This window comes from Amblyomma maculatum, chromosome 1 (genome assembly GCF_055883805.1).
Source record: "Amblyomma maculatum isolate TAMU_Amacu chromosome 1, ASM5588380v1, whole genome shotgun sequence".
Taxonomy (NCBI): domain Eukaryota; kingdom Metazoa; phylum Arthropoda; class Arachnida; order Ixodida; family Ixodidae; genus Amblyomma; species Amblyomma maculatum.
Genome location: NC_139344.1, coordinates 88071197 through 88143285, shown reverse-complemented (window position 1 = coordinate 88143285; position 72089 = coordinate 88071197). Strand labels below are relative to the sequence as shown.

The 72089-nt window shown below is 45.8% G+C and overlaps 1 protein-coding gene and 1 pseudogene across 1 annotated transcript; one reads left to right on the top strand and one right to left on the bottom strand.

Moving 5' to 3' along the window:
* Positions 1-4237: 4237 nt before the first annotated feature.
* Positions 4238-4872, bottom strand: LOC146203100 (uncharacterized; annotated as a pseudogene).
* Positions 4873-24841: 19969 nt separating this feature from the next.
* On the top strand, positions 24842-63810 carry LOC146203099 (kelch-like protein 10). The gene is made up of 12 exons (XM_084602664.1): positions 24842-25071; positions 29093-29300; positions 35971-36120; positions 37882-38078; positions 39231-39309; positions 40049-40257; positions 48342-48510; positions 51771-51925; positions 56153-56334; positions 57010-57129; positions 59173-59298; positions 63674-63810. Exons 1-12 carry the CDS (start codon positions 24842-24844, stop codon positions 63808-63810), a joined length of 1962 nt encoding a protein of 653 aa, XP_084458790.1.
* Positions 63811-72089: the final 8279 nt, after the last annotated feature.

The window sequence follows — 72089 nt, the reverse complement described above, 5'->3', positions numbered from 1 at the left end:
GAGTTAAAGCCCCCACTAAAGCTTAGAATATACCTAGTTCCGGCCTCTAAAAGAAAATAATATGCACTGCAATTCGCATTTCTTCGTCTTCTGTAATGCACTCAGTTGAGATGTAAAAGCGAACAGTCATGTAAGTAGTCAAAATAAAAGTAATTCAAAGAATAAAAAATAACAATGCATGCAACAAACCTGAGCACTATTTAATTCAGTATTTTTAAAAAGCAAGAAATGAAACATAGTTTCCGATGCTTCACAAAAAAAAGCACATGCTGCTGTAAGTATTAAAATTCACCATCACGCTTATACAGGCAACTTTATTAAGCTTAAAAGCAGCAGGTGCTATCAAGTTCTTAACTTTTGTAACGCTAAAAAAAACACGCAAAAAATAAAGGATCAAGAAGGCACTTCGATTCCAGTGGGTTACACAGTTACAGAACATTGACAGCAACATAATACGAACGTCAAACCATTTATGTCTTGGCAAACATATAGAATTTACTGCCTGAAAGATGTTTGTGAATAAAATAGCAAGTTGATGCTATACTGGCAATTAGTAAAGTAAATAAATTATTACAATTCAAGAAGTGCTACTCTGCTGATGTATAAACAAGGCATGGTTTCCTCTTCGGAATATATTATTCAACAATATTCTCATTGTTGACATCAAATCCATAAACTACAATTCTACATTATGGTTACACAAATTCTTTAACTACAAACAGTGCGACTAGTTGCGGTTAATGCCATGATCCTGATGTTGAACGCTGAGCTTTCATTGGTTGTTAAAAAAGTAATTTTGTACTAAACACATTCATCATCATCATCATCAATATCGGCCTGACTATACCCACTGCAGGGCGAAGGCCTCTCCCATATCCTTCCAATTAATCCGGCCCTGTGCTAGCAGCATCCACTTGACCTCTAAGAACATCTTAACCTCATCCGCCCACCTAACTTTCGGCCGCCCCCTGCTACGCTTACCTTCCCTTGGAATCAAATTGATTACTATTAGAGACCATTGGTTATCCTCTCTTCGCACTCCATGTCCTGCCCATGCCCATTTTTTCTTGATTTTCACTAGAATGTCATTAACTTGAGTTACTTCTATAACTCACTCTGCACGCTTCCTATCTCTTAACGTTACACATACCATTTTTCGTTCCATAGCCCTCTGCGGCATCCTCAACTTAAGAACCCTCTTCGTTAGCCTCCATGTTTCAGCCCCAAAGGTGAGTACAGGTAAAATGCAACTGTTGTATACATTCCTCTTGGGCGATATCGGCAAGCTGCTAGTCATAACCTGCGAGGGCTTGCCAAATGCGCTCAATCCCAATCTTATTCTCCTTATTTCCCTTTGATGGTCCGGATCTGCGGTTTCTACCTGTCCTAAGTAGACATATTCGCCTACTACTTCCAGTACTTCGCTACCTAACGTAAATTGCGGTTTCTTCCCGAGGCTGTTGAACATTACCTTAGTCTTCTGCAGGTTGATTTTCAAGCCTACCTTTCTACTTGTCCTGCTTAGGTCGTCAATCATTCTGCGCAGTTCATCGCCCGAGTTACTTAAGAAGGCAATGTCATCAGCAAATCGCAGAGTACTGAGGTGTTCTCCATCTACTCTTATCCCTAACTACTTCCATTCCAACTTTCCGAAGTACTGGGGAGATAGTGTGTCCTTGCCTAACACATTTCTTTATATGAATTTTGTATATATATATATATATATATATATATATATATATATATATATATATATATATATATATATATATATATATTAATTATCTTTCCCCTGAACAGATTACATTACTAATATATGTGATTAAAGAAGTAAAATAAAAAAGACAAATTACAATCTCCAATGCTTTCTGTGTGAAGGAAAGAAGCCAACAGTCGGCGAGGCCAAGGAAAGCATTGGAGATTGTACTTGTTTTGTTCTTTAAATTTTTACTTCGATGATCACATAAATTAGTAATGTAATCTGTTTAAGGGACGATAATTAAACTCCAAAGTAGATGAAAAAACAACGTGCCGATGGTGGGAATATATCGCGTCCAGTACTCTTCCAACTGAGCTACATCGGCCGCTGTCCCCCCTGCTACTTTCGAAGGGTATTAATGCTGTCTGTATACGAACCTTAAGAGTGTTCACCAGAGCCACCCTAAACCATAGCGGTGGACATGGAACATCCTGTGTTACCACCAGCGTCAGCAGTGATTATCGAAGTAAAAAAAAAAAAACAAGTACAATCCCCAGTGCTTTTCTTGGCCCCGCCGACTGTTGGCTTCTTGCATATATATATATATATATATATATATATATATATATATATATATATATATATATATATATATATATATATATATATATATACGAAGGAAAGAAGCCAACAGTCGGCGAGGCCAAGGAAAGCGTTGGGGATGGTACTGTGTCTTTTCTTTTTTTAATGTTTACTTTGGATAATCACAGAAATTAGTAATGTAATCTGTTTAGGGTAAAGATAATTGAACACAAAGTAGAAGAAAAAACAACGTGCCGATGGTGGGAACCGAACCCACGACCTATATATATATATATATATATATATATATATATATATATATATTACGAGTGGAAATCACGCACCGATGGGTAACAGCACTGAGAAATCAATGGGCACCGCTTAGCCGCACAACTCAACACTGCGCGTCGTCTTCGTCCACACGCCCAGACACTCTTCCTTCACTTGCTGAATGCCAACATGGGGAATGCAGCTTGCGGAATGCCAGCAGCCAGTGTCGATACGGTGGGCTACAACAGATGTTTGACCAAGAGGTCGGGCCTCAAAATCAAAAATGTCACTATGTGAAACCAACAGCTTGTAGAGCGTGTCGACAGAATCGGGTTGCAGGTCGGCCGCAATCATGCTGGAAACAGGATCACGGTGTAAAGGAGACGACATAGGAGCGGTAGAGGCTGTGCAAGGTGCAGAGGGAGGGTCAGTAGTTAGGGCTGAAACTTCACAGTCGGTCAGTGGGGACAGTTCAGCTAATGAAATTCCGTCGGGGAGGACTTGGGTCGACAAACTGAAGTTTAGGACTGGGAGAGTGGTGCGATTCTGAGATACGTATACGATGATGTGTGGGAGGCTGACGTGAAGCTGCAGGACGACAGCTGTAATTGGGCAGGCAACGTAGTCTCCATCGGGCACGGGCGGGAAAGGGCGCATATGAATATAAACAACAGCTTCCGGAGGGAGGCGGGAATATTTTGCTGAGCGGAGGCGAGGTCGCGTGGAGAGATCTTCAGAGCAGAGGGGAAGGTCCAGGCGTAAAATACCGGTTGAGCAGTCAATAAGGGCTGAGTGAGCGGTCAAGAAGTCAAGGCCGAGGATCAGGTCATGGGGGCATTCCTGGAGCACGGTGAATAAGACTGGTGTGTGACGACCAGCAATGGTTACACGGCCGGTGCACATACAAAGCACGGCAGCAGGGCTGCCATTGGCGACACGAACGGTGGACGAAACTGCTGGCGTCAGGACTTTCTTGAGGCGACGACGAAACGAGGAACTGAGGACAGAAAGTTGTGCACCAGTGTCAATAAGGGCAGAGGCAGGAACACCATCCACAAGGACTTCAATGAGGATAGATTGTAAAGTAAAGGTCAAAAGAGATTTTTCAGTCGGGGTCGCGAATGCAGCATCACATCCGGGAGCTGCATCTCTAGTTTTCCGAGAAGCGGCCGGCATAGGACGATGAATAATTACGACGAGGAAGAGGAGAGCGGGAACGCTGGGTTTGTGGGGAAGGCGACCGGCTGGAACACGAACAGGTGGAACAGGATCTGCACGGGACGGGTCAGGTTGGGGCGAGGAACGGCGCGGTGCAGAGACTCCACTGCGATTGACGTTGTAGAATGGGCGTGACGGCATGTACCAGCAGTTGCGGCAGTGACGGGAGATATGACCAACACGGGAACAGTTGAAGCAAATGGGGCGATCGTCAGCGGTACACCAGTCATTAGGATTGCGGTAGCGGTATCGAGGCAAAAAGCTGGGGTTAGAGGCAGTAGCGATCACAGAAGGGGCTGAGTTGGAGTCGATCGTGTTCGGGACGTGGCCAGTAGAGATGCCCCATATTAGCAACCTCCTGGCGAACAACAGCCTGGATGAAGGATACTGTAGGCAGGGTGTTGCCTGTCAGCTGAGATGAGGCAACAGCGAAAGCCATGGCCTCGAGTTCGCGGCGGATGATTCGTGTCAAGTTGGGTTGGAAGGCTGACGGAGAGCAGGCAGGTCAGTACAGGACGAGGTAGCAACTGTGTTCGGCAGGCGGTCAAAACGGTGACATACGCGTTTTTGTTTCGCCTGCTCAAAGCGCCGGCACACTTGAAGAGCACAGTCCACAGCTGAACAGTCCTTGCATAAAAGGAGGTAAAAAGCGTCGTCTGCTATACCCTTTAGTATGTGGCCCCCTTTATCTTCCTCCCTCATGGCCGAGTCGACTTTTCGGCAAAGGGATAGGATGTCTTGTATGTAGGAAATATGTGATTGGTTGATGTTTGGGCACGAGACGCTAGGTCTTTCTTGGCAGCAAGTCGGCGTCCAATGGGTTTGCCGAAGAGGTCGTGAAGCTTCTGTTTGTATACGTCCCAAGATGTCAGTTCGTCTTCGTGCGTTTCAAACCAAACGCGCGCGGTGCCGGTCAAATAAAATATGACATTTGGCAGCATGAGTGTTGCATCCCAGCGGTTGTGTTCGCTTACTCGTTCGTAGAGGGCCAACCACTTGTCCACATCAACGTCGTCGGTCCCGCAGAAGGTGCCCGGGTCCCGGGGTTGTGCCATCACGACAGTTGGGGCGGAGGCCGTAGAGGGGGTGGGGTCTGTGGACATGGTGATGGTACCGACATGGCGTAAACTGCGGAGATCCAGCCTGAGGTACGGGGATCGATGATTTCACCTCCACCAAAGATGTTATGAGTGGAAATCACGCACCGATGGGTATCAGCACTCTGAAATCACTGGGCACCGCTTAGCCGCACAACTCAACACTGAGCGTTGTCTTCGTCCACACGCCCAGACACTTCTTCCTTCACTTGCTGAATGCCAGCATGGGTCAACACCACATAAAATATGTATATATTGTAGCGTGTGCAACAGTAGCCGCTAGGCGGCTGCTCATCGAGAGTCTCGTGCGTGGACTCGAAGAAGTGGCCCCGTGGCGTTCGATGAGAAGCTGAAGTTGGCTGCTGTCACTCGGTGCTCTGGACCTGCTCTCCTGTACCTGCTATAACAACCCGCCATTGAAAACCAACCTTCTCGTTACGGGCCTAAACGGCTACGTGACAATATCTTCCTTTCACTCTGATTTCGGAATGCATGCATGACCACCGTGGTTTCTCTGAGTCAAATGCTTTTTCGTAATTAATGAATGCTATGTATAAGGGCTGGTTATAATCCGAACACTTTTTTATCACCTGGTTGATGATGTCGATATGATCGATAGTAGAGTACCCTTTCCGAAAACCTGCCTGATCTTTTGCTTGATTGCAGTCTAAGATTGTCCTGATTCTATTAGAGATTACCTTAGTAAATACCTTATCCGTAACAGACAGTCAGCTGATTGGTCTGTAAATTTTCAGATCCTTAGCGTCCCCTTTCTTATGCTATAAAGTAATGTTTTCGTTCTTCCATGGCTGCGGTACGTTGATGACGATGACACCAGGTACTGCATATACAGGGGGGCCAGTTTTGATAGAACAATATGCCCCCCCCCCCCCGTTCTTCATCAAATCTACACTTACCTGATCCTCTCCAGCTGCTTTCCCTGTTTTCATAGTTTCTAACGCTTTCTTAACCTCTTCCTTCGTCACTGGCGGAACGTCTGACTACTTTTCTCCACTGCCTATCTCATGTTTGTCCTCACTACTTTGGCTACGGTAGATATCAGTATAGAACTCCTCGGCTACTTTGACTATCTTGTCCATATTCGTGATGACGTTGCCCGCCTTCTCCTTTAGCGCATACATCTGATTTTAGCGTACGCCAAATTTTTTCACCGCTTTAAGGCTTCCCCCATTCTTTACAGCCTACTCAATTTTATCCATGTTATACTTCCTTATATCGGCCACTTGGCGCTTATTGGTTAGCTTTAATATATCTGCCAATTTTATCTGGTTTGTTGGATTGGAAGCTTTCATACTTTGGCGTTTCTTAATAAAATCTTTCGTCTCCTTAAACAGCTTAGCATTACCCTCTCTTACTATCCTACCACCTACTTCTACAGCGCACTCCGTATCTCTAAAATTATTGTTCATTGCTTCTAGGCTATTGTAGTCATTCTCGGTTAGAGCTGAATATCTATAGTTATAATAATAATTATTATTATTATTATTAATATTATTATCAAATATAGCGAGATCCTGAACTCATCTGCCCTCCTCCTCATCGCTTCAGATTTAGAGTAATTCGAGACTTTACCATCCTGTGGTCACTGCATCGCACTTTCCCGATTATATCTACATCCTGCTTAATCGCGGGGTTAGAACACAGTATGAAGTCAATTTCATTTTAGAGAGCAGCTCTTTGGCGCCCGTTCCTGCGTTTCGCGTCCTCGTCGCCGTCGGCGTTGCCGTCGTCGTTGTCCCTCGTAACCAGCTCCGCAGCCGGGGCAGCACGCGCTCCTGCCGCCACCGTGCATTGCTGCGTGTACCCACATCCTTCCCTCTCTCTCAGTGGCGGCGACCGCGTGTGTTATCTGATTGCTGCGCGTGCTCCTGTCGCCACCCTTCTCAGCTGCATGTACCCCCCCCCCCCTCTTCGAGCGTGGAGGCGATGGTGTTCTCCGGTTGCCGAAGTGCCGTCACGGCAACAACGGATCACGGTGCGTGTATCCTAAGCCGAAACGCAGAACCACGTTGACTTGACTCGCTATCGACGTCAGTGGCATCAGTCACTGCTATCTTTTCGCACCGCAACGCTCCTATGCGTCCACGCGCTGCCTCCTGCGACTTCCCGATAACTTAATTGCTCTCCTCGCTCCTCCTCCAATGCCACCCCTGTGCGGCGGCAATCAGAGCGCCGGATCTGTGACGCCGGATCTCGATACGTACAACGCCCGAGCTGGGACGCATAGCCGCCGCTGTTCGCCATTGAGATGCACTCAAATTTCGCATCAGGAAGTAACTTAATCGCCGGCAATTTTTTAATCTGCGCGTTAGGACTTTTTCATGTCCACTTCCGGTTCTTTCGTTTGCTGAAGTAGGTATTCACGTTTCTTAAGTAATTGCGCTCTGCAAGCTCAACTAGTAACTCCCCCCTGCTATTCCTAGAACCAATGGCATAGTCACCCACTGCCTGGTCTGCTGCCTGCTTTTTTTTTCACCTTGGAATTGAAGTCGCACAGTATACCGTATACTTCGTCTTTCCTTTCCGCATTGCCGATTCGACGTCTTCGTAGAAGCTTTAAACTGCGTGGTCATCACGACTACATGTAGGTGCGTAGGCCTGTACAACCTTCAGTTTATACCGCTTATTGAGCTTAATTGCGATGCCTGCCACCCTCTCATTATTGCTATAGAATTCATCTATATTACCAGCTATATACTTATCGACAAGGAAACCTACTACTAGTTCCCGCCTCTCTGGTATACCTCGATATCACAGTACATGCCCGTCATTCAGTCCAATATATGCCTCATTCGACCTCCTAGCCTCACTAAGCCCTATGAAATCACATTTCATACCCTCTAGTTCCTGTAAGAGCACAGCTAAACTAGTTCCAGCGTTAAACTTTGCCAGGGTTAATTTCCAATGGCGGCATGTCCAGCGAAGCCAGATATTTTAGCCCCCCCCCCCCCTTCCCCCGCTGCGTCACAGGTTTGACCGTCGCCGTGGTCAGTTCTCCATAGTCGCTGGTGACTGAGGGCTCGGTTTTTATAGGTCTATCATGGGAAGTTGCGGCCAATTACTGCACCAGAGTGTCCAACTCCTGTTCTGGCGAGGAAGTGCGTGGCCGGAGGTGTTCACCGGCAGCAGGTCTCACCCCAAACCTGTTTATGCAATTCCATCAACACGCAGATTTGTTTTCTTTTCTTGATCCGGTGGAGAATACGCGGCACTGGGATCCGAACCATGGTCCTCTTAAATGCGAGGCGGATGTTCTACCTCTACGCCACCGCTGCCTCGCGTAAACATATTCCACTCTTGTGTTATGTGAGGAATCCTAATTTTTATGCAGAGCTCCACTACATCTTTGCAAAGCTTGTGTAGACATGCTTGCCCAAGGATTGTAGTCAATGAGATGCTGAATCAACTGAGAAAACATATTTTTCTCTGGCAACATGATCAGCACTTCTAGCGACTATGTGCTTTGTTCTCAAACATTGTCTGAATGATTTCAAATTCCGCTTGCAACCCATGCAGCCTTTCTCTGTTCGCTTAATTGCAAATTATATTTTCCTTTAAAATAGAGGGCTACTACTTACGTGCCGTTAATGCAAAATCAATTGTTCATTATTTTAACTTGATCTAGCATAACCCAAATTAGTCACCTTTAATCTAACCCAATCCACATTAGTTCAACGTGTCACCCTTAATCCAACGTATTTCCTCTTAATCCCACATAATCACCCTTAATCTAACATAATCCTCTATAATCTAAATTCATCTAAAATAATCATCCTTAATCCCATTAAACTGCCACATTCGCATTCAAACCACCCTAATCCAACTTAATTTGCTCTAATATAAAATCATCATGCTTAGTAAAATGTAATATTCCCTAGTCGCCCCTTACTGACTCACCATAATAAATTAATGAAACCCTAATTCAGTTGTCTCCACCTTATCCTCCTTACTCTACCTTTATTCCATCTTTTCGACACTTTATTCGACTTAACACGTCCTTCCTGTGCACGACATACGATGCGACTGCCTCACAAGCACCACACCATAATGTTCCGACATGTTTTTCTCAGTTATGGGCACGGAGCAAGAAACCATTTAGGAGGTGAAACTCCCGTCAGCACGAGCGAGCGCGGGCGACCAGATAAGGTCACAATTCTAGCGCCGACGGCACGGAACGTGACGCAGCCGTATATGAAGTGGCGGCGGCATGTGGCGCCTCGCAGAAGCCGCAGCGACAAAAAATATACCTGGACTGATTGCCTTGGCAATCGAAACGGCGGTAATTTCTTTCCATGCCGACAGGCGCCGCCTGCATGATAGTGGCGCTGCGGGCTTGTGACCTTTTCTGGTCGCCGCAAACGGCGTAGTTTCCACTCCTAAAGGTTTCTTGCTCCGTGATTATGGGGTACGGCGCCGCATTTTCGACCGAACAATCTATATACGTTTCCCGTAATAACCACGCGCATATTTATAACCCATACTTTAAGACGGAGAAGACACTGTACTGAGCCTATATAATGATTACCGGCGCCTGTAGATGTTCTGGGAATAACGGAGCCTGCAGAGAGTCTATGCGCAACCGTGCCGTTTTTCCAGTGCCGTCAAAGAAGCCTCGAGTGAAGTGAACTGAACACAAGCGACCTGCGCCTTTTGCTTGCCATCCCTCGCGGTGAACAGCTCGTTCCCAAAGTGTTCGTGCCTAAGGATCCTTTGGAAACCTAGCAGAATAAAAGAAACAGCCAAGCTTAAGTTTCACCGCTCGAAGCCAGCGCCGCGCCTTCTCTGGTGGCGAGCCGTCGAGGCTACTGGGGTTTTGTCTGGGGAGGAGCGCGACTGGTGCTGCCGACCGCGTATGCATTTCCCTGAAAACTGCAGCAACGGAAGTGCCGGGTGGCGTACCCTACAGGATAAAACATAACAAAAAGGATGTCAATAAAGCTATATGTTTTTTTTGAGTATACATTGAAGTGCATAAACTAAAATGCATACGCAATAAAATGGTTTGCTGGATTAACATTGCTTGTAGTAATCCTCTGATCATGCCAGTTGCGTCCGTTGCGCCATCTTTAGTGCGTTGAATCAAAACGAATAAGAGCGCATTTAAAGTCTGCACTATACCCGTCGCTTTTGTGGCGTAATGGATCTGCACCACGTACCATATACACGTAAAATGTTTGTTCGATTCTTGTAGGTGCAATGTTTTGTATTTTTCACAACATTCAAATAATTTACGACCATATTTCCTCGTGTATGTTCCCCTTTAGGTTACCTAATACTATGTTTTTTCTTTGTTCTTAACAGCAGCAAAATTAGCCACGAACGCAGCCAGAATGTGACGGTATGACAACGTTTACACTGTTCAATTACCTTTACCGTAATCAATTCCTGTCTTCAGTAAGCGTATGTTACCTTTAGGTTGCGTTCAGAGGCAGCTCTCAGCAACAATCACCATAACATGCTGTAAAGCCTTTTTTACGGATTTACGCCGCGGCGATTTTTCAAGTTAACTTATTCAACGTCACAAAGATGGCGCGACGGACGCCATCGATGTATTACGCTCTTTACAGTAAGTAATTTTAATCCATAAAACTATTTTATTCATATTGCTTTTCAGTTTCTGTACTGCGCTCCATGCTCAAAAAAACTTAAGGTTATGTCTCATTATTGAGTGACGCACCCGGAACTTCCGTGGCTGCAGTTTTCGGGGAACCGCAATACGCCTACCGGCCAGACGCCGGCGGTAGCATCAGTAGCTCGCGCGCGTACGCGCCCTTCAGTTCGAGCGACGCCTGGTAAGCGCGCTTCCTTAGTGGGCGCCTTTGTACGAAGAGATAAAAAGATTTTCTTCAGTAGGTTTCCGTTCAAGAACGCTGGTCTCCTTGCCAGGTATGAAGGGTGAGATGAGAGGTGAACAGGCTAGCGGTTCGTTTAAAAAGTGAAAGCTGCCCATTAAATAAAAATTGAACTGTTGCTCGTCGGTAGGCATTTCTCGTGGGCTCATATTTGACGCACTAATTTTACCAAAGCGCTGCATTTACATCAAAAATGCTTTTCCAACTCGCGGGCGAAGAGGTTGAAGCCTTTGTTTGCTATTGCTCCACTGGTGCATCAGTTTACTTCGTAAAAATTTCCCCTCTCCCTTTTCCTTTCAATAAATCCATCTATCTCGTAATAATTTAAACGAAGGCCACCGCAGCTACATTTCGTTCCAGCTTTGCAAGGGCATCTTCCGTCCCTAATCGAAACCTCTCACTTTTCACCGGATGATCATGCCTGCTGTAAACAAACAGTTGTGAGCTATAATTGACTTTTATTCCTCTCCTGAAGTTGCTATTAGCTTACCAAACTTTACTCAGCAAATGCTAACCTTGTTAGCACCCCTGTGCAATGCTCAGGGAGCGTATACAAAGAAACATAAAGCACTAAAACTAGTTATAAATTTTCTTAACGTAGTTGCGCATGTGTTTACGCTCTAGCTATTTACGCGTGTGCATCGCGTGCACTGGGTTTTACCCATTGGCACTGAACACTGTGTTTGCATAGCCAGTTGTGCGCCAGTATAGGCCATATTCTCACAAAATTCAAATCCGAACAAACCACGAGAACCGAAATACACGAGATAAGTTCTTCAGAGCTCTGCTTACCAGCTTAGCTTCTAATCTGGCCTACCTTTCCAGAGCCTAAGCATTACGCTGCAACATAAACAATTCAGTGGGGAATATTTCACTGGATAGAGAACGCGTGCCTCTTACCTTCCAAGGCTTTTCAGTTGATACCACTGTCACAGAAAATTGTCTCCGGCATGCAATTAACTTTGATCCCAAAGAGAACACGATGACTTATACAAGGATGATGCCATATGAAAACAAATAAAGCATGATCTTAATATTTGACAGCGCAAAACGTCCATCGAGTGCGCCATTGAGTGCTTCGATTCGAAGTGCTTAGCGTTCAGTATTTCGAGCATATAATATATAAATAAGATTTTCGATGCAGGCGAAAAGAAAAGCAAGGTGCTGTGCGGCATCAATTCACTTCGAAAAACACCAGGTGGTCGAAATTTCTTGAGCCTTCCATTACGCCGTATCTCATAGTCTGAGTCGCTTTGGGACATTCAAGCCCATAAATCAAACCAACCAACCCAAAATTAGGGGACAATTAAGCTCCCCCGTTAAGGGTTGTGCGGGTTTGCGCGAGGGGGACGGTATTCCGCCCCGTCGACACTCCGCGGGTGCAGCTTCCTCGCTATCGACCCGCGGAGGGAACAAATAATACGGAGCATGCCGGCTAGCCATACATCAACAACAAGATTTTCCTTGCAAGAGCAATACTACATAAGAAGGGCTTTTGACTCACCGGCTGGGGAATGGGGGTCCGACTTCAACGGCGGACATTTGCACGCGCCGTGAATATGGCGGCCAGGATCTCCCGTGCGCGCCGCATTCTTAAGCCATACTACGGCGTCTGCCGCGGGAGGCTGCGAGAGCATGCGGTATTTGCCGGTCGCTTCGCTGTTGGGAACCAGAAGACGGGCGGTTGTGCACGACGGGTCCTCCCGTGTGCGCTGCATACTCCATGACTGCTGCTGTCCCCCGCATTTGTCGGGAGAGGCGGCGGGAGACGACCGCTCACGTTGCCGAGTGGATCCAGAAGCTCTCTCGTCTTCTCGCAGGAATCCGCGTAGACATCTTGGTGGCGCACCCATCGCTGGTCCCCTTCCCCCAAGGGGAGGTATTTACCTCCTCTCTCAGCCGGCGCTGCCACAATGCTCGCCGGAGTGGTGGTGATCGGTCGCGACGAATGGGGAGGAAACTGGTTTTCCACATCCCTCCCTCCTTAAATGTTCTCGATGTTCACCTATGGTTGTGGAAAACTGCTCCTTGGACGCCATCCGCGAGGTAAACACCAGGCTTTACAGGGCGATCCAAACATTGGTGCCATCGGACGAGCAGCAAAGTGAAGGGGTCCCCGCTGTCCATCGGCAGGTCCCAGACGCCAGCGTGACGGGAGGGTGTTGTTCCCGCTGGCGCGCCTTTATTGGCAGGCAGAGGATCGGCCTCCCCTCCCGTTAAGTCATACTGGTTCGGCGAGACTCTGCAGTTTCGGTGATTCACTGCCGCAGGGCAGCGGGCAGGAACATAGACAATGGCAGCAGGCCCAAGCGGCTTCACTTGATCTCTGCACAACCCTCCGGATCTCCAAAAAGGTTGAATAAATTGCCCAAAATGACCATTTAGTAAAATGTGGGCCAATGAGAGTGCCAAACAACTTTATCCGGCACCGCACTGCGTTCCGTTAATCCGATCGAAGCACGGACATCCGCAGTTCGTTTGCCGGCATAATAATCTGGTTCCGCGAAATTTCTGATTCGCCTTCTGAGCCCAAAAATACCAAGTTCATTCGAACAAAGTTAGCTTTCTCTGGTTAAGGGAGATGTTTTGGCCACAGCGATGTTAATATAAAACAAGCAAAGCGCATTTGCGCCTACTGTTTACCACGATTAGACTGCGCTCCAATGTGCGACAGGCAGATCCCAAAAAGAGCCTTCAGCCTCGTCGCTTTAGGACTAATGACAATGTCTAGAACACAACGCCGCGAGGATGTGTGTCTCTGCCAAGAAACCCGGGGTAGCCCTAATCGCTCGCTGCCATCCAATGGCAACTTCTGAGCGAACGGCGCCCACTGCGTCCAGCGGTATCGGAGCGCCCCGGTGCTTTCCGGCAATCACGGCTGCAATACCAGTCAGCCGATTGCGGCACCTGGCTCCCAGAGCCAAAAAGACAGAAGAGGAAATATTTACAACTATATACAAGAAAATTAGGGCCACCGTCGTGGCTGAGACACTCACTCGCTTCCGGCTTTCTGTTATCCGTGGACGGCTCGGCCTCGCGCTCCACGTACGGACCTTGTTGCTGCACCTCTTAAAGGTCTCAGCACACAAACACACACAAAATTAAAAATGTCACACACACACACGCGCGCGCGCGCACGCACGCACGCACACCCCACACGGAGGGTGTTTTACACTTTCTACTTTTTTCTCTTTTAAGTATTTTTATTGATCGTTAATTTTATACACCGGTACTTAGCATCGGCAAACACTGGCTTACCATTCTTAGCAGTTTGACAGCTTTGAGTGCATTTTTTTTCTTTTTTTTTTCTATTAGCTGAATTATTATCATTTACAAACTTTCACATTTGCACTAAATTTTTTAATTAACACCACGAAGCACTGGCGTTTCATTCTGGGCATTTTGACTCCTTTCAATCCATTTTTTTTCATATAATGTATTTGATTCCTTTAATTCTTCAAATAATTACATTGAATTTATGAGCTCGTCAGCGCCTGTTACGCAGCAGCCAATCATCAGTCCGTAGAACCATAAATTACAACGATAGTTTTTTTACTGAGCCCTCGGTTATTTCCGACACGTGGTGCGGCTACTACTACAACTACGCGGGCGGCGTCTCGAGCGAACGAGCTGTATAAGCTATCGCTTAACATGACGAACACAAATGATGCGGTGTTTGCAATGTGATTGTTCACTTCCGAAGCGCACAGGGCGTCCAATATTAATCGTAGTTGTCTACGTTCTGCTGCAGAGAGTACACTTTGTCAACTAACTTTTCAACCTACTAATGTTCGATTTAAGGAAAATGAAAGTAAAGCAAAGAGATTTTTCTCAAGCCCGCCGCTGGCGGTACACTGCAACGCGCCGCAGATGCAGCGCGAGCGCTGTGCACATGCTCTGCAATGCAAGAAGGCGCGGCGGCCGCTGCCGCCATACGGCCTCACCAATGGGGTCTGTTTCCACCTTCCACCGCGCCTCGGTAGGGTCGCCACCGCCCCACTGCTGCTAAAGCCACTGCTGCGCCTCTGCTACCGCCGTTCACGCGCAAGGGAAACGCCCGCTCGCTCTTCGCTCCGCCCGGTCCTGGCATATTCACCCTGCATGGTTTATACAAAGACGCCTAGAATTTACAAAGTGTCTGGGATTTACCGGGCATGAGGAATAACATGTAGTCAATAATCCGCGCATGTGCGTGAGCGGCTTCGATTGTCAGTGCGGCCGAGCACGGTCGAATGAAGCTTCGTGTACACTTGCCTCAACACTTTTTGCTCCTAAATTTCGTACAAAAATAAATGTGCCAGGCTATGAAGTGTGTCTTTGAAAGCTATAAGTAGTTGTAGGGCGCCCTGACGCAAGTGCATGGCGAACTGATGGGTGGAGATTTTGTCAACCTCTGCCGTTTTCGTTCAGAGCAGAGGCACCGGCGAAAATTCATGGCGCGTGTCAGCTAGATTCAGAGTAAGGAACAAAAAATTACGCATATAGTTAAAATTTTAGTTGTTTTGTGGAGTGGACTGTTCTAGCTTCGTTCAAAGCATATCAGTCGGTTGAAAGACCGAAGATGTATATGTATAGTCTCGCGACTGACGCACATGTATGACAGACGTAGTCAGTTTAATACAACTTTTAATCAATGAAATGGGCATAAACAGGTATGTATAATTGAAAAGAGCGGCAAACAATAAAAAAAAATGTCCTTCAAAGTGCATTGTAATGCATATTCATCAATTCATCAAAATCTGACCTACGGCTAGAAAATACACAGTCTCAAAATCTTCCTGGACGGCTTGTTCACATAAGGAGCTGGCCTCTCGTTCCTATCTGTCACTTTCTTGGCATAATTGACAAGAAGAATTCTGAGAAATTTTTCAGATATCAAAGAAGCAGACCTTATAACATGACTGTTATCAATTCTTTCCGGGCAACTCAATGGGGAATTCTCAAGTGCTGGTTGAATCAGGATCTTAAGTACTTCAAGAGCATTTGTGTGTAGTAGGTGCACGACCGCTTTTTTTTTTTTAAACACTTCTCCAATAGGGCAACACACTCTGGTTTCGGATAATGCAGTCCACTAGAATAGTGTCCTCGTAGACGAGTGTACATGGGGCATGCTTCTTTCGCTAGTTTCAAGAATAGCGCAAGCGTCACACCCGAAGTCACTGATTCACTTAACAATATATCCAGCGATTTAAGTTAAACAGGAATATGTGACAGTTGGTAATGGGATGGCAGGAGCTGCTATCACTTCCTTCAGTTCCTCGGTTACTGATTGCGGCACAGCAGAAATTATTTATTCAGCATCGACGCAAGGTGCCTTCATTTTGCTCTGGACGACGGACGTTTCATCTATGAAACGTCCGTCTTGACAATGCACTCAAGTGCCGCTGTTACGGCCTTCGCATATAGCATGTCGTTCATTTCGCATATTAGCCTTACTTTCCCCACTGGAGAGCCTCAATGGGGTCGCTATAGTGCTTGAAATGGTTCTTCAATGAGAGTGTGCTTCTTTAAGGCTTTAGAAGTTTCTTGGATATTTGTTATAGCAGGTGAACTCATTTGTTAGTCACTGCAATCGAGTATCACTTGCATCATTTAGTGGCCTCCTTTTACCGCTTCGAGCACAAATGGTGACATGAATATGAAATCATTGTTTATTTTCATAATATGCATAGTATAATATGAACGTATAATTGCAAAATGAGAATAACAAATTATAATAACATTTAAAACTCAACCTTACCGCTTTTACTTTGACTGTTATGTTAATACTTTGTAATGCAAGTATTATGCAACTTCAATTACATAGTTATAAAATTATTTTCATCTTCGGTGCTATTTGGATGGTTTCGCACTAGCACTGAAAGACGGCTTTGCCGTTGCAGACGATTTGCGGTCATGTTAGCCTTGAAGAAGCTTCGATGTGACCACTGTTCATTCACTATTTTATTCCTATTCTTGCGCAGGCTTGGGGAAAATTCGGATTAAAACGAGCAAGTGCAGCCACCCACGCCACAATGCATGTCATATGCTTGTCGAGCGTTCGCTGAGCGACAGTGTTTTTTATATAGAGACTTCTTTCATGTGCGTAGTACGCTGGCGACATGCCGCTGCAGCGTCTACCTTCTGCGTTATTTCATTTCGGGGCTGAACTCACCACGAAACCCGTGAGCGAGAGCGCCAAACCAACCAGTCAAAGCCACCCGCCGCCGCTGAAGCCGACGCGGAGCGAACAGTGAGCAGGTCGCGCCCCCTGCAGCGGTGGAGAGCGTAACTCAAGGAGAAAAGCTCCCATTGCTTCCGCGGCGATTGAGAAGGCCGTATGAAAGAGCGCACGCACTCCCTTGATTCCGGCCGTGGCCCGTATTCCCAGTTTCTATTTTTCTGCCACAGATGGCGCTTCTCGTCAGGAGCAGCTTCTCGTCCAACATGAACAGGTGCAAGCGAGATATCTTGGAACGTGTAAAGGGTGATAAGAGAGTGTTGGTTGGAGCCTTCCCAGGGAGAACAATGAGGGCTGTACTAAAAGAGAGTAAAAATAGGCTGTTGAAGGATTCCGCAGAGCGCAGTATGGTAATAGTAGCCGCGGGTCTAAACGATGTCCTAAATGGTGACGCTGCAGGAGTGGTGGAAAGTTTAGCTAATGGAGTTGACGAGATCAGGGAGATAGCACAGCAGACGCAGATAGTTGTATGCACAGTACCAGAGGTGCTAGGATTGAACGGAAAGATGGAAAAGGACGTGGTGACAGCTAATCAGGACATAAGAAAGTTAAGCCTGGAGAAGCGTTTCGAAGTGGTTGAGGTAAACAGGGAGGTACATAAAGCAGGTTTTGGTAGGGCATTTCAGCGAGATGGCATTCATTCTAACAGAAGGGTCGGAGCAGAGATCGGCTGGCGCTTGGCAGGCAGGGCGGTAGCTTTTTTAGGGGGTCCGCGAGGACTCCGTGAACAGAGGTAGTTAGAAGTGAAGCAGAAGAAAGTGTAATAATGGAGGCTGAGCCCCCAAAAATGGCAAAGAGTAGGTCGAGAAAGAAAAGTACAAAAAAGAAATTTAACGCTAGGATCAGCTACATAAACATGCAAGGAGGTAGAAAAAGAGCGAAATGGCTAGAGATAGAACAGCAGTTGAAGGATGACAAAATAGGTGTGTACGTTCTTTGCGAGACTCATCTCAGGGATCTAGAAGATCCGCCGTTTATAGAAGGCTACGTCTGGGAAGGGTGCAACAGAACGAGAACGGAAAGAAAGGGTGGAGGGGTAGGTATGTTGATACACCAGGGAACAAATTGGCAAAGAATTAAATCATCTTGTAAAGAACATATCTGGGTTTCAGGAACCATTGCCGGCATAAGGACATGGCTAGGGGTAGTTTATTTAGGAACAGGACATCAATGCAGGCAAGAAAACAAGGATCTTGTTGAATGTCTCAGTGACGATATAAGCCAGTTTGGAAACGGGGCCAATATTATTCTGCTGGGGGACATGAACGGCCACATCGACGATCTGGATGGATACACGGATTGTAACGGGAAGCTAATGCTAGATTTCTGCGAGCGACACGATCTAGTTATTGTAAATAGAGAAACAAAATGTGAAGGCCAAATCACGTGGGAATTCCGCAACAGGCAGACGACCATTGACTATTGTCTAATGTCGCAGGAAATTTATAGCAAGGTCACAAAAATGGAAATAGACGAAGAAGGGGAGTGTAGTCTGGGAAGTGATCATAAACGTATTAGTCTGCAGATGGGGCCCTTGATGAAAAGAGAAATGGAACTTAGACAAAACGTAAACGCAAAATTAAACGACGATCAAATAGCGCAGATAGCAGCAGACATAGAGGAAGCAATAGGGAAAAGCCGCATGGAAGACTGGGATTATGAACAGGTAGAACTACTCATAAGGAGTAAAATTCAGGAGGTTAAAGTAGCAAACCGCTGGAATGGAAAGAGGAAGCCACGGAGCTGGTGGAATAAGGAAATCAGGGAAGCTATTGAACAACGACGGGCTGCTTCAAGGGAACACCAAATGGCAAAGAAAGCACAGGCTTCTCAGGAGGAAATCGACCAAAAATGGGAATCATATCGACAAAAGAAACTTCAAGTGCAGGCCCTCGTCCAAAGTAAAATAAGACAGTCCACCGATCGCTGAATGGCTGATATACACGATGCCTCTAGAGGCGGAGCAAGAAAATTCTGGAACCATATAAGCTGGCTAGGGAAGAAGAACCAAAGAAAGCAAGATCGGATTCAAGATAACGAGGGAAATTGTTTAAAGGGAGACAACGCAGTGAACTACATTACATCAGTTATAGCCGAGTCATTTAAGAACGACGATAGGGTAATCTCCGCACAAGGTAGCAGAATACAAAGCACCTTAGAACTGACCAATCTAAACTGGAAAAAGGTAGAAAAAAATATTCCTAAAAACACATCTACAGGAATAAATCAGATTTCGGTCAAGCTGATTAATGAACTTCGTCCAAGAAGTAAGGTAACGTTGTTAAAAGCTTTGAAAACAGTCATAACGAATAAGCGAATTTCGAACAGCTGACGGAAGAGTAAAATGAATTTGATTTATAAAGGAGAAGGAGATAGGATGCACATAAAATCCTACAGGCCGATTACCATAACATCTGTAATGTACAGGTTAGCCATGCAGGCGGTGAAATTAAAGGTGCAAGCATGGGTTGAAAGTAACAAGATACTCGGAGAACTTCAGAACGGCTTTAGAAATGGTAGGCGCTTAGATGATTGCCTGTTCGTGCTTACCCAATGCATCGAAATATCTAGAGTGGAAAATAGACCTTTGTATTTGGCCTTCCTGGACATAAACAGGGCGTACGACAACGTAAGCAGGGAACTCCTGTGGAACATATTAAATGAAGAAGGTATCGGTTATGAGATAATAGAGTTCCTACAGGAAATATACCGGGATAACAAAGTAGAAATTACGTGGGGAGGGATAAGAAGTACGGAGGATGTCAAAGTATGCAAAGGATTAAGACAAGGCTGTCCTCTATCACCGGTGCTGTTCATGCTTTATATGATAAACCTGGAACGGAGGATACAAGACAGTAACCTAGGTTTTAACCTGTCATACAGATTAGGTGGAAAGGCGGTAGAGCAGCGCCTCCCCGGTTTGATGTATGCAGACGATATTGTGCTGCTAGCTGAGAGTCTGGAAGAATTGCAAACTCTAGTTAAGTATTGCGGAGACGAAGGGGACGCTCTGGGCTTCAGTTTCAGCGCAGTTAAGTCGGGTCTGATGATTTTCAACGGCTCAACTGATCAGGGTCTTAAAATTCAAGGCCTTGAAATACCTAGAGTAGAAGAATATAAATATTTGGGGGTATGCGTAAACGAAGGATTGGCATACATTGGAAAGCATGAGCAATCACTTAAGGCCAAAGGGCGAAGGAATGCCGGGATAATGAAGCATAAGGCATTGTGGAGATACAATAGGTATGAGGTATTGAGGGGTATTTGGAAAGGAATTATGGTGCCCGGACTTAGTTTTGGAAATGCGGTTTTGTGCCTAAAATCAGAGGTACAGCCGACATTAGAAACAAATCAGAGATCCGTTGGACGATTAGCACTAGGTGCCCACGGCAAAACTACAAATGAGGCGGTACAGGGAGATATGGGCTGGGCATCTTTCGAAGTACGGGAAGCTCAGAGTAAAATATTATATGAGGAACGCCTGAGGAAATTGGACAGTAACAGATGGGCAGCTAAGGTATTTAAATACCTGTACCTAAAAAGCGTTGACTCACAATGGAGGAAAAGAACTAGGAAACTAACTAGTAAGTATGCTAGTAACAAGGACGGAGAAATAAAGAGCATTAAGCAACAGGTGAAAAACACAGAAGGTAAAAATTGGATAAATTCGATGGAAAAAAAACAGAGTGTGGAATTATACCGAAAGTGGAAAATGGAGATCAGGAAGGAAGATTTCTTTGATAACTCAAGAGGCAGTGCCCTACTTTTTGAAGCTAGATCAGGGTGCCTTAGAACACGCAGCTACAAAAAGAAGTTTAACAATGGAGATGACGCATGTGCTGTATGTGGAAACTCCAGTGAAACAATTGACCATATTATACTCGAATGCAATGGTATCCATCCGGAAGTTGATGCAGGCGCAATCACTGTTCCTGAAGCTCTGGGGTTTGGAGATAACAGTGGCCGGGTGAATAAACCGGCGGTTGAAACTAGCAAAAAACGGCTGGAAGATTGCTGGCTTAAAAGCAGAGAAGTGACATAATGCTAGTAATGTAGGAGCAAAATTTAATAAATAGAATGATGGTTTATTTAACCATTCTAAATCAATAATTAAGATATATGGAGAAAAATGAGCATGATAGCTACTGCTACCACCCCGTTTCAAAGGGGACGCTCCTATATTCCATCCATCCATCCAGCTAAACAGTAACAGATGGGCAGCTAAAGTATTTAAATACCTGTACTTAAAAAGCGTTGACTCACAATGGAGGAAAAGAACTAGGAAACCAACTAGTAGGTATGCTAGTCACAAGGACGGAGAAATAAAGAGCATTAGGCAACAGGTGAAAAACACAGAAGGTAAAAATTGGATAAAATCGATGGAAAGAAACAGAGTGTGGAATTATACAGAAAGTGGAAAATGCACATCAGGAAGGAAGATTTCTTTGATAACTCAAGAGGCAGTGCCCTACTTTTTGAAGCTAGAACGGGGTGCCTTAGAACACGCAGCTACAAAAAGAAGTTTAACAATGGAGACGACGGATGTGCTGTATGTGGTAACTCCAGTGAAACAACTGACCATATTATACTCGAATGTAATGGTATCCATCCGGAAGTTGATGCAGCCGCAATCACTGTTCCTGAAGCTCTGGGGTTTAGAGATACCAGTGGCCGGGTGAATAAACCGGCGGTGGAAATTAGCAAAAAACGACTGGAAGATTGGTGGCGTAAAAGCAGAGAAGTGACATAATGTTAGTAATGTGGAAACAAAAATTTAATAAACAGAATGATGGTTTAGTTAACCAATCTAAATCAATAATTAAGATATAGGGAGAAAAATGAGCATGATAGCTACTGCTACCACCCCGTTTCAAAGGGGACGCTCCTATATTCCATCCATCCATCCAGCTTAACAGTAACAGATGGGCAGCTAAAGTATTTAAATACCTGTACTTAAAAAGCGTTGACTCACAATGGAGGAAAAGAACTAGGAAACCAACTAGTAGGTATGCTAGTCACAAGGACGGAGAAATAAAGAGCATTAGGCAACAGGTGAAAAACACAGAAGGTAAAAATTGGATAAAATCGATGGAAAGAAACAGAGTGTGGAATTATACAGAAAGTGGAAAATGCACATCAGGAAGGAAGATTTCTTTGATAACTCAAGAGGCAGTGCCCTACTTTTTGAAGCTAGAACGGGGTGCCTTAGAACACGCAGCTACAAAAAGAAGTTTAACAATGGAGACGACGGATGTGCTGTATGTGGTAACTCCAGTGAAACAACTGACCATATTATACTCGAATGTAATGGTATCCATCCGGAAGTTGATGCAGCCGCAATCACTGTTCCTGAAGCTCTGGGGTTTAGAGATACCAGTGGCCGGGTGAATAAACCGGCGGTGGAAATTAGCAAAAAACGACTGGAAGATTGGTGGCGTAAAAGCAGAGAAGTGACATAATGTTAGTAATGTGGAAACAAAAATTTAATAAACAGAATGATGGTTTAGTTAACCAATCTAAATCAATAATTAAGATATAGGGAGAAAAATGAGCATGATAGCTACTGCTGCCAACCAGGGATCGAACCCGGTACCTCCCGAATGCGAGGCGGATGCTCTACCGCAAGGCCACGGTGGCCTCGCGGTAGAGCATCCGCCTCGCATTCGGGAGGTACCGGGTTCGATCTCTGGTGCCGCCGGTTACCCACCGGTTTTTGAATGGGTACAAGCTTTCCCCCGGCCTGGTGCTCGACTCTTCTGGGGAGAAATGCTTGGGAAAAGGGGTCACGGCCCAAATAGTTGCGCCGATGTGGCAGTGATTCGTTCCGCCATCGGACAACAATAAGTCCGCCTTGCGCGGCAACAGCCCATTATGTGGCCCTTTTTTTTTTTTTTTATTGTTGTTCGAAGCTAAGCTCCCGAGGGAGCACTACAGCAGGGTTAGCAGAGCCTCTTCCAAACGCACACCCCTGAAAGAGCCGGGCGCCAGGCCGGGGGACGCTTGTACCCAATTTTACCGGTGGGTGTCCGGCGGCGGGTTTCGAACTGACCACCTCCCGCAGCCGAGACGGGCGCCCAAACCACTCGGCCACGAAGAAGGCAGGTCCATTCAGAATGACATTTAACGAGCGCAATTTTTAAATGTGACTCTCGGTGTCGCTTTCCCAAGCGTTTTACAACCGTAAGCCACGCATGAACCGATAAGGTTTGCCTTGATCGTGTTTCATGCCGCGCACTTGAACAACCTCCTCTTTATGCGCTCAGTGGGCGCCCTCTCCCCCTTGGCCGCAAGGTGGCGTCGCAGAGGCTTTTATATATGATTTTTTTTTAAACTGATGTTCAGGCCAGGAGATGTTCATTGTAACCGCCCGATACAGAGGGAAGAACCCAATCACCATCATCATCATCGATGGGCGCTCCTTTCACTCTAGCAGTTTTTTTATAACCTCCTTGGGAGAGACTCACGAAGAACGGGAAGCTCGCGTAGAGAACAAACGACATTACGATAGTGTAGCCATGCTTACAGAGCTTACTCTCCTGTAACTAGCTTAAACCGGCATAAGCCTCTGCAGTTGTTTTTATTTATTTTATACCCGCCGCCCCTCTTCCTCTCTAAAAACTCCTTTTATACCCTCGAGCAATAAACAACGTTATAAAAAAAAGGACCATACCGAACAACAGTACCGAAGCAGAGGAGCTGTGATCGCTCACCATTAATTAATTAATTAATTAATTAATTAATTAATTAATTAATTAATTAATTCCGTTACTCTCTGTGGGATTTCATCAAACATTATTGCGCTTGCCTCACCACCTCCGTTGTTTGATTCGTTTTAAATATTTACATAAACGAATGGCTAAGTTCACTGCAGAAAACAGGCAGCGTGCATGAGATATTGCCGTGAATGACATGCAGTTAAGATGGGGGCGCCACCATGATTCGGTATCGATTGTTGAAGAGAAGGAAGACTAATAGCTATATGCATATATGAAGGCCATGCAATGAAGTCGGAAGGAACAATGTTTAAGGAAAATATAAGCTTTGCGTGTAGGCCCAAAGAACCGAGGTTACACCAAACGCAGGTGAAGTTCAAAGCAATTCAAATCCACATTTGACGAAATAAAAATGCTACCTCAAGATAACAATTCAAGCTCGAAAGGCGCTCATGTACTTACCTTTTGCCGAAGATTACATTAATAAATGATCGCCTTAAGTCAGGGCAACTACGTGGTAGTCTACAAAAGACGCGTTCATAAAACCGTCCCTGGCTTTTGCATAAATACAACTACGTACCCCTAATGTTCTTGAAATAAAGCGGTATCGTTATTTTCTATGTAATTATATAAAAAATATCTTACCGTTACCGTTTCAAACCTGTCGTCTACATTGGTGTCAATGTTTTCCAAGCGATATTTAGTGTCAAATACCTGCACTGGGGGAGTTTTCTATTGATAAGAAGAAAGAAACCTCTTTGTATTACAACTCAACGACCACGCCTCACACCGCCATTCTTTTTTTTTTTTTTTTTACGTTTCGGGACAGGAAATTCGACCATCGCGTTATCCAATGGGGCGCGCTGCGTTGCGTTGGTACGGGAAGTTCAAACACCATCGAGCCCAAGCGACGAATGGTCTCAGCAACAGCAGGATCAAGGAAGACATCAACATTGTCAGCTGTGCAAACGGCTAATGCGCCACGCAGCGCGCGCCAATTTACGTTGGCGCACTTTCATGGGTACAAAAGCGTGGGTTCAGAACCACCTGGCCAATTTGTACGCTCTCTAACCTGCTTCCCAGGGCCGGCTGCTACTGACCTTGTTATCTACCTCTCGCAGGGACCTCGACCTCTTGCAGAGCACCGCTATCCCGCTTGCCCCCGTGCTATGGCTACCGACGGCGCCAACGCGGGCGTCGACGACCTCATCACTATTACGTCCGAGGCCAGGGTTCTCTTCAGTGGCGAAGGCAGCGCGCCGGGGTGCACACCGGCAGGCGTTTCCCGTGCCATGCCCAGCCTGAGAGAGCAGAGGAGGACCCGCCGATATTGTGACGTCGTGTTCCAGGCTTCCGATGGCTCACAGGTGTGGGCCCACCGGTTTATCATGGCCTACGAGTGAGATACGGCTGTTTCCTTTCTATAATTTCCTCTCGCACCGTTATAAGCCATTTAATTGAAACACGCTGTAGCCGTTATTATTACGCCGAGAGTTCGTTATTCAAGTGGTTAAGTCGCGTTTGCGTGCTCAATAATGGTCGTATTATTATGCGCAAGCATTAAGTGGCTATGTTTGAGGAGCTTTTCACCAGAACTTTATCGGCAGGATTGCGTCGAAGTGAGGGGCGTTAGGAAAAAGCGAATGGTTGAGTCGATAGAGGATGAAGAGAGTCATTAGTTAAATATAGCCAGTTAAGTCAGTAGGTCGTCGCAATAGCCAACCCGAGTAATGGCGACGTCCAAAGTGATCACGTGGTACCCCACTTCCGGTCACGTGACTTATAAGGCTGTCGACATAGTGATGTTATGTGGACGCAGGGATGTGACTTCTTTGTGTGGCGTCACAAAACCCGAATTGGAAGTGTTTCGTCATGGATGAGCCGAATAAATGAATGAAAGTGATCAGAAAGTGTGCAAAGTATCGTTTAATTGAAGAAAAAAGAAAGGCAGTTCCGAGAGCACTGAATAATCTGCAGTGGAGAAATGCCTGAGCGTTGCTGCTGCACACGGCACACCGCGCCACTAGTCGAACACAACCAGCGTTCCATTGAACGCATCAATGTTCACCGGCGTTCTATAATTCGTTTACAGGAAAGGAATGACGCAGATCTGTTATTCGCGGAGTCTCGCAGACAGATCTCGCGAAAAAATCTCGCCGACGCGAGATTTTCATCACAAACCTATATAGGCTAACGCCTTAAAAAAAAACATTATGCGCAGTTTGGTACCAATGTCGTCTACGACGCAGCTGCTATCACAGTGTGAAATATCTAAAAGGCGCGGGCGATATACCGTGCGCAGCAGCAACGCTCAGGCTTACACCTTTCTCCACTGAAGATTCTGCAGTGCTCTCGGAAAAAACGTCCGTTGGTGGCCCATGTCTGTTAGCCATGTATTAATCGGTATTTTGAGCCCGTCACTAAGAACACACGGTAAAACGGAAACATTCTCAGCTCGTCATTCATAAACGCTGCGACAGTCAGTTTTATTAATGCCCAGTAACTAAACACTTAGTGCCTTTTAACCGCGCACGCATGTTGAGTATAGGAAATAACGAATGCAGCATGTCACCAATTGATGACTGTTTATGTGTAAGTGAAGCGCTCATTAACGTCTAATTTAGCACCTTGTGACGGAATGTTCTTCGCCGGCTCTGCGTTAATGGCGAAAAAGTTTTGTGGCTGTGCTAGTGATAAAGCCGTTACACAGTCAGTAGTTGTCGCATACCTGTTGTTGCGTGCTACTGACATATTTCATGTCCATTAGATCCACACTATGGGACCATTTTACATAAAGTAAGAGACGCATTCGGTACCTGCTTAGGACAAATTCATTGTTCGCAATTCACAAGTTTTTCAGTGTGAATTACACATTCTATAATGGAAAGATAATGTGCCTCCTTTTTGATCAATTATTATCATTTTTTAATGTATGTAATATCTTTATCACTCACTTTCAGTTTCTGTTATGGACACAACCATTGCCATTTATTGATAGAGTTAACCTTTGATTGACGTAAGTACCATCTGCAGTTCAGACACATAGCGCCTACTATGAACTACGTAGCGGAATACTTCCGTATCGGCAACATACCGACGCAAAAAACCGTGATCTCGGTCGCTACTTTGTTATTTGCTGCGTTTATGTTGTCGCTGGGTTGAACTTGAGAGATGGAGCGAGCAATGAGCGCGATTCCTCTAGCTTTCGAGTTTTTCTTTAATGATATTTAAAAATTTCTTTTCTTATGCATTCTTGCGTATTTGCGCCATACTGCAAAAGAATTTTGACTGGGTGGTTAACGCGACAGCACGAGAGGACTCCACATTTTCATTCAACGATAGCTGGCGGGACTTGGAGTTGTCATTTGGAGCGCTCATTCTTTGCTTGTTTACTTTCCATAAAGAGAGACTTATTTATTTTCTATGTCGGATCAGTCAGCTGAGTGCTGCACGCAGCTTCAAACGCCTCACGTCGCCCGACCGCTATCTTCCCATCATATGTGTGTCTGTCTCCGTGACTGCTAGTTTCCGCTTTGATTCTACTAAATTTCCCGCTAACTTCAATTTACGGTTAAAGATACTTTAAGTACTTCTTCTCTACAAGATGCGCCTGGATTCAAAAACTTCATATTTGGTTTTATTTATGGGGTTTAACGTCCCAAAAAGACTCGGGCTATGAGAGACGCCGTAGTGGAGGGCTCCAGAAATTTCTCTCCACCTGGTGTTCTTTACCGTGCACCGACATAGCACAGCACACTGGCAGTTGCTTTCAGCCTCCATCGGGAAGTGGCCGCAGGAGCCGGGATTCGATACCACAAAGTGGATCACAGCAGTTGAGCGCCGTAACCACCGCACCAGCGAGGCGAGGCGGTTTCTAAAATCTACAGGTCGCATGATTTGCTTTTGAGCCACATGCTGTGGCTATAGGACAAATGGTGTGTGTCTCGTCCTCCCTTTTTGTCCGTGTTTAGCTTGCGCTGTTTCCCCCTTAGGACAAATGCTTTAAAATGTGTGAACTACTGTTGTCATTCAGCTGCAGATATTCACGGATTATAAGGTCCCAACTAGGCGGCCGGAATGGAAAGGCAGTTTTATGCTCCTAAAATTTAATCGTGGCCGTCGTGTGTTCTTAAATCTGTACATCATGACTGACAAATCAACAGTTCCGACAAACTTCACTGTTTTTTTCATACACTGGGCCCACGTTTACGCTTTCTTTTTATTACCTAGCCTATTTAAGTGCAAAATAAGGCAAGTCAATGCTTTTGTAAGGCCCAATTCACGATGTTTGGATTGGCGTGCTCTGTACGTCAATGGCCATGTTAATTCGCTTCCCAGATACTTTTTTCTTCATTAAGTAGTGCCCGGCCTTCAGACGTGTGCTGGAGAGAATTACATTCGCGTCCGTGAAGCCACATAAAAAGGCTCAATAAGGAATCGGGTGACAAAGGAAGAATAGTGGCATTGCTATTATGATATCCCATCATGCTATACGTCGGTAAGACGAAACGTTTAGGTGGTAATTGAAGAGTTGCTTTGGAGCCCATTCAGAATTCAGCCCGTGTTACCGTTTATAGGGCAGACGTGAGAGTAGTAAACTGTGTGATCTTCGATATATATATATATATATATATATACATATTGAAGAGGGGTTTATTGGCAGTTATTCGGAGGACTGGAGACGGCGACCAGTGACACAAGGCAATCGTAGAGCGAGGCACAATATCGTCCGAACAAGACGGTCCGAGCTCTCAGTGCGGCGCGCCAGCTGATCGGCGTCTTCATCGTCGTTAGCTTCGGCGCTGTATCATCTTCTTCCTATATATATATATATATATATATATATATATATATATATATATATATATATATATATATATATATATATATATATATATATATATATATATATATATATATTATGAAATGATATAACCTCTTTGACAATGTATTATTTGTGGTTTTACGCGCATTTTATTCTATTGTCATTACAGTGTCACTACTTGTCACATGTCCTTCGATAGCGCATGTATTTAAGCGGAAAGCATAGGCTGCTCTGCGCATTCCTTGACGAAGGCCGGGCCCCGGCCGAAACGTCGGAAATAAACCTTTGTTTTCGTTTGTGCGCCCCTACCTCATATTATATATATATATATATATATATATATATATATATATATATATATATATATATATATATATATATATATATATATATATATATATATATATATATTGGTATTCCGTGTGCCAACACCCCTGGCACAACTTCTTGAGGCCCTACGTGTCAGCGTTATCCTTTGATTTTTTTTCTAACTAGAATTTTTAATTCTGTTGAATCGTGCTGGTATACGCTTCCGGAGTTTTTTCCAAGAAGTGGTAACGTTTCCACGCGTCTCTCGCTCCCCCATTCCATTCAGGTTCTCCGGGTGCGCCAGCTTGTTTGCAGCAGCTAAGTATAAGAAGGCCCAGAACCAGGATTGGACGCCGTCCATCCGCGTGGTAATGAGCGACATCTTGGGTGAGATGCTTCAGCTCCTGGTCGACTTCACCTACCAGGCGCCCCTCCACAGTCTCATTAGGCAAGACAACATCCACCAAGTGCTTGAGATGGCCGATACATACAATGTGAGTTTGGGACTATTCAGGCAGAGCCGAGCTGTGGGCACGCAACGCATTACCGCCGATACGGGACAAATTGATGGATGGCAGAATAGCTGGATGCCCTACAGCAAGGTGCTGCAGATAGCTGGATTCCAGGGTAGATGCATACACAGCCGACAATAGCTTGAACAGACAGTATCGACTAACCGGTGCTGTTTGCGACGAATAGAGCAGGGGACACCATAGGAGGGGTACGGCACTAAATCTAACTTTCCTTCTTCTCTGCCAAAACATGCTAGATGCGACATACGATATTAGATGGCTGAGATCGGATACAACACGAAAACAAAGGTGCAATTGACCTTGAGAAATATTCATTGGCACCGGTCTATTAAACAGCCGTGGCGGTTAACCGCTTTTCTCCGCCGCGATTGCTTCCAGGTGCACGATGAAATGTGCAAGGCGGTTGACCACGATGTCATACGTCAAGTCGATGCAATTAGATGCTGGGCCTCCTCCGAGCGTCATTTAACTTTTGTCTTTGGTTGCAGCTGAGTAGTGCTGTATTCAAACACAAAGTTCCACTAGCGACTAGGTGTGGCTTGAAATACTGTATATGGATATACGGTAAAAGGGAGAATTGCTTGTAAAACGAAAAAGGGCAGTGGGGTCAACGCTGTAAATTAGCATGTCAGAGAGAGTGAGTGTTTAGGAGCGGAGAGCAGCGCCACATTGATCGCGACACAATGGCACCGTTCCATTTTCTAAAATTAGCGTTGTGGTAAGGTTATACTGAGATGACATGGTGGTGAATAGAGGTTTAGGCTTGTTTGGTAGCGGGATATGAGCGGAGGACTGTGATGAGTAACATCACAGCACAGCCAGATGACACAAAAGGAAACAGTTGTGACTAAGTCTGTGCTGGCTTATTCTTAAGCCTCTCTAATCTCTAATTCTGTAATCAAGCAGAGAGATGCTATAGCAAATTGTACAAAATAGGCAGTGCGATGCTCGGAGGCAGAAATGCCGCATATTGCTGACGATATGCTGATTACACTTGTCTCTTGGAGGTTCGATATTGGTTCCACGACGTCCAGAGTCAAGGTCCACCGCACAGAGAAGACATGCGGAAGCCAATTTTTGAACGGCCCTTAGGGCAAGTTGTCCGTCTCAAATAACTGGTCAAGGACAGCAGTAGGTTCCAGCTAAATTACTTAAAGCGCATTGCGTTGCATTGCTGTTTTTCTTTTGGCCTTGAAAAAACGTGAACGATGATCTCCTATGTCAGTATGAAGGAGCATGCAAGTAGGCCTCAAGGCTGAATAGGCTCATGGGATCATCTGGTCGCGACTATCAAAATTAAAGGTACAATTTGGCGTCTTGCGACGTTATCGTGTAGCCAACTTCTCGGAGAAATCTTCGAAGAATGCCCAGGACATCACCCGTATAAGTAATGCGACAAAAGCGAGCAGTACATTCTAAGAACAGGTAGCAAGATGCTTGCGAAGCAGTAGGAATGTTTTAACAGGTGGCAATGTTGTTGCTGGTACGCTTGTTTTTCTGTCATGGCACATCAGCGTCGGCCTATCGAAAAGTAGACTTATCAAGGCCGGGAGCCCAGGTGGACCATCAGGACCACAGGCCTTGTCTTCTGAGGCAAGGCTTATTGCCAACGTTGGACAGGCTCGACATCCATTGAACTGCACAAGCCCGGGCACCTATAGCAAAGGGGGAGGGGGCGGGGGGGCAAGAGGGATAGGTAGTATGGACCCTATCTCCCGACTCCGTGTAGAACACATTCTTTTTCGGTCTGCGTAATGACAATAGTCTTTGAAATCATGCACTCGTAACTCGTGACTAGCACACTGTAAGAAGGTTCTTTAAATCCCACCAGTCGAAGGGCTGATTTGGTGGGTTCAAACAAACACACGAGCAGAACGGTCAAACCAGAACGGTCAAACTAGAACATATCTTTTTATACAGAAACCTAGGACTAGATAAATAACAACACATAACAAATAACGAGCCTAACAAACAAGACGAACACAAACTTTTAAAAGTCACCGGACGCGAGAAGAATGAAGTCCATGCTGATGCTCCCGGTTGCGTGGGCTCGGAGTGCAAGGACAAGGAACGCCCTGTGTCCACAGGCGCTTGGGTCAGGCCAGCAGGTGGCTTGGCGGCGGAAGACGCTCGGCCGAGACGAGAGGCCTCAGGTTGCCGTCATGCGGCAGAGACGCCCAATTTCCAGGTGCGTCTATCTAGCGCATCCAGCACGACGCCGAACGTGCGTGCTGGCTACGTGCTCCAGGCACACGACAGGAGTCGGCCACTCCCTGATCTAGTCTCCCGAGTCATAGGTCAGGTGGGATGCAATCAGCAGGAACTCCGTGGCCACTCCCAGGTCAGGTATCCTGGCTCGTAGGCCAGGCGGGACGCAATCAGCCGCAGCTCCTTGACCATCCGTCCTCCAGCAACCCTGCTCCGCCGATCTCTGTCGTTGTTGTTGTTGTCCTCAGAAAAATGGCGCATAATTACTAGGAGGATTGGCCATATGCGCTAATAGACGTAGTGGTCGGTGGGATCACGGCGGCTATGGTACACTAGTTTTGCAGGTTGGTGCGTACAAGAGTGTAGATAGGAGCAGCGAACATGCTCGCCATGGACGCGCCAAAGTTGCTACTTATTATAAATTTTAAGCCTGCTGAGGCGGCTTGGGACCTTCGGTCGACGTGTATCACGCCCTGGAATCGGTGGCGTGTTGTGGCATAATCGATGAAGAAGCGGTTTCTCGGAATAGCTTAGTGGTTGATGCTGCGGGGTTTCTTAATTGTCTCAACCCACGTCGTCTCGAGAGCCGTCAGTGTTCAGATAAACGACGCTGGAGAATGTGGGTGCTTATAGGGAACCCAAACTCAAGTTTCGACGCCCGACGGCAGCTCCGCATTTCTCGCGTGGTGGCAAAATGTGAAACCCGAGGACGCGGCCGGAGCAGACGCTCCGCTAGCTTCCTATGCACTCGTGGCGATCGAGTTGCGCCTGGCGGTTATTTGGCGATACAGAAATGCATCCGCTGATGCAAAACGGAGGTACTGAGTAGTGTTGTGTCGTCGACAGTCGCAATAGTAGGCGAAACGCTAAAATACGAGGCTCACGTGTGAATTACTATGCATATTCCTTTGGAAGCGTTTCCGCAAGACCTGTTTTCCAACCGCATGGCCTCCTTCTGTGACGTCTCGCATTCTTTGTGGAAATGAAGAGAGCCAATTTCCCTTTCCTTCGTAAACTCGGAAATGTTGCCTGTGGACAAAGACGGCTTCGAGGGGTATAGAAAGAGTAAAATGGTTTAATATCACGCCGAGAAAAAAAGGAGGGGCGGGGGGGGGAGAAGGATTCTCCTGCGTTCCGCTCCCCGCGTGTGACTCATTTTGCCGATATTTTTGTGCTCGCTGCCTGCTTTGGGAGTTTGTAAGTGCTCTGAAACCAACCAAACCAACAGATATCCAGTGTGCGACGTCCGCGATCGAATCGCAGACGTGAATGGGCCCTAAGGGACACCTGAGATCTCAGTTCTAAAACGACCCGGAAAATAATGAGAAACGAAGCCTTTTATTGGCTGAGGAACGTTTACATATTTCTGCGAATTGGCCAATAAAATAAATATGTCCGAAGCGCAATACAAGAGCGCACCCATGGCTCGATCGACACTATTCGCACGGAGCACTCCATTTTCGTCACAGGTTTCACGAGTGCAAAGCAAATATTATAATAAATGAACTACAACCATTTAGTAAGAACCGAAATAAGAGCTTTCGCTAAGCTTAAATTTCACTTGCCTCCCAAGCCAGCGAGCCGGTTCTGTCGCCTGCTGCGCAAGGAGCCCGTACAGTGTGTGTGTGTGGGGGGGGGGGGGGGGGGGGGCGAAAGTTCCCAGGCCGCAGGTTTTGCTTCTGGTCAGCATATTCTGACACGTGAGGTCCCATTAAAGCTATAAATGATCTCAGAGGTTAGAATAATGCTTCTTTTACCCTCCACATCTATTTTGAGATTTGGGGCCGTCGTAGCTGCCTGACTATACTGCTCAGAAGCAGACCCTGTGGCCTGGAAACTTTTGACCTACCCTGTACGTGCTTCTGAGTCTGCTAGAGTTCGCTCCTCTGAAGAAACACCACTTTCAGATTGCATACCTATTCTTCGACTGCAAGGTTTCTTTATTAATGTCGTAATGTAGAAACAAATCTGTATACAGATCCCATGCTACAGCCCAAAATGATGGTCAACGAGTGAGCAGCTTTATTTCACAGTGCTGATAATACTTTTGCATATTTTAAACGTATTATATACAACAATGCGTACTTACCTCAAGATGCACTTCCTGCACTATTTTAGCTCACGTGGGAAGAACATTTACCGATCAATAGTTACTCATTGCTATCTCTCATTTGCTCTACAGTCGTGAATAAAAGGTCTCTCCCCTTTAATTAAGATTCCTTAATAGAAATTCGCGGCAGGTTCTCCAGCCATTAAGACGGAATGCATGCGGGATGTCGCGATGCGCATGCACAGGCGCGTCAGGGCGCGTGAACGGGCTTGAGAAACTGCGCGGCGCACGCTTCGAAGGCAGCGAGCCAAATCACCAGCATCCCAGTCTGTGCTTCTCTTTCACAGATGGCGCTGGCCATCAGGAGCCGCAGCGCCGCCCGGCGATGCCTTCTGAACCTATTCACAGTGCTGCCGAGTAGACCAATTTCTCTTGCCCGCATTAACTTGCACTAAAAAACGGGGACGCGTAGATCGCACATATCTACAGGTATCCGGCTGCAGAGTTTATTATTCGCTGCGCGGTACTGAGATCAATGCCAAGCGCCGAGAGCAGGGAATTGCGCCGAGAGCAGGGAATTACGCCGCGTGGTCTGCACCCGCGGCTCCACTTCGTCTCGTTTATGTGGCGGGAGTGAAAGTGGCAAGTAAAAAGATAAAGCAGTTGGGAGTCTCGCTCCCGCGCATTTATGTGACAATGTTGATCATGAAATATTATTGATGGATCCGCATAGCACGGTCGCAACTGATCTGTTCCTTTAGCAGTTTGGTATGACTATTAGACTGAAAAACAAAAAAATAATCAGCTGCTAGCACATATGATTGGCTGTCCTTTCCAGGAACATTCTCCGCCGTATCAAAGTGCACGTTGGCAGCATTTCTGACGCAAGTGAATCTGGTTTGAGCAGCAAGAGAAGAGTAGGGAACCCCAACCAGTATTGAAATCCTTAGGTTTGGTTTGGTTTGGTTTTGGAGTTAAATGTCCCAGAGCGACTCAGGCCATGAGAGACGCCATAGTGGAGGGGTCCGGAAATTTTGACCCCCTGGCGTTCTTTAAAGTGCACTGACATCGCCCAGCACATGGGCGCCTAGCTTGTCGCCTCCTCCGAAAAGCGGCCGCCGTGGCTGGAATTAGATCCCGCATCCTTAGTCATAGTAGTCGAGGGCCCAAACTACTGCATGCGCTACCCCTGCGCAATTAAAATCCTTTGGAAGGACGTCGGCGAATGCATATCGCATGCTGGCCTAGTAGCTTCGGCACCCGTCTCTACTGCGGAAGGTGGTTGATTCGAAACCCACCGGTTTACACCCATCGGTAAAAGTGGGCAGGTAGAAGCGTCCGGCGGCCTGGCGCCCGGCTTTCACAGAGGTGTGCGCTTGGAAGAGGCTTCGCAATGCGCTCTTTCGGAGGGCAAAACCAGTTTCGAACACTTCAGCTTGCATAGGGGGTTAGAGCTACCGTATTTCACTGGGTTCAAAACTGAGTCGTGTCCTGTACCCGGTGACCACATATGGGCTTCTGCCGCACGTGGCAGACTTACGGTTGTCCAGTGGTGGAAGTAATCACTGACTTATCTGCGCAACCCTTTGGCTCATGACCCTTTCCCAAGCATTTAACCCCTGAAGAGTCGAGCACAAGGCCGAGGGAAATCTTATACCCATTGAAAACCGGGGGGTACTCGGCGGCAGCACGCATCGAGCCTGCACACATCAACGATGGGGATAAAATCAGGAGTAGGCAACATGAGGGATTCTTACTTGCATCTGTGTACCTGGCACGGAATGTTGAAACTAAAGGCATAATAAATACTTGTGGAGTGACATGAAGCTTGTATACTCTTTTTTTTTTTTTGTGTGTGTGTGGGGGGGGGGGGGGGGGGGGGAGGGCGGGGGTGTCAAAAGCTATCAGGAAATCTCTCATTATATGGAGACGGCGTTCAGGCTACCGTTGCGGTCTTCTTGGCTCCGTGCATCGAATAACTGCAAGAATTAAGGTAGGTGACCTTTAGATATGACGGCATAACGGCGACGCGAATGCAAACCACCGTAAACATCTATAGCCAAACAGGGTGCGCAACAACATTGACAGTTCACACAAGCCAGCAAATTGCACGGGGCTTTTTGAGTATATGTATTGTTGCTTGCACTCAGGTTGCGGACATCAATTATGTTTCCCAACGTAAAGGTTAGTTAGTTGGGAAACAGGAGAACTATATCTCACGATACTAAGCCGCTAGAAGACACGCCATTTAATTTATATAAGGCACAAGGTGTTTACCGCAGCAGCCCTCTGAGCTGTTTCTCTGAAGGTTCTTATTCAAACCTTTCACTTTGTGGAAAGCCCTTGTTGATTCATATCATTCTAACGACACAGATCGCCAAGATCCGAGACTTCTGCCTCAATGAATTAAAGAACAACATTGATGCCGGCTCCTGCATCTCCACATACCATCTTGCTCGTGAGAGGCGATACAGCAACCTTGCGAAAGATGCCTTCGTCTACCTCACTCGACATTTTGACAAGGTACGACCTTCAGGGCAAGAAGTGACAAGGAAAGACAGGCGACACTGACCCTGGTCGGTCTTTTAGAGTGCAATAAGGCGTATGGCAGCTTCGCTGATTAGTCCTGAGAATGCAACCTTCGATAGAACCTTCTACGAGCGAGGGCTTCTAGTCATAAATAGTATTATTTATATTTGGTTAGAGGAGTTTAACGCCCCAAAGCAACTAAGGCTATGAAAGACGCCGCAGTGGAGGAAGAAAGGACGGTTGTACGCAGGCACGTACTAACAAATGAAATTTTATTCGGAGCGCGTGTATGTATATAAACATGCGCAAAAGGGTGGAGCCAAGGTGACGCTTCGCAATCACTGAAGACAGTGTAGTCACGCCACAAAAGTAAAATGATTAAAAAATTAAAAAAAAAAAACACTAAAGGCGACAAAAACTATGGTGTAAAACCACGAGCACACCTTCTTTGCGTTGGTCCGAAAAACCAATGGAATATTTATTCTTCAGGTAACGGCAGTTTACTTTTTCCCACGTGCTCTTTATTGCATTTTTAACAGACTTAGGCCGCAATCCTATTATAGTTTTCTACCGCCATTTTATCGCTTTTACACGCCGTTTTGTCTAGGCACTATTCCTTTAATCGGTTGTATTTTGGTTTTTGTTCCGGCCTTTTACACCCTGGTTTTTATCGTCATCGTGTTTTGATGTTTTTGATCTTTTATCATGTTACTTTTCTGACGTGCTAAACTGTCTTCGGTAATCGCGCAGCATCACCTGGGCTCCACACCTTTATGCGTGTTTATATATGTCGTACTCCGAAATAAAATATAAATTGTTAGTCAGCGCCTGTGTCCGTCTTTTATTCTGTGTATCTTTCGTGTTGTTCTTAGCGCTGTTCTCTGAGTATCCACTTTACAGGCCTGCATCGTCATTGTTATTGCTACTATGATCATAATTATCAACTAAATGCACCGTGAATGTCTTTGCTACTATCATCATTGTCATACTGAATCATCATTGTGCCACTACGGTGGACAATATCTGGGCACACTTCCTGCGCACAGAATATGAAGACGCCACTTATGAGCTAAGAAAGGTTTTCGCCTTAAAACATCAGCCTGTGCAATGCTGCAGTCCGGGCTAGTTGGCTTGCCGATTGTTAGCAACGACGAGCATACTGTAAACGCAGGGGTGCTAAAACAAGCGTTTGTTTATCTCTACCTGTAGTTTGCGTTCTTTTCTTTTTCGATGCACTGCTTTTTGAGGGCCTATTTCAAACATGTGCATTGCGTGGCTGGGGAGAAGGAAAAACAAAAAAAAGAATGGCAGTACGGTGCCCTGATGCTCTATTGTTCTGCCGAAATACAAGGGCGAAGTTAAAGAAGTTTCGACACAAATTACCAGCAACGAGTCGCTGCAATGTCTTCAATGAACAAAAAAACAAATTAATTTCAGGTCGCGCATAGAAGTTATCTGCTGGATTGATTCATATTCTTCATTGACTTATATTTTTGTGCTCTCTTGTCGTAGCTGGTCTTCTTTTTCTTTGCCTTCAGCACTCAAAAACGAATGAGTAGATGTAGGCTGACGGGAGGCATAAAAGGAAGCATAATAGCGCGAAGCCTATAAGGAAATCTCTAGATTGTTTGCACGGGCCCCACATGGTCGGTAATGCAATGAACCCAGTGACGTTAGACGCACTACGTAGATGACGGAGCTATTACTTTCGACTTAACTGCGTAGTTCACTATAACTAGTCATCTCTGTATCCAGGTGGTGCAATACAAGGAGCCATTTCTGGCTCTCAGCTCTGAGGAGCTGAGGTCTATCCTGGCTGAACCACGGCTGGAAGCGCCTAGCGAGATGGACGTCTTCCACGCCATCCTCGAGTGGACATCGCAAGGCCCAGAGAGGCAGAAATATCTCGCACATTTTCTGCCCCTCATTAGATTCATCCAATTCACTGCAAAGTGAGTTGAGCGCCGTAAAAAAAAAAAAAAAAAAAAAGAAAAAAAAAACAAAAAAAAAACGAAGACAGTATTGCAAGTCGATGGGTTTTGTGCACTTGTCTGCAGTGAACATCGCCTGGACACCACTGGTACTGGCCGATCTTACTTCGGGCTGATCTGCCAGTCAGGACTAAACCTTAAACGTAAATGAGCGATGTAAACAGGAATAATTCTCGCAAGGGGATGTAGCGGCGATTATGCACTTACTGTTGCAACCCAAATCATACCAACCGGACATTTCCAGCCGATGGATGAGTTTTCATTTTGGTTAAATAAGAAGGGGCACTCGTATTCTCTTGCAATAATGCGCATGACTGGAAAATATGGCTCGTCACGTGTAAGTTGCCTACGCATGACAAATTGTAGAGATTCAACTAGAGTTCACCATCGGCCGGAGCCGCATTCGCTGCTGCCGCTTCGATCTTGGCTCGATTCCGCGCTTGGTAAGCTCCTCGGCAACGAGCTAGACCGGCTTCTCGCTGTTCGATGGTCTCGGCAGCCTGTCTGGCACGGCTGCCCTCTCTGTGTATTTAGTGAAATGGCTTACATTTATGGCTTATTTACCGAAATTAAATAAAGGAGCGACACACATGTAGACGACGATGTTCACTGCATACGGCGAGAGTGTCTTTGGAACTGGATAAAGACAACAATGTTCGCTTCACAGCGCGAGGTAAACCGTGCAAACTAGATGCCTCTGTCATGACTTGCGCGTTTTTTTTTCTTGCTATTGTCAAGGTTATGTGAGCGAGCCGATAAGTTTGCTGACGCTATTACTATTTTAATAAATGCCCGCAATAGTATGAAGTTAATCGGTTATAGGTTCATAGGGAACGTGAAAAAGAAAAGTGTTAGCCTACGATGAGGATTACCTCGAAGTAATACAAGCTCTTGAATTGGCACTCGGTAGGAAATGCACTTCTTTTACCCCTGGGGATATCCGGAGTTGCATGTGTGTGGCTTCAATTGTTTTTCTTAGCTCTGTGATTTGTGCCCAATCTGATAATCCGGAAAAGGCAGCGTGTTGGAGCACGACCCATTGTAAATGCGCCTTGCCTTTATTAGCCACTACAGGATGAACTATTGAGTTTCATTTTTTTTTCTCTTGAACAGGGAAATGCGTCTGGTGATCATCAATGACCAGGTTCAAGCCGACACAAACAACGTCAAGGTTCTCAGCGCGATCCACAGGGTTGGTTACAATTTGTAAGAGTTTGTGTGGAGGACTAGTTATTTAAAATTAGGGCAATAGCCTGGACATAGAAATTAGTGACTGGAATGCGATACAGATTATAATTAGCAGCTTTCAGAGCTGAAAAATCGCTAAAAGACGCACAAAGACAAAATAGCGATCCTGCTGGCACCAGTTAACACCCGTCTTTACCCACTACTTATCAAAGGGAATGCTCTTAGCATTAATCCGCTCACCTAATTTCATGGAAGCTCGCATTCCCCTTGATGCCTTGGTCATTCCGGGTAACTGTCTTAATACGTGGGAGCGTTTTTATGTGTAATCTCCAGACGCGTGAAAACCTACAATGACGGGGCTACACTTCCTTTTTTTTTTTTTTGTCCCGAAAAAGATGGCCTTAATTCGGAAAACAGGTGGCAGGTCCTAATATAGAGGATTAAACTCATTGAACACTGGGGATACGAAATAACAGAATTTTCCGCAATATGGCGACAGCAACTGCCGCAGTACTCATACCTCCGAGGCCCTCACTTTGCCCCATTATAGACGCAACTGACCTGGTTATTGGTGGTTGTGATGTTGAGGATCATGTACTTTGCGATAGGTATATCCGCGAACTATGATGTATTTTATCTGGGCCTTATGATCCCTCTATGATACATTAAAGTGGATTAAAATGAGTGTAGTTTACGGCCAAAAATATGTCTTGATTGTCGTCGACACATTTATTGCCGGGCAGACGCTGACTGGGTTGACTCACCGGACGACAGCTCTTGGCAAGTGTGCCGGCGTTGACATGTCAGCGAAACTGTGGTTGAAGCCGCGCGTCCCCAACAACATCATGTTCAGTTTTGGTGGCTGTGCATCACTAGTTTCCAGCGAGCTGTACGCCTTCAACTCCCGCACCGCTAAGTGGCGCTTTGTCGGAGAACAGCCCACATCACCCCGGTATGCGCACCACTTCTTTTCTTTTATGCAAATATACGCGTATCCACTTTCTATTTTTGTTCTTACAATGAAATAACTGATTTCTGGGTGAGCTCACAGAGAACAGCGCGCAATATCCGTGAAGAGGAGTTCTCGAAGCCAAAGTATCAGACCAGTGTTTTTTTTTTTTTTTTTTTTTTTTTTCAATCATATTTTACTTTCACCAAGAAAGGGAAAAGGCTGCACAGCAGCAGCTTGACAACGCTCCGGCCACCCAGGCAACAATGACACGCTGTTTGGTAATATTTTCTTCAATTATTGTAGAAAAAGAATACGTATTACACTTTCATGTACAGAAGCAAAATACAGATTTTACGTAATTGTACGTAAAATACACATTGCATATTGTACAATGAATAATATAAATATTATAGGCTGATTCTCAATGATAAAAAATAATACAGGATAGAAACACTGCTTTAATCTTCAAAGCAAGCATTTTGCAGAAATATTTCTAAGATATGGTTTTTTCTCAGTTCCATTACGTTTATGTTTTTCTTTGTGAAAACGTTTAGTGTGTTTCGAAGCGTATGAGCGATTCGTTGACGGCCATAGTGCGCGAGAAAGAAATTTTCCATAGTGGTTGATGGCGGTGAGGGTAAGCATATACTGCTGTTTGTGTAGATTGGATAGTGTGAGAAAAGAATCTAGCTTTCCTTTTACCGCTCTAGAGTAATTTCTTTATCGGAATTTTGTTCATTTCTTTATGCGGAACTATGGTTGCTTTGCAGCCACTGTAGATATCTTCCAGTACGTTCACATAATGCTCGTCTACACCCTGATTTCGAAATTTTTGTAAGACTGCCGAGGTTTTTACCGAGTCAAATGCTTTTTCGTAATCAAATAATGCTATGTATAAGGGCTGATTATATTCCGAGCACTTTTATGTCACCTGGTTTATGGTATTATATGATCGATAGTAGAGTCCCCTTTCCAAAAGTCTGCTTGACTTTTTGCTAAACTATAGAAAAGATCAAATGAAAAAATATGTGATTGATGATAGTTTAGACTTGGGTCGAATTTAACTCCGAAGCATGCGCAGCAATCTCGGGGAAGAAGTGCGTGATGATTAATTGATATGAAAGAGATTTGATTAGGCAATGACGAGCGCGAAGTAAAAAAAATTAGTTTTTTCTTAGTATGATTGGCTTGTCAACGATTAAGCTGGCAGGTACGTTAGCAAGGTCATGGTTAAGTTTGCTGAGTACTAAAGTGAAACAATATCAGATCTTATGATCTTGGTGTCATCAGCGTATTAAAGGCAACTGGTGGATGAAGGCAGTTAGGCAGGTCAGTAATTTAAATTATAATGAGAAGCGGTCTTAAGGTAGATTCTTGAGGCACGCCTACATTAGTTTTTGTTACTTTTGAGCAAAAGCCTGCAACATCCGGATTTCTGTTCAGTAACTACAAAGTAACGATAAAGCTGGGCTTGCCATTAAAATCGCTTCTAGATGAATAAAAAAATGGCGTGATTAAGCGAGTCGAAAGCTTTATAGATGTCTATGAATACAAAGCCAGCAAATTTTCCATTGTCGAATGGCTTCTTAAGTTGCTCTGTAAAAAAAAAAAAAAAGGAAAAACAAGTGTTAGATCAGTAGAGTAGCCAGAGCGGAAGCCAGCTGATAGGAAGCAATGGTGTTAAACTTGGTAAAATATTTTGTTAGGCGCTTTTCAGTTATATTCTTTATTCATTTTAGTAAAACATTGTAGCACAGAAATTGGTCTATACTTCTTTATTGAGGCTTGGTCACTGTTTTTAAAAACTGGCGTTACCTTACCGCGCCTTAGTTTGCGGAGAAAAATGCCTGTTCTAAATTTAAAATTAATTATTGTGATTAGAACATGTGGTATGAGGTTTGGAATGAGCTTAATACGACTGAAGTAAAGGCTACCCAATTCAGCCCTTGTCACTTTGAGGCTGTTAATAACAGATAATACTTTTTCAGGTGTAGCTGAAAATAAGGAAAACGAATGCGTAAAGCGATTAGATGGATGCGAATAACGGGATGCGGTATCATTACCCGTACTTAGGAAAAATTTACTAAAGGCATCCGCAACGCCTGATGGGTTGCAATATTCCTTGCCATCATCGAAAATCTTGGTCATCGTATGTTTCTTAAAGCAATCCAGGAAAGAGTTGAATATCTCTCATTTTATTTGTTTCCGCAGCTTAGTATCTTGCGTTCATGTCTCTTTCTTTTCGCTGTTTTCAACTGTCCTGAAATAGAATTGGCATTTTTTTTTTCTGTATCAAGCAGGTACTTTTGCGTTGAAGGGCTGTTTTTTTGTTTTCTTACAAAGATTTTCTCTTGTGCGCATAGACTTCTGCGGCTGATCTGTTAACTGTGGATTCAGCGATGACGCTATCCTTTTTTGTTACACTTTGCGCTAATATGAGTGGAAATATGATAACCGCAGCATTAAAAAGAGTGAAAAATCTTCTTGTGGCTCTTTTAACGGGCTTATCGAGCAAAGCTTTGTGAAACAGTTAGATAGTAAGGGGGTGCATGGATTACCATGTGTACTTCGTACTGGAACAGTTCATTATCATCAGCCTGACTATACCCACTGCAGGGCGAAGGCCTCTCTCATATTTCTCCAATTAACCCGGTTCTGTGCTAGCTGCATCCACTTCACCCCTGCGAACTTCTTAATCTCATCCGCTCACCTAACTTTCTGCTACCCCCTGCTACGCTTTCCTTCCCTTGGAATCTAGTTTGTTACCCTAAGCGACCATCGGTTATCCTCTCTTCGCACTACATGTCCTGCCCATGCCCATTTCTTCTTAATTTCCGCTAGAATGTCGGTAACTTGAGCTATTTCTCTGACCCACTCTGCACGCTTCCTATCTCTTAATGTTACCCCTACAACTTTTCGTTCATAGCCCTCTGGGTTGTCCGCAACTTAAGTAGAACCCTCTTGGTTAGCCTCCACGTTTCAGCCCCATAGGTGAGTGCAGGTAAGTTGCAACTGTTGTATACTTTCCTCTTGTGCGATACCGGTAAGCTGCTAGTCATAATCTGCGAGTGCTTGATCCGAATCTCATTCTTCTTGTTATTTCTTTTTCGTGGTCCGGATCTTCGGTTACTGCCTGTCCTAAGTAGACATATTCGCCTACTACTTCCAGTATTTCGCTACCTAATGTAAACTGCTGTTCCTTCCCGTGGCTGTTGAACATTACCTTAGTCTTCTGCATATTGATTTTCAAGCCTACCTTTCTACTTTTCCGGTCTAGGTCATCAATCATTATTTGCAGTTAATCCACCGAGTTGCTTAGCAAGTCAATGTCATCAGCAAATCGCAGATTACTGAGGTATTCTCCATCTACCCTTATCCCTAACTGCTCCCATTCCAAGTCTCTGAATACTTCCTCTAAACAAGCTGTGAATAGTGCTGGGGAGATTGTGTCTCCTTGCCTAACACCTTTATTTATGGGAATTTTGTTACTTTCTTTATGCAGAACTATGGTTGCTGTGCAGCCACTATATATATATCTTCCAGCACTTTCACGTACGGCTTGTATTTCGCAATGCCTGCATCACCGCCGAGGTTTCAACTGAGTCAAATGCTTTTTCGTAATCAATGAATGCTATGTAATAGGGCTGGTTATATTCCGAGCATTTTTCTATCACCTGATTGATGGTATGGTTATGATCGATAGTAGAGTACCGTTTCCGAAATCCTGCTTGATCCTTTGTTTGATTGCAGTCTAAGGTTGTCCTGATTCTATTAGCGATTACCTTAGTAAATACCTTATACGTAACAGACAGTAAGCTGATTGGTCTGTAATTTTTATGGTCCTTAGAGTCCCCTTTCTTGTGAATGAGGATAATGTTTGCATTCTTCCATGGTTCCGGTACCGTCGATGACACCAGGCACTGCGTATACAGGGTGGCCAGTTTTTCTAGCACGATATCCCCCCCGTCCTTCAGCAAATCTGTAGTTATCTGATCCCCTCCAGCTGATTTCCCCCTTTTTATAGTTTCTAATGCTTTCTCGACCTCGTCCTTCGTCTCTGGTGGAACGTCTGACTGTTTTTCCCTACCGCCAACCTCATTACGGTGCTGACTACTTTGGCTACTGTAGAGATCTGTATAGAATTCCTCGGCTACTTTGACTATCTTGTCCATATTCGTGATGACGTTGCCCGCTTTGTCCCTTATCGCATACATCTGATTTTTGCCTATGCCCAATTTCCTCTTTTCCACTTTAAGGCTTCCCCCGTTCTTTACAGCATGCTCAATTTTCTTCATGTTATACTTCCTTACATCGGCCACCTTGCGCTTATTGATTAGCTTCGATATCTCGGCCAATTGTATCTGGTCTATTGGATTGGAAGCTTCCATACTCTGGCGTTTCTTAATAAAATCTTTCGTCTCCTTAGACAGCTTACCGGTAGCCTCCCTAACAATCCTACCGCCTACTTCTACTGCACACTCAGTAAGGATATCTCCGAAATTATTGTTCATTGCTTCTAGGGTAATGTCGCCATCTCCGGTTAGAGCTGAATATCTATTCTGTAGCGAGATCCTGAACTCTTCTGCCCTCCCCTTCACCGCTAATTCGTTGATGGGTTTGTTTCTTACCAATCTGTTGCGTTCCTTCTTTAGATTTAGGCTAATTCGGGACCTCACCATCCTGTGGTCACTGCATCGCACTTTCCCGATTACCTCTACATCTTGCATAATGGCGGGGGTTGAACACAGTATGGAGTATATTTCATTTCTACTCTCCCCGTTAGGATTTTTCCATTTCCATTTCCGGTTCTTCCGTTTGCTGAAGAAGGTATTCATGATTCTTAAGTTATTGCACTCTGCAAACTCAACTAGTAACTCCCCCCTGCTATTCCTTGCACCAATGCCATAGTCACCTACAGCCTGGTCTCCTGCGCGCTTTTTCCCTACCTTGGCATCGAAGTCGCTCATTAGTACAGTATGCTGCGTTTTTACTTTTCGCACTGCCGATTCTCCATCTTCGTAGAAGCTTTCAACTGCCTGGTCATCACAACTACGTGTAGGTGCATAGACCTGTACAACCTTGAGTTTATACCACTTATTAAGCCTAATTACGATACCTGCCACCCTCTCAATAATACTATAGAGTTAATCTATATTGCCCGCTATATATATTTATTGACAAAGAAACCTACTCCTAGTTCTCGCCTCTCTGGTAAACCTCGATAACACAGTACATGCCCATCCTTCAGTACAGTGTATGCCTCATTCGGCCTCCTAGCCTCACTAAGCCCTATGACATCCCATTTCATACCCTCTGGTTCCTCTAACAGCAGTGCTAAACTAGCTTCACTAGCTAGAGTTCTAGCGTTAAACGTTGCCAGGGTCAGTTTCCAATGGCGACCTGTCCAGCGGAGCCGGGAATTCTTAGCACCCCCTGCTGATTCACAGGTCTGACCGCCGCCGTGGTCAGTTGTTCCGCAGCCGCTGGTGACTGAGGGCCGGGGTTTTATGGAACTAATCAAGCATTAATAGCCAAAACGTAGAAGACAACTGAAGTAAACGTTTTTACACTGAAGGCCTTAGTGAAAACGGGACGTCAGGAGCACCGTTTCACCAGTCAGTCGTCTTTGGCTCTGCGCGCGCACCACTCACTTTTTCTTCTTTCCTTGCGCGTAACACTTCGTCTTTGCGGCCCGTGACAATATTGTTACGTGGCGGCAAGCGATGACAACATGAGAACAGAGGACAGAGAGAAGATGCTCGATGGTCTTGAGATGACGTTTAATGAATCTATGTGCGGGCCTAGCGCGCTCGCTCCTGCCCGCGCCACTGCCCTCTGCTTCCTTCGTCCGTAACATGACACGGGGCCACCGAGTGATCGTCCCGATCTTAGACGAGGAAGTTTACCGATGATGATTCCATGGCATGATGATGGGCGTGTCTGGATGCTAGAAGAAGAGGAATAAGAATAGAACGGCTTGTCGGTTCGATGTCTGATTCCTCTACCCCTCCACAAATTATTTTTTTTTATGCAAGAATACTTCAAAAATTTTCTTTGCTGCCAAATTCTTGTCCGATCACCCTCTGTAAGTATGTGCCATGAGTTATTTGGTCAACAACAACAACAACAACGATGTCTGATGCGTGGGTGATCCGCCTCCCCTGGAGCTGTCAACCATCCGTCGCCAGAGTCCATGGGACCGATGGCTCGAGGTCACGTCGGGCAGCTTGGGTGGGGGTTGCGTGTTCGTGTCCATCGGTTCCTTCGGGTCATTCGGGTCTTTCGGGTCCTTCGTCTCGATTCTGATTGCTCTTTCCGTTCTCCTAGTCTTCAGTTCCAGGCTGGGGGCTAGGCGGTGGTAGTTGGTCAGGTCTGGGCTTGAAGGGGCGGGGCGAAGCTGCTCGGCGATGTCCCTGGGCCCTCGGTCGATGGTCCCGCTCACAGATGGCGTCGATGCTCCAAGGCGAGGATGGGGATGACGTACGCCGCACCTCCAACCAAATGTTACGTGACGGCAAGCGATGACAACAGAAAAACAGAGGACAGAAAGAAGATGCTTGATAGTCGTGAGATGACGTTTAATGAATCTATGTGCGGGCCTAGAGCGCGCGCTCCTGCCAGCGCCACTGCCCTCTTCTTCTTCCTTCGTCCATAACAATATTATAAATAGAGAAAGAAGAGTCGTTAAGGTTAATGTTGATAATGCTCATAATTATTACATTGCATTTTTCAAATGACAGCCCTTCTAAGACATGCTCGAGAGCATTGCAAAAGTCAGAAGCTGAAGAGGGTGGTGACCTTTAAATACAGCCCAAAATAGAATTATTGCCGTCAATTTAATAACAGAGCAACCAAATTCTAACCAGACCGTTTCACAATTGGCAGTATTAAATTCACGATCCTGCCTGCGCTTAGAAGTAGTGCTAGAGGGCACAAAAACGGCCGCTTCCCTTATGACGGCTGAACTGTCTGTGAGAGTACTCAGAAAAATAAGAACTAAAACAATATAGGTGTCTGTGATCATCATCTAATCAGGTTTCGAAGATGGCGATAACCGGAAAGAACTTGCATAATTAAGAAAAAAAAGCCGCTTGAAATAATCAAAGTGTTTGGAAGGGCTGCGGGCGTTGAAAAAAAAAAAAAAAAAAGGTGTCAGATTACAACAAGCGTTTTCACTCAGCTGCTGTTAGATATGACGACATAGTGGCTATGTACTAAGACATGGCAAGAAGAACTTGGATGCGACCGTGATTAGTTGATTCGCGATAGATGCTACTCTTCGGAAAACTCGAACATCATCACCCTCAGGGGCCTTACTTGCCTTTATTTGGCAATTATCTATCCAAAAATACTGCCAGTTGAAAGTCTTGTTTGCATTAACCAGAGTGGTGTTTTGATTGAACAGCTCCTCAACCGAATCATTCAGAATTTTCACGCTATATTTAAAGCTGTCTATTTGGTTCTTCAGCTCCAGGGCGCCGCACCCTGATGTCTACATCGTTAGCAAAATTTTTCCTGCTATCCTGCTATCTGATTAGCAAGCCGATCAGATTCATTCGTCTCTTTGCTTCAATTTCACCAGTTTTCTTCGCAGGTCCAGCGCATGTAGGCATCTTGCAGAACAGTTACTCAATACAAACAGAAATGTGATAGCACTAAGCCACACTGCAATACGGTAGACGCAATTTCAGCAACACTTTGGGAGGAGCGACAGCGAGCAAAACTGCTAAAGCTCGAGCATTAAATTTTGTGAAGGCTAATCTGCACAGGCGAAGGAAGTGTATGAGGTGGAGGACGTCAAGCTGTCACCGTTGCCAAAATGTTCAGAAGGTGGGTGGATCTCTTTTTTCGTAGCATCGCTTGACTAAAAACCTGACTAAAATACCCGCCCAGGCAAAAAGACCTTTATTTCTTTCAGAGCTCCAGAAAGACAGGCGGAAATTGGACGTTATTTTTCGGTGCTCCTGTCCGCCGCAAATATTGCGTAGCTTAACCAGCTAACTCAAGTCTAAAATTATTGCCTCTGTCGATACACCTTATAAATTCTGTGGCCGTTGATGCTCTCGTGGTTTCTCAACCCGCAGGGCCTACCACGGGGTTGCCGTTGTGGAGTCCTGCATTTATATCGTGGGCGGCTACGACGGCCAAGAGTTTTGCCACTCCGTCGCGTGCTTCAATATGAGCAATAAAAAATGGATGCCCAAAGCCAACATGAACAATAGACGCTGCTACGTGAGCGTCGCCACTCTGCAGGCAAGTTGTCATTATGCTGAAGGCAACCATGTCTCTGTTGCACTTGTCCGCTCCTATTTTAACGCGACCGAGGTCAGCGAAAACTCACCAGTGCAACATTCCTTCGGATTGTTGTGCGTGGTTGGTTGTTTGGTTGGTTCACAGGAAGGGAAAGGCGCAGTATCGGTCACACTTGCTCTGTCGACACCTGAACCGCGCCGTAAGGGAAGAGAGGAAAGTGGGAGTGAAAGTGGAAAGAGAGAAAGGGGAGCCGTAGTGGAGGGCTACGGAGTAATTTCGACCACCTGGGGACCTTTAACGTGCGCTGAAATTGCACAGCACACGGACGCCACTTCGTTTCGTCTCCATCGAAACGCAGCCGCCGTGGTCGGCTTCGAACCCAGGAACTCCGGCACAGTAGTCGGGCGTCTTACTGCTGGAGAAACCATTTATCTGGGATGCTTTAGGAACGCCAGCTGTAGGACGAATGGCATACACGACAACCATGCCTTTCAACTCTAGAGCTTTTCGAACAGTTTGGTTACTAAGCTGAGGCCACAAAAAAGGCATGTTTAGTGGGCAGTGTTTCGCAATTTATAGTAGTGTAACTTGTCCGCTCGTCATTAACCTTTCGATGCCCATAATGTACCGAATCGAATACGAGTAGCCAGCTGCAGACTGAAATGAATGCGATTAAAAAAATTTATTGGGTGCGAAGTATGGATGTGAGTTTATTCGAGGTACAAAAATTTCGATGGTTTGTTTACCTCTACCACGAATATAGTGCCCGAAAAAATTAAGTTTGTTTTCAGCTGCCCAGTGGGCGTTTGTTTTTCTTCATTATAGCATGTTCACAAGTCATGAAAGAGAGTTTTCATCTTCATGTCTTCTTTCGAAAAGACGACAATCAAATATTTATTGTTGTGAAATGTATTACCTTCATTCTCACCTTTTAGTTCGGCGTTGGGCGCTAGTTTTATGGCCATTTTCAGTACTTGGTTTTAAAAATATGAAGTGAAATCAGCAAAAGCCCGCGTCTGGCAATATATTCAACCATAAAATTATATTTTGGCGTAGTATGAGGGTATGAGGTTGGTGTAGGTCGTTCTGCCTGACCTAAAATTTTCATCCCCTGTATGGCGGACTAAGTGTCACCATTTGAGACTTCATGCAAGGTTGAGGCCTGTGCAGCAGGCCCCGATAATGACATTGACGGGTACCTACTCCCCGATAAGCACGAGGGCGCTCCAAATGTTATTACAGGTAGCACCACTCCACTTTGACCTAAACAGTTTATAAACGCAGACGTCTCCATTCTTCGATGCGCTGGTCGGTGCTCAATTGGCTTCGCCAAAGTCAATGAGTAATGCGCTGCTGACAATTCGCTGCCAAGAGGATAGACAGCGCATTGTGGCGCCGCCAGTCAACTGTGCTGTACAGTGCACTACCAGTGACGCTTGACAGGTCTTTGCGCTTTGGGCAGTCCTGAGCAGTGCGCTTGACTTCCAGGCGGCGTGTCATTCAGCTAACCAACCTCCGAATTCTGTACCCGAGGGGTACATTTTATTTCACGGGCCCTAATACCCCTGCCACACGGGCACGAAAAATGACATTAGGCACCTAATGCCTTAAACTGCTTAATGCCATTACTTTCGTGGCCGGTGCTACACGCCGAGATCTAATGCCATTTAACGTTTCGATGATGACGATCTAAAGTTATCATAAATATTTTGCCAATAATGGTAACAAATTTTTTATTCATTGTAATTGCTTTTAGTGTTTTAAAATATAAGAATAAAGGTATTTTTTAGCACATGGTGATCATTTTTAACAAACCGAGGACTAGTACTAGCGGTACTAGCCAGTAAGGGCCGTATGCATGGCCAAATGCAGACTGTAAACAAAATGGCGCCTGTGCTGTCGCGGTTGCAGTCGACTCATACTATGTATACGAATGTGTCAGTTTTTAGGTAATATATAAATTTTTATATGCAAAATGTACACTAATTGGCATAAGCTCTGGGCACGAGAGTATTCATTCCATCGTCGAACGCAGGTTGAATGAGTTGTGGCGAACTCATTACGTTGCGAATGGCATTTGGAGGAATGCCATTAGTTTTCGCGTGTGTGGCACCATGCGAATGGCAATTAACACTTAAGGCATTAGGTGCTTATTGTCATTTTTCGTGCACGTGTGGCAGCGGTATAAGGCGAGTCTCTAAAGTTAATGACCTCTCTTTGAATGTATCGCACGGTGACTAATCGTTATCGCAGCGTATTGCAACAGTATGCTCCCGAGGTTAATTTTTTATATCTTTGGACACTAAGTTAGCCCACGAAACATCTGCATGGAGGCGCAAGGTTGCATTTCGTTTTTGTATTACAACGCTGAACTGCTAGCATACAAACGCTCCAGAATCGTTACAGCAAGTCATTAACAATTAGGACACGTGTCTAAACCCGTGGGTGTGCTGAAACCTGGAAACACTTAACTAGCACAATCTTGAGATAAGAGAAAAGATGTCTGCAAAAAAAAAAAAAAAAAAAAAAAACGTTTTCAAGATGGTCAACTATGCGTTTGTTTAATTTCATAGATCTGCTATAGCTGGTATGTGTGTGTGTGTACTGGTTTCAACCTTGTTTACCGTCCTGAGAAGTTAAAAGCATGTAACGTGATAACCTGTTTACATAATCATCTTATGATAGGAGTCGCTGAAAAATGGTGCAGCTGCTACATCGTAAACATTGCTTTGTCCCGGTGTGGACACACAAGAAGTGCCTAGGCTATCGCGATGAGTGTGTCCAGCAGTATGACTTTGATGCCTGTGATGCCTTCGATGATTGAGGTCCTCGGTTTTCCTCGTGTCTTTATAATGCTCTGACGACAATCACTTTTCTGTGTAAAGAAATCATTTGTTAGTTCGCGCTCTGTGTTGTTGTGTTTCTTTACTTCTAGGTGTTAGCGCGGTGAACCACTAAGAAGTCGAAACAAATTTCACGAAGAATCAGCTTAGATATGGAGAATGTTTACCGAGCAGCCTTCGCGCGTTCATCAAAGTAACGCGAAATTTGAAAGTTAGCCCCCCTCTTGCGCATAATCAGCGATGAAAGGCAATGTACAAATGCCATGCATATTAGAGGCTCAATATTAAGTCAGTTGTTCAATGCCGTCATTGTAGTTCTCCTATAGTCCCAATGAAACGATGACTAGGATGCTAAACCATATACGTTTTGTCAGTGGCCTCTGGCTGTAACTTTCGTGATTGTTTGTTTTGTCACAGGGTCACATCTATGCCATGGGCGGCTTTGATGGGCGCCGACATTTCAACACAGTAGAGCGATACGACGCACATAGGAACCAATGGAACGAGATCGCTGCCATGAATGACATTAGGAGCAGCGCTGCTGCCACCACATCTGGAGGACGAATTTATATGTGAGCTTGCTGCGGTAGTCGGTTTGGGAAACAAGGCGAGCTTGCATACATGACTGAATTCTGAATTTATGATGCTCAGGCATGTTTGTTAATGGCAATAAGAGCGACACCTGGGCGCTGTGTCGAAAATCATCGTTGCTGGGACCGTTATCTAAATATATGAAAGTGTATGAATTATGCCGTTACCTACCGGCAGCTTCAATTAAATTTTGAAGCCTATTCAAAAGAAATGCAGTTTGGACTGATATTTTTGCCGAAGTGTTCGTATAACTCTTTGATGCTTTCTCACTTTAGTGTTGAATTTAAAAAGAAAGACTCGTGTGGCAATTATCTATGGAACAAAAAACAAATCAAGGTGTGCAAAAATGTTAGATTATGTCGGCCGTCAATATCGGAAAGAGGCACCTCAGGATGTAATACAGGAGTGTCGAACTCCGCAGTCAGTCCCTGAATCAGGAAATTGTAGAAACAATTAAAAAAAAAATATATATATATATATATATAAAGATTAAATACTAACTGTGAGGCTCAATTTGTTATTTATCCTTGCAACACAATGTAATGGTATGCTCGGAAGATTGGCTTTCCGGTCAAAGGCTAACAGATTGAATATTTATCCGGCAGAGCAAAAGCAACTAATTTTCAGCCGAGAAATATCATTGCAAGCCTGGCGACCACTCATCACTGTGATGGAAAAGAAATTTCATTTGTAAAAGAACATAAGATTCTAAGAGTGACGTTTTCTGTCTCATTAACATGAAATTCGCACATCGCCGACATCTGCGCAAAACTCAGTAAAACAAGCGAGGCCCTACCTCGTTCCCGCTCAATATTTTCAGTGCATATTAAATTTCAAATATATTAGGCACATATTACTTATTGCAATTTGGTGTGGTTAACGACAACTAAAGGCAAAGTTAAGAAGGCTCACATGTTGCAAAAAATATTGTGCACATTTCCTCAGTACAATATAGTCTCGATACAGAACATGAATGAGTTACGTATATTGCGCTCATTTTATTTATCATCGCCTGCTTTCAAACAGCTTATTACGTCCATCGCATCCTTATAATATAATCAAAGAAATGACTGTGCACGCAACACTGATTTGTGCGTGATTCCACGTTTCCGCGCCAATCACAAATTATAGTCTTCGAAAGATAATCTTCCTCAAATTCTCGATAAGTATGATCAGTTTAGTAGCCCGAACTTCAACTGATAACGTCACTATTTTCGGCCCATCAAATATTAGGAGTTGATATTAATGCACTTGTTTTCTGTATGTTTCCTTTTTAAAAGTATTTGTCTGCCTTGTATTTCCCCTGTGCGAGTTTTTTCCGTGCATTTAATTTGTCCAGATCTCATACCTGTTTTATTGCAAACTTGTATCCATGTCCTGTTTTAATCGAATTTTCGTATGTACACATTTGTGCTATGAATTTGTGTATTATCTTATTTCACTCTATTTTCACTTCACTGTACCATGCGTGGTGCTCCCTGGTGCTACCCTGCCTAGTAGCGTATTGAGCCCTGGGCCTTGTCAAGCTGACATGACAGCTTTTAGCCAAGGTGACCCTTCAGAACTTTCTCAAAAATAAATTGAATTGAATAACACAATTGTGCCTCAATTCAAACGTCTCTTTCTCAGACCCCGCACCTTGCCTAGTAGCGTATTGAGCCCTCGGCCTTGTCAAGCTGACATGACAGCTTTTAGCCCAGGTGACCCTTTAGAACTTTCTTAAAAATAAATTGAATAGAATAAAATAAGTGTGCCTCAATTGAAACGTCTCTTTCTTAGACCTCATACCCTGCCTAGTAGCGTATTGAGCCCTGGGCCTTGTCAGGCTGACATGACAGCTTTTAGCCCAGGTGACCCTTCAGAACTTTCTTCAAAATAAATTGAATTGAATAAAATAAGTGTACCGCAATTGAAGCGTCTCTTTCTCAAACCCCGCACTCCTATTCTTACTGGCGCCCCCGTGATCTCAGCCCTATTTTTGCAGCTTTTCTTATCTATGGACCTAACTGCCTGCCACTCCACAGAGTGCTTCTCTTTCCCCTCAGACCCAATCGTTTACCCTCACAAGCCTTTTGTTATGGGCCCACTCCACAAAATAATTTTCACTCACTTCTTCCTTTTGATTTTATTTAGAACATCTTCAATACGCGTTGCAACCAATCAGCTGTGCTGTACATTGTACTGTTGTTGACGCACGATAGGTCTTTGCGCTTTGAGCAGTCCTGAGCAGTGCGTGTACGTCATTCAGCTCACCACGCCGTTTTTGTCTCAACACTTTAATGCCCCCTTTTATACCTCGCCGCGCTGTGCACGATCCAATGTCAAGCACGTTTTTCACCCACGGTTCGCTAACAGAGTACATCGGCCGCATACTTTACTTTTTAACTTCAAGGACAGCTACGTTGTGAGTGCAGTGTTCCGACAGGTTGATCGTTTTTATTTAGGAGGGAATGCAGAAAACGGTAGCACGAGACGAGGCGACACACGTATAAGCATGATTTTGAAGCTTGTATGGGCCTTTCATTTGAAGAAAACATGAAAACATAGTTTCGGGGCTATTGGTTTGATAATGTAGGATTTTATAGAAAGCTGCCAAAGGGTACCGTGCTCCAAAATGAAAGTGTGAGTGCGCAATCGCATTTACCCCGTTGACACGTAGTCATTCAAATTAGGTTCAAAACAGCGTTCCAGCAGACAAGCCATGCGAAATACAAATTAAAATACGTTAGACATATTATGCCCGAATGCCTTCCCTGCAGCTTAAGTATGACTGTTGTTCTGCTTTTCTCCAAATGTCGACGCGCTGGGATAAGTTGTTACACTATACCTAGGCAAAGACCAGGCCTTGCTGGAGCGGTAGATGGAGTGGCAGTCGTGCAAAAGGACGCATCTATCCGCTGCTACCGAAAGCATATTTGCTAGCAGTATTCAGAGGATTTTATTGTGAGAAGTGGACGACATCGATAATAGACATACCCCTTTACATGTCTGGCGCATGATATTTGTAACCGCTGCTGTGCCATAAGACACAACAAAACAAGTAACCCCTTAGCGCTTAGCGGTTCCTGATTACCTTTCTACGCACTACAGGTTAGGAATTGCGGCATATGCATGGTTGTTGGAAAGCTGAGTCTAGGACCTAGAAGCAACAATTTACGATAGGGAGTTCATCGTTGTAAACGTCATGGAAGTACGTCTTTCTAGATTGGGTCTAGACGGCTGTTAAGTTCCGAGGCGTTGGTGACATATGGACACACGAATAGAATTGTTTGCGCCGAGAGCGTACCAGCCGCGGTGCTCTCTGTAGCAGAAAACACGCCTTTATCGTACATTTCGGAGGGTCGCGAACAGCTAGCGTTTTCTTCCCCTCTACCGGCATTGGGACGCACCTTCGGCTCGACCACACAGAGACACTCGCTTTCTGGAACCCGCGGCTGGGAATTTCACAAAATCATTTGCTGAAGAAAAGTGAGAGCTTTTCGTTCGAGAAGTAAAACGCCTTAGAAAATCTGGATTTTACGAGCACTGCGTAACACCCTAGGAGCGTTGGAAAGCGGTAGCCTTTATGAAAATTAACAGAAAAAATTCCATTCACCTGCGGGTTTCTGCAGCTTGAGCTATAGCGAACCTTGAGAGTCAGCAATTCGTACCTCGTAGCACCGAAGACCCATACCATGATACGAAGACGGTTAGCGGAATGAGAATGGGCTGACATGAATTGGGGAGGTAGTTCCTGTGCATAACTGCGACCGGATATCGCTCAAGAGGATGGTATTTAATTGTTCGGCATTTGGAGGCGGTACTTCGGTGCTGTAGGCAAGCGTTGATAGGGATAGGAACTACACAAACAACCCGGAGTTCGATGCAGGATGGCTAAGCGTTGAATATGCAGTATCCAACCTACGCAATTTCATGTGGGCGTACCGGAGTATATGAGTGGATTTCTAGCGTTGGTAAGCCTATAAATGCTGCAGCGGACTCCATGGAGAGTCATGTAAAAATGAGAATGATCACGGTTTGCTTATAACACTAACTGGGGATAAAACTAAGAGAGCTGTGTACAGCCTAGATGGAACCACATAAATGACCGGTTTCCGATTTTGGCATGCGTTGTTGAAAGCGGGTGCGCACGTTGAGCATGTGTGTGTTACTTATAATAATCCGCGTCCTTTGCATATGCACCCGTGCATTGCTTTCTTCTCGCTCAGCGTCGGAGGATTTACGGGGCAGGAAGTGTTGGACACGGTCGAGTGCTACGATCCCTCATCAGATGCCTGGACCAGGCTAAGGCCCATGTCGACTCCTCGCTACGGCCTCCAGGTCATCGCGCACGACGACATCCTCTACATCCTAGGGGGTATCGACGGCGGCGCCACGAGTCTGTCCTCCAGTACGATTTCGCATTTTTGTAGTGTACATTTATTAACTGCTGTAATAAAGCTGAGCACATTTTTTGGGGATTGCAAAGTAAGACGACATGAAAGAAAAGACGTGGTATAATGACAGAGAGGAAGCAATGATGATGAACTGAATGAAGCATAGCAGCATGAGTAATTGAGAAAAAAAGGGGACGGGTGCTTGACTACAGGTGCATGAAAATTAGGTGGAAAATATACGTCAGTGGTGCTGAGGAACTTGTTTGCACATTTCAAAACGAGTTTTTTTTTTTATTATAGTTCTTTTCAACACTTTCTATTACACCCTTTATTGTAGTAAGTTTCGTTCATTGTATCATATCCATCAGTCTGTGTCGATTTATATAAAGGATGCATATAGCGTGACAGAAGTCGAGCGGGAGAGGGGGAGTCTATTTCGTCACGAGTGACATACCTATGCGCTTAGAGCTATCAGTAATCATCAGACAGACATATGTGTTAATGGTGCTGTAGTGACATAAAAAGCGGCATTTATCGCACACTATGCTTTTTCTCTCACCAAGTCCTCGCGTGGATTTTATATTGTTCTTACCTTTCATTCCACTCTACTTGTCGCCACAGGCATGCGGAATCAGATCGAAAATGCAAACAAAGTATTTTTACCTCTTCTCGCATGTTTCTCTTGCCAGTGGAGCAGTTCGAGATAATAACGGGTGCCTTCAACGAGTTGCCTCCGATGAGCGAAACGCGCTGCTACTTCGCCGCAGCCATACACGAAGGGTTCATATACACATTTGGTGGACGTCGCGGTGGGTACACATGCATAATCTGCGCCCTTCGCATAGAGTTGTTCGTAAGGTCTCAGTGTAATCAGTGGCCATCTGTAGCCACTTCCGAAGCCAGCAGTGTGTGCATTACAAGGCAACACTGGAATTCTGTCTGGCGAACACTTTGGATACATGCTATAAAGAAGTCGACTTAGCCACCAAGTCACGAAATCAATATTTCCACATGTCGTCCACGTATTGCCGCTAAATCCTATAAGGTAGATGTAACTTTTATTATTATTATTATTATTATTATTATTATTATTATTATTATTATTATTATTATTATTATTATTATTATTATTATTATTATTATTATTATTATTATTATTATTATTATTATTATTATTATTATTATTATTATTATTATTAGCAGTAGCAATAGCAGTAGCAGTGGTAGTGGTGGTGGTGGTAATAGTTGTAGTCGTAGTAGTAATGGTAGTGGTAATGGTAGGGATGGTGGTAGTAGTGGTAGTAATATGGGAGTGGTGGTAGTAGCGGTAGTAGTGGTGGTAGTAGTGTTGGTGGGTGGTGGTGGCAGTGGTGTAGTAGTAGTAGGGGTGGTGGTAATGTGGTGGTAGGGGTAGTGGCAGCAGTAGTAGCGGTGGTGTAAGGGTAGCGGTAGCAGTATAGTGGTAGTAGTAATAATTTTGCAGTAACTGTGGCTGCTAAACTGAAAATTGCTCACCCTAACTAGCGGGGCGGTGAAAAAAGGCATACAGCCCAACATGGATTATAATTTAATGTGAGACACAGTTCGTATATAATAGTAAACTCCCTGTGGAACTGTCTCAATATTCATCTCAGATTCTGTCTATATCGTTGTAGGGCTTCACGTTTGTCCCTACGTCTATTCCTGCCTTCAGCTGTTCTATAGATTAAAAGAGTGAAGATTGTATTCTAAAGTAGAAAGAAGGCTTACAGGGCCATATCTAAGCCTTTGAATTTACCAATTTACCAGTGCGATAGCTTTTAGCCCACAGTCATCTTCCACGGGTAAAACTTCATTACTTTAGGCATGTGGTAAGAGGAGAGAACCTGCTTACGCACCTGCAAATTCACTTTCTTTTATGTGGATAGAGAACCAGTTTGAACGCAAGAGAAAGGCTGCCACGGCATACAGTCGGATTAAAAAAACGAGGGTGACATTCAAGCTCCACTTTTAAGGCTGACGTCCAATAGCATTTGTGGCTCCCATGAGCGGCTCCCGTTACAGATCCTCGCTCGCTTTGAAATAATACTCCACTAACCACGCAGCAATGCTTTAATTTGTTCATTTTTTAGGACACGCGTTCTCATAAGCGTAAGCTACCACACTATATGAAATACCATGTAACATAAAGTTCTCCTTGGAGAAGCCGTACGAATGTGGCTTCATGGCCTAGGGTTAGTGTTAGGGTTAGATTGGCTTGTCACCTTCTCGTCTATTCTGTAACGTCAGGAGACATGCGGTCTCCTGACGTCACACAATCCGCTGGCTAATCAGCGTCCAAACGTGTCAGCTACCAACAACCACCGGCGAGTGGCATGCTTGCAATGTTTCGCTCTCAACGTCGGCATCATCTCTGATGCCACATTTTCTGAAGCCTGGCCCTTTTAAAATTTTCTGATGAACGACATTCATACTCACGGTTGAAGGACATGTCTCTTGAAGGCTTCATTTCTTTTCTTTGTAGGAAGCATCTTGAACACATAATTGCGATTATGACTATAACAGTTAACCTAGCTTGTTGCTTTGTTACCCTTAGAAAATACGATATACGTAATACCTCTTAATTCTTCATAATCGGTTAGAGTCATCTGACTACCTTAGAAAAGGGAAGGGTTAAAGCATGATACGTTTTTGTGACACCTTCGTAAAGAATTTTGTAGCTCAGACGAAGAGACGAAAAGAGACAAATTGTTTAGGTCTGCTTATAGCTGCTGAATCACCAGCTGAAATTCGTGTCAAAAGGAGTGGTTTAAAAAGCTGCAATCAATGGGCAACCCTTCATTCGCTTACCTCCACCTCTCGCGCCCCACTAGGACCTGGTACCGCGGACCCGGCCGAGAGATACGACATAGCACGTCGTCAGTGGCACCCAACTAATGAAATCGGCAAGAGATGGGTTGGGTCCACAGCCTTTGTTGTTTGTGATGTGCCCAATCCAGGTGAGTTGCTGTATTCAATTTAGATTACTTATAACAAAAATAAAAGCCGGGACTGAAATGCATGCATGAAAATTTTAGTACTAATTTTCATTCATTGTGTTGAGTCAATCACTAAACCTAATAATTTTGCGAATAATTTATAGCATACCTTTAGGAAGGTCAGATATTATTTGGCATTATATTTGATAAACATTGACATTTTCCATGGCAGTTCCTCCACCTGCTGTAAAAAGTTGGGCGTTTCATTTACTCTGAGACCTCGAAACCTGTTTCGGCTGTAAACGCTGCACAATGCATATCAAACGTTGCTGCTGAGCCTTCGTTGAGAACTAGTGCCCGTGAGATTTCGCACACTGTCGGTTGAAGTCATGAGGCGCATTCCCAACATTTGCCGTTTTCTCCGATACTTTTTTTACGTATAAGCATATCACTATTTGTCTAATTACCCGACTTACGTGAGTGGTTTGCCGTGAAAATCAAGTAATCACGACATTTTTCCGTACAGCTATATAATGAAAATGTGATGCCTCAAGCGACGTGACTAATCCGGGAGCACCGCAAGTCAGTATTCGAAATAAAACATCTTAAAACGCACATAAATATTATTGTAATCAGAAGTCTGAAAATAAACTGCAGAGGGTGAGGTTGACTGTCTAAAGTACAATATTGAGAACATTTTGTCCAGTGCCCCGAACCTTACTCAACACGATGGGCGGCTGCATGATAAGAGCCACGGCACACACTGTAGAAAAGTTGTAGAAGCTGAAGTTGGTAACAGTTTCGTTCATTGAAGTACCCACAGGTACTTCAATGCTATTTCGCTGTAGCCTGTAAGTTTTTTTTCTAATGTGCCTACATTCAGAACACCGTAAATCGGCACGAAAACTACTTGGACATCATCTTCAGTTCGCGTGCTCAAAGCCCACGGCATGCTGAGGGGAAAGGGAAGCTCATTTTCGCTTATATTGATTAAGGGCACACTAATACAAAAAAACCCCAAAACTTTACTCAAAATGTTGTTCAACTGTTAATACTTCACAATGCACATTAAAGATCCTACCGAGCCTTCGTTAAGAACTAATCGTTCCGAAGACAAATGCGTACTTATGAACTCGTTATGCTAAGTTTAATAAAATATGGCGGGGGTTTAAGCATGGCTTAAACTTAGTGATACGAGCGAATTTTCTGTTAAGCATAGTTATGCTCTGTTTTTAGCCTGGTTGCACGCCTCACGAACCAATGCCTGTTACCGTGTCCTCCGGTCGCGATCAAGTGGTACGATATTCCGCGGATTTGGTTTTGGGGGAAAGGAAGCCGGAATAGCTTTCTCAATAATGGGTGTACACCTATACTTAATTTGATCAAGGGCGGCAGTGTTTTTCTCGCCGCGGTGGCTCAGTGGTTTCGGCGTTGGCACAAAATACATCAAAACGTTACTGGGGCCCTACCTACCGACCGATCACATGGACCGGCAGTGTCAAGGCACCCTTGTTGTTCGTAGCAGGCACACTAACATGAACAGGCGGGCTTTTTGCAGTTTTTAGGGCAAAGAGGGAACATTTTAAAGAGAGACCAGGCAGCCCCCTGGTGACTAATCATAATAGTAAGAAAATAGTAGCTTAGACGAGTACGTTTCTAAAGTAATTTCTAAACTTTCGCATATGTTGTGGCATGAAAAACGCTAGCAGTTCCGCGTTCCTTATGACAGAGCCAGTATGTAACGCTGCCTAAATCTCATTTACACCCTTACCAGGCTCTAAAATAATCCATTAAATGCCCGGAAGCTTGACGACGGCATTGTTGACGCAGGTTTTCACATTAACGAGGTAAAATATAGTTGCTATGGTAACCGTGACGCCACCGAACCATGACAGATTTGGACATTACTTCTGGCCTAGCGTAACCTCACTGATCTCATATAATCTAATTTCTTCTGTTTCATTTCTGTCTCTCTGCAGAGGTCTGGCTTGGCCTGGCGACCCCATCGGCGACCACATCACGTCGACTCCCCATTTTCAACCGAACGTGACCTCTGGGACTGGATGAAAGAACAGTTTTTGTGTGTGAGTGTGTGTGTGTGTGTTTGTGTGAGTGTTCCAAGATATTGTTGTGCCAGGCCAGTCAGGCTTCCACGAGAATTTCCGGCACCGTCGTGTGGCGCCGTCGCTCCTTCCCCTTCTATCAACCGCCATTTGGGCTTTGCAAGGAAGACGACCTCGGAGGGCGGGAAGCGGCCTGCAACTCCACTGTGCGTGTGACCGTGATGCTTTCCAGAAGGCGACCTCGGCGAGCGAGAGCAAGGAAGGCGGCCTGCTGCTCTACCAGGAGCGGGCGCGGCTTCTGGCCACGGCGCACACAATAGCAGCATATGCACGATCAGTCCCCAGATGCCTCCGCTGCTCCCTTGGCGATACTAGGCCTGTCACGTGCCTTTTTGCGTGCTTGCAGGCGGCCTGTTGCTACTCTCTTGGAGTTCCTGACCAGCCCGACTCCCCTAACCTACTGACTTCGTTCTGATGACCTGTCCCCCCCACCCCGCACTCGACTGCTATTTTCCCGTCGCCACCAAGTCCTTGCTTCCCCGCAGCCTTCTTTGAGCTACCTCGTGGTGACAGTTTGGCTTCTGACTACCGCTGCGCGTCCACGGCGCCTCCCCCTTCTGGAGATTCTTCTGAGGCTGCTCATTTCCTAGTGACCTCGCCTCCCGAGACTTCCGTCCAGGACTCTGCCACCGGTCCCGAGTCTCACCTTCGTGGCCCGACTCTTTTTCGCTGCTAATAGGTAAGCCTGCCTTCTACCTTCTGCATCCCCGCCAGCGCCTCGAATTGCTCTGGTCGGAGACTGAGCGACATAGGCGACTTCTGACCCCGTTTGACGCTCAAGGCTCCTTAAGCTTTCAACCTGCCACGTGCAAACCTTTTCAAGCTCTGTGCAGACCGTGGCTCCAACCACCATTCTGAAGTTTCTGATCCCAACATTCTACAGGGACTGTGCACCCCCCAGTGGCAGGTCTAAAGTTCGCAACAATGCCTCCTCTTTGGCCCGGACATCACATGTTGTCTCCTGGCTTCGTGCGCAAGACTGCCTAAAGTACAACCCCCCTACCCCCTCAATAGACTACCAAGAAGAGCAAGGTACGAGTGGACTGCTGTTGTCTCTACCAACTCTCCTTCCACTCCTCTCAAGAGGAGACCACTATCGAGCTTGTCGCTGCTCTCACCCCCCCCCCCCCCCGAGCCCCTTGGGGAGCCTGATTTGATCCGGTGGGACAACGGGCTAATATTCTCTGACCTCCCAAGGAAGCCCTGAGGCTTCTGAAACCCGCACCCAAGGTCCCCTAAAACATACCCTGAGGCAGGGGACGCATCTCTCTCTCGCAAGGAAGACACCTCTACTATCACTCCTCCGAGAGAGCCCCTCCAGGACCAGGGACCTTCTGATTCTGACCAGGCTGACTCGCCCTTGGTTACACTGCCTGGAGAGACGGGCAGTCATTACGGCCTTCCTCGGGGCCTCCCCTTCATGACAATCACATCTCCTCCCCCTTTCTACAGCCAAAAAGGAAGACAGCAGGAAACTGTGGATACATGTCCAGATGCGCACCCGGTAATAGGCACCTAGGCCCCAGTGTACAGACACCGTTCTCATCCGCCCTCGGCGCCCTCACTCCCCACAAGACGCAATCAAGGATTGGAGTGCCGCTCTCTATGATCAACCTGGCGTCTATGAAGTTCGGTTAAGCAGACAGCTGACGTCAAGTCCAGCGAGGCCCATAATCACCTCCTTGGAATAGGCTGCCTTCTGGAGACTCCTGTCCAGTTTCGTGTCATCATCGGCGGGCGGACACATCGGCGCCATCTGTGGCGTCAGCAGTGAAGTTGATGCTTCCACCATTGCTGACACTGGAATCCATCATTTACATCATAGTATCAGGTGCAGAGGATGTGCAGTTCCACTCCGCTTCGTTGGTCCCCTCCTGACCACGTCCTCATCTCGGGCATGTGGTTTGATGTCCGTCCCATGTAGTACCGACCTCTACAGTGCAGCCGTTGGGCCGGGCACAACCATGATCCCGCCTTATGCTCCAAACCCTTCCGGTGTGCCATCGGTGGAGGCCCTCATCTTCGCTCCGCCTCTCAAGCTAGCATCGCAGGTGTCTCTATTGTAAGGGGCGCCATGCAGCCTCCGACGCAGTCTGTCCCACATGGCGACATTAAAACCGAGTCACCACAGCTCTCCGACACACAACATATCATAGTGGCAGGACAACGGTATGGCTGAGCTGCGGGCTTCCAACCATCCTTGAGGACAGCACAGAGCGCCTCCTGCCCTCAAGTCCAGCTATGCCGGAGCCCACCGGTTTCTCCCTGCGCAGCGCCCCTCCCTTCCAAGGACACCCCCAGCAAACCTCATGCTGCCCTGTGCCTTGCTGTGCAAGTCTTTCTGCTCCAGCTGCCTCCCGACTCGGCAGTCCACTCGCTCTGCCTGGCTGCCTCAAAGCCCCAACCATGACCAGAACTTTAATTCGAGCAGAGTAAAGAACTTTTAGCATATTTACACCTTGAGTACTCAGGAGAATGCAGTCTTCTGACGCTAATAAATACAGTTTTCTTGCTGTGAGGCATCTCTAGGTCCGTAAGTAAGGAATCTGTTGGCATTCGGCACAGACCGATCGCAGAACATGAGTTGACATTTCGCACACTGTATCACGAGCTCCGCCCCGGATATTCTTGCACATACACATGTACACTTTGACACACACACATCGCCAGCCCACAGGCGACCCCCGTCGTTCACTCCACATGGCTGAACATCGTGTTACCTGTGTTTATTTCGTATGGTCCGGCGTCTTGTGGGTCTCCCCCTAAAAAGCGTATGATCCAGCCGGCAGGCCAGACCACGCGCGAAGCCGACGATGGCTTCTCCCTCGCTTCTTTCAGGGGCATATTGGTTCGAAAGGGCGGGTAACGTTACCCGGCTCTACGTACACCCGACGACTGTTTTTTACTTCACCGCCGCCCCTCGGTTCGTCATCCTGCAGGCTCTTCCTGGGAAGTCCGACCATTTCCTTACCATGCGACGCAAAGCGTTGCATCTGAATGGTCATGGGTACGGGAGCAGTCGTGAGGCGTGCACGTAAACCGGTTGGCCGTCTGCAGACGAAAGGCGCTGAGACACCCGTGGAGCGAAACACCCATGCTTTCTTAGCCAGAAATTAGCTCGGTCACAACAGCTCCATCGCCGACAGAAAGGACTCGGATGGCGAGGAGTTTCCGCTGCTCGACGTTAAAGATCAGCTTCTTTGTTCAGCGATCTGGTCACTCCTAAATCGCAATAACCAGCGTCACACACCAAGCAAGAGCTAGCAAAAGCTCTCGAGTTCCCATGATAGGAAAACTTTCGGCCCGATATTATATTTGCAGGCCCTGTCACGCTATTTCCAACCGTTTTCTCTCTGACTCTATATCTTCTGCTCAGAAAAAGAGCTACAAATTCACTCACTTCTTGAAAGTGCTAAAAACTTAGACTTAGTAGAACAGTAAATGATACATTTGTACCTTCCTCATTCATAGAAGCAGTAAAAGGATTAGTATGCATGGCTCAAGCCATCGACGTTAGCATTTGCCTTTCCCATTTTGTACCGCACGTTAAAACTGATATCTCGAAGCGCAAGGCTCCATCTCAGTAGTTAGGATATTTTTTCCAGACATTTGTGAAAGACACGTTAGTGCGCAGTGGTCTGTCTCAAAGACGAACGGGGTTCCGTAGAGAGAGGAAGATGCTCAAACCAGGCAAGCACACTTTTTGGCATGCGCTATAGGGCTCCTTTTTTGCCGGTAGCTTTCTTCTGGCGAATAGCACAGGATGTTCATTTCCGTTTTGATCAACCTAAAAAAGCACTCCAAACCCCCGCTAGTCACGTACGACTTGAACGATAAAGGGCCGATCATATCTTGGTGCACGTATTACGGGAGAGCAAGACAGGGCTGCCTTGAGCACCTGAAAGTCACTGTCCGTTTCTCAGCTACAGCGTACATACACTCTCTGGTGCGGTTTTTCATTGGGCGTCTGTCAATGGGGCTGCCGATTCTGAGTAGCGGGGTATGTATATTTGATAATATCCCATAAGCTCCATGGAACTCTCTTATTTTGGTCTTGTTTTATGCCCACGGAAATTGAACTACCTCGACCTTCAAATCATCTGGCCTTCTTTTGCACTGCCCCATAATGTGCCCCAAATGTCACTTCTACTCGTGCTAATTGCCACTTCGCTGATTTCACCGTAAGACCAGCACTCTTCAATCGGGTGAAATGTCAATGAAGTGAGAAATGTGTTCCTGCCATTTAGCAGAAAGTAAACCAATGTCATCCAAATAAGGCTGAGCGTAACTCTCTGCGCCCTTCTACATTTGATCCATGAGCCTGTAGATGGAAAATGATGCAATCTTCAGCCCAAAACTTAACGCAAGGGACCTGAAGCTACGCATAGGTGTCACAAAGGTGGCGTACTGGCTTGCTCGTTCGGTCATGGGTACATGCCAGTATCCGTGGTCTAAATCTGGAGTGGATACGTAATTCGCGGCCCTCACTTCCTTAGTGCGCTCTTCAACATTTGGAATCGAATATGCCTGGTTTTTTTTGTCATTGCATTTAGCTTCCGATAAACTATTCAAGGACGAGGGTCCTTGCTCTGAAGCTCCACAAGTTTCGTGAGAGATGCATAGGGGCTTTCGCGCGGTTGAATAACTCGTAGTTCGAGCATGCGATCCACCTCCTCCTTTAGCTGATGCGGAGCCATTCTGTAAGGCCGCAACGTGACCGGAAACTTGAAGGTCAGCTCAATATCATGAGTAACGAGCGCTCAGCAAGGCATATTTAATGTTCAAGGCTCGCATGTGCTCGAGCACATGCGAGCCCGCGACTTATTTCCCCACACTATGCTAGGTTTCCGAAGCCACCTTTCCATCCAGGATGTAATGCTCCAGATCTCAGTAGACATACTCCCCCCTAGACATTGCAAACGAACCAGAGCTCTTCTGGCTCTTGACCTGCAAAAGGCATTTGACAATGTCCTACACTCCGCCATATTGGAGTCACTCACGAACCTGGAAGTAGGCGCCCGGACGCACTCCTACGTAACGGCCTTCTTAAGAGACCGCACGGCCGAGCTCAGGTTCGGAACGCTGCAGTCCCCAACTTTCTCTCTAGGCAATAGGGGTACACCGCAGGGTTCCGTGCTATCCTCGCTTTTGTTCAACATCACTCTCATTCCTATGGCTAAACAACTTTCACATATACCGCATCTCTCCCACTCTCTCTATGCTGACGATATCGCCCTGTGGACCACCACAAGAAATCTCGGAGACATAGAAGAGACCCTACAAGCAGGGGCTGACGCGGTGGTGAAATATGCGGCCACGGTGGGCCTCGCATGCTCCCCCGCCAAGTCAGAGCTCCTGGTCATGCACGCTGGCCCCAAGCGACAAGACCAACCACGGTTGACCGTATCACTGAGCGGACCGCCGATAAGCGAAGTGCATCGGCTCCGTGTGCTTGGCATGTTCTTACAGGACAATGGCCTTAACACAGAAACCATGTCCAAGCTCACTACAGCCACGCAGCAAACAATTAGACTGATCAAATGCATAGCCAACAAACACCGCGGTATGCAAGAGCACGACCTACGACGCTTAGTACAGGCGTTTATTATTAGCCGAGTAGTATACTCTCTACACTACCTATTTCTTACGAAAAGAGAAACAGAGAAAGTAGACTCATTAATCCGCCAAGCTTACAAGACCGCCCTAGGACTACCCAGGAGCACGCCCACACTGCGTCTCTTAAACATGGGAGTGCATAACACCCTCAGCGAACTGGCGGAGGCGCACCGAATCGCGCAGATTAATCGACTCTCCATCACACCCACTGGCAGACACATTCTCTCCTCCCTCCAAATTAGGCCGATTGGAACTCCTCCCGAGAATACTCACCGCATACCGACATCGATTATGGAGAATCTCAATTTCCACCCTTTGCCGAAAAACATGCACCCGATCCACCACCAAGCTCGAAGGGAAGCCAGAGCTAAGGCACTGTTGCATGCAGGGGACCCGGACGCGGCTTACGTAGATGTGGCTGAGTACCCCAATGAACAGGCGTATGCAATCTCGGTTCTCTCAAGCTGCTTTGACCAAATCACCTGTAGCTCAGTCAGAGCTCGCACCTCCGAGGAAGCGGAGGAGGCGGCTGTGGCACTAGCAGTTGCAACCTCCACTGCCACACTCGTCTTTACTGACTCGAAAACCGCTTTTCAAAATTTTGCCCGGGGACGGCTACACACAGTAGCCCACCGCATCCTGACCTCTAGCTCACAACCGCCCCGACCCATACAATTAATGTGGGTCCCTGCCCATTCGGGTAACCCCGGTAACGAGGCGGCCCACGCTGCTGCTCGAGCACACGTCAACCGAGCAGCGGGTATCGTGGACCCAGGCAGTGCCAGGGACAGACTACTCACATACAACGAGATTACGCTCCACTACCGTGCCCAAAGAATGTGCTATCCTCCACCTCATCACTCACTTACTAAATTAGAACAGGTCACATGGAGACAACTCAAGGCTCGCACGCTCATCTCACCAGCACTACTCGCCCTATTCCACCCGACACAATATCAACCCGAATGCTCCCTCTGCGGGGCCCCGAGGGCTACATTCGAGCACATCATGTTTATCTGTAGAGAATTTCAACCTCCGGCCCGATGGGGCCTAACGAACCACGAGGGATGGGAGATCGCGGTCTCCAGCTCGGACCCGGCTAGCCAAAAAAGGCTGGTCGACTGGGCGGGAGAGGTCGCCGCCAGGCACCACCTGCCAGCCACCTGCCGAGATCAAGAGTCGGCCCAGACCTAGTGCTTCACCTTGTCGACTCATAAATAAAGTTTGTACCACCACCATGCCCAAAAAAGGGTGCCGTGTGCAGCGCACGCAGCCGGCGGGCGAGGATATTCGAGGAGGAAAATGCCGGAGTAGAGAAGAGTGTCACTACTTTCAAATTCTTGAGGGGTTTTAGTATAATTCTCCCAAGCGGGGACGAAAGGAGGAAAGAAAAAGCTGGGAGGAGGACTTCTCCCTCGCGCCTTAATTTTCCCCTCGCACTGACGGCGCCGCCGACTCCGTTGCGTGGCTTGCTTCGTCCTCGCGTGAACCGCTGCAAGCGTTACAACTCCGCTCGTTTGAATTAGAACCGTCGTCTGCGTCGGTCGTCTGCGTAGACTAGCGCTGTGAATTCTCTGAGTGTTGGCTTATCGGCCAAAGTCGCGATTTTTCGTCGCGGTTCTTTCACTCTGTGCATCTCATTCCTGCTGGCTCTTCGCCCTTCGTGAGACGAGAGACTTGTCTGCGTGCACCTCCAGTTCCATGGACCCATCTCGTCTGCTGTTAGTGCTGGCCATTACAGTCGGCGATATCCCCTGTGGTTCGTGTTGAACTTGTTACCTTCATGTGCTGCGGAGAGACGTAAGTGCGTTTCGAAGAAGACGGTTCTTCCAGGAAGGGTAGTGTAAATTTTTAATCATGCATTTTGGTTATGTATAGCACAGTGACATGTGATTACTTGCATCAAATACCAACCACTAGGTAACTCGAACGCAGGCATTTGCTCCATGTTTCTACATTGCTTTGATGGTAAGGAATGCGTAGAATGAATATGTGCATCATTTATTTAATTTCATATCAACTGTACACATGCTGACAGAAGCATTGCCGGCAAACTGTCTTTTTTTGTAATGATAAAGCAAGCATGCAAGATTACAATGTTAGCGCAGAACACAGAACACTACTGTAAACTGTTGGCTATGTAAAGTGTGTGTGCGTGCGTGTGTTTGTGTGTGTGTGCGTGCGTGCGTGCGCGCGCGCGTGTGTGTGTGTGTGTGCGTGCGTGCGTGTGTGTGTGTGCGTGTGTTTGTGTGTGCGCGTGCGTGTGTGTGCGTGTGTTTGTGTGTGTGATACATCGTCGCATCTTTTCATTTTCTGTTTCACGTGCAGTTAATAAAAAGGGAAACGATATCTGCTGTTCTCTGTGCTATTTCTTGCTGCGGTCGGGTACCCTTGCTCGCGAGCGCCTGCGCCCTCGAGAGCGCTGTGCTTGTGGTTTTTCTTCCCATCACACTGTTCCTGCCGCGAGCCGGTCGCGCCGCGGCAGAACGATGTTGCGGTAGAAATGGTTTCCTTACCATGCGGCGCAAAGGGGTGCTTCGGAATGACCATGAGCGAGGGCAGGGGTCGTTGAGGCGTGCATGTAGACAGAGTGGCCATCTGCAACAAAGGTGGACATTTGACCTGGAAAAGTTCAACCTCACCTCAACCTCGACTAACATTTCCTGACTCAACTAAACCTCAACCTCACGCATTGATATTGAGGTTTGAGCAGGTGACCTCACCTCAGTTTTATTGCGAAAGCAAAACTACGACAGCCAAAGCGAGAGCTAGGGTGGCCGCAGCTATGCTGTGAAGAGGCGCCGTGAAGAGGCGTAGCAACAGTCTCCTCATAAAAAAAATCAGCCTGCCATGATATTTGAATTCACGTTACCCCTATGTCACGGGTAGGAGCTGCCAACTCGGGTTGCTCCTTTGATATGAGAGAGTGATATCAGAATCAGCCTCACAGAACCGTTTGCATTCTCGTTACCCCTACGACACGCAGGCACGTCCATACTGCTTGGTTGAAGCGTGACTTTATATGCGGGCTGATAGCTTACGCTCTCGCGTCATACCCTTAAAGGATGAGCTTAAGTGCCCCCATTAAGTAGCACCTTACTAGGATAGGATAATGATAGGGGAATAATTTAGCAGGAAAAAGAAGCTTCTGCCGTTGCTTTCGCAATTCAGCTAGGGTTAACTGGTTGTGGTTAGAGCTAAACTAGAATTATTATTTTTTTCAGCGGCCAGCACCGAAATCACTCAACCTCACCTCATACTCAAAGTGTGAGTATGAGGTCGGTTGCTCGACCTCAAAAATAGAATGAAACAAATTTTTTTTTCAATTGAGAATGCTCATTATCAAACATCATGGCGCAAATTGTGTGCTATGACACGCTAGAATGATAAAATATTTATTCCTAACATTGAAATATGATGAGGCTTACTGGTAAATTAAAGTAATCAACTTTTTCCGGGGTTAACGCTCTATAGCACGATGATTTAATAGCGGCAGTATAATTGGTCAGATTTAACTCTTCAAATTTTGGTGTTATAAATCCTCTCTCTTATAGTGACCTTTCGTACAGCCCGATTCCCGTTGTCATGCTTCTATGTCCTTGGAGTTGATGGTAGGAAACCCGGAAGGTACTATAATCTGCAGTGAAACCCCGCTCATATCTGTGACCGTCACGCAGTGTTCCTCCACGACAAGCAAGTAATATTTTCCCGGTGAAAACATTTTCCTGCGATGACAAGATCACATGCATTCTAACGTTTCTTTATTGCTACATCTCTGTTACAAAACAAAAGATATCTACCATTTACGCATTGATAGATCGAAGGGGTAATACCATAACATTTTTTAAATAAGTTGATGTCTCACTTGTGACTTATCACAAGACGCGGACGGGACAAACTGTTACCATATACAGAGCGCAATAACTTACGAATCATGAATACTTTCTTCAGCAAACAGAAGAAGCGGAAATGGACATGGAAAAGTCCTAACGGGGAGACTAAAAATGAAATCGACTATATGATGTGTTCAACCCTCGCCATTATGCAAGATGTAGAGGTAATCGGGAAAGTGCGATGTAGTGACCTCAGAATGGTGAGGTCCCGAATTAGCCTAAATCTGAAGAAGGAACGCAACAGATTAGTAAGAAAGAAACCCATCAACGAATTAGCGGTGAGGGGGAGTGCAGAAGAGTTCAGGATCTCGCTACAGAATAGGTATTTAGCTCTAACCGAGAATGACGACCTTACCCTAGAAGCAAGGAACAATAATTTCAGAGATATCACTACTGAGTGCGCGGTAGAAGTAGCCGGTAGGACAGTTAGAGAGGATACCGGTAAGCTCTCTAAGGAGACGAAAGATTTGATTAAGAAACGCCAGAGTATGAAAGCTTCCAATCCAACAGACCAGATCGAATTGGCCGAGATATCAAAGCTAATCAATAAGCGCAAGGTGGCCGATATGAGGAAGTATAACATGGAGAGAATTGAGCATGCTGTGAAGAACGGGGGAAGCCTTAAAGCGGTAAAGAAGAAATTGGGCTGAGGCAAAAACCAGATGTATGCGATAAAGGACAAAGCGGGCAACCTCATCACGAATATGGACAAGATAGTCAAAGTAGCCGAGGAGTTCTATATAGATCTCTACAGTAGCCAAAGTAGTCAGGACCGTAATGAGATTGGCGGTAGAGAAAAAGTCAGACGTTCCACCAGTGACGAAGGACGAGGTCAAGAAAGCACTAGAAACTATGAAAATGGGGAAATCAGTTGGAGAAGATCAGATAACTACAGATTTGCTGAAGGACGGGGGGGGGGGGGGGATGTCGTGCTAGATAAACTGGCCACCTTGTATACGCAGTGCCTGGTGTCATCGACGGTACCGGAACTATGGAAGAATGTAAACATTATCCTCATTCATAAGAAAGGGGAATCTAAGGACCTTAAAAATTACAGACCAATCAGCTTACTGTCTGTTACGTATAAGGTATTTACTAAGGTAATCACTAATAGAATCAGGACAACCTTAGACTGCAATCAAGCAAAGGATCAAGCAGGGTTTCGGAAACGGTATTCTAC

Excerpts from the sequence above, each read along its gene's own strand:
- LOC146203099 (XM_084602664.1), top strand. The coding sequence starts at position 24,842 with ATGGCTACCGACGGCGCCAACGCGGGCGTCGACGACCTCATCACTATT. Across the intron at positions 38,079-39,230 it reads TTCATCCAATTCACTGCAAA|GGAAATGCGTCTGGTGATCA; the intron begins GTGAGTTGAGCG and ends TCTCTTGAACAG. Across the intron at positions 51,926-56,152 it reads TCTGGAGGACGAATTTATAT|CGTCGGAGGATTTACGGGGC; the intron begins GTGAGCTTGCTG and ends CTTCTCGCTCAG.